Source organism: Carassius carassius, chromosome 30, assembly GCF_963082965.1.
Source record: "Carassius carassius chromosome 30, fCarCar2.1, whole genome shotgun sequence".
In the NCBI taxonomy this organism is placed as follows: Eukaryota; Metazoa; Chordata; class Actinopteri; order Cypriniformes; family Cyprinidae; genus Carassius; species Carassius carassius.
Genome location: NC_081784.1, coordinates 11,962,223 through 12,022,246, shown reverse-complemented (window position 1 = coordinate 12,022,246; position 60,024 = coordinate 11,962,223). Strand labels below are relative to the sequence as shown.

At 37.9% G+C, this 60,024-nt stretch overlaps 5 protein-coding genes and 1 pseudogene across 8 annotated transcripts; 3 read left to right on the top strand and 3 right to left on the bottom strand.

The window, feature by feature from the left end:
* Window positions 1-3,344: 3,344 nt before the first annotated feature.
* LOC132110642 (choline O-acetyltransferase-like) lies at window positions 3,345-9,444 on the bottom strand. Its single transcript, XM_059517420.1, has 15 exons — window positions 9,290-9,444; window positions 8,873-8,982; window positions 8,367-8,558; window positions 8,103-8,221; window positions 6,951-7,004; window positions 6,668-6,848; window positions 6,325-6,502; window positions 5,947-6,116; window positions 5,755-5,855; window positions 5,410-5,538; window positions 4,584-4,706; window positions 4,358-4,496; window positions 4,158-4,220; window positions 3,885-4,022; window positions 3,345-3,728 (listed from the first exon to the last, which is right to left on the bottom strand). The coding sequence occupies exons 2-15, from the start codon at window positions 8,918-8,920 to the stop codon at window positions 3,450-3,452; spliced, it is 1,914 nt and encodes a 637-aa protein (XP_059373403.1). The 5' UTR covers window positions 8,921-8,982; window positions 9,290-9,444; the 3' UTR covers window positions 3,345-3,449.
* Window positions 9,445-10,285: 841 nt separating this feature from the next.
* On the bottom strand, window positions 10,286-12,745 carry LOC132111135 (probable vesicular acetylcholine transporter-A). Its single transcript, XM_059518301.1, has one exon. The coding sequence runs from the start codon at window positions 12,283-12,285 to the stop codon at window positions 10,744-10,746; it is 1,542 nt and encodes a 513-aa protein (XP_059374284.1). The 5' UTR covers window positions 12,286-12,745; the 3' UTR covers window positions 10,286-10,743.
* Window positions 12,746-22,392: 9,647 nt separating this feature from the next.
* On the top strand, window positions 22,393-26,257 carry LOC132111134 (leucine-rich repeat, immunoglobulin-like domain and transmembrane domain-containing protein 1; annotated as a pseudogene).
* A 113-nt stretch (window positions 26,258-26,370) lies between these two features.
* LOC132110637 (leucine-rich repeat, immunoglobulin-like domain and transmembrane domain-containing protein 2) lies at window positions 26,371-29,148 on the top strand. The gene is made up of 3 exons (XM_059517407.1): window positions 26,371-26,630; window positions 27,038-27,813; window positions 28,140-29,148. The coding sequence occupies exons 1-3, from the start codon at window positions 26,524-26,526 to the stop codon at window positions 28,940-28,942; spliced, it is 1,686 nt and encodes a 561-aa protein (XP_059373390.1). The 5' UTR covers window positions 26,371-26,523; the 3' UTR covers window positions 28,943-29,148.
* A 1,816-nt stretch (window positions 29,149-30,964) lies between these two features.
* Window positions 30,965-40,879, bottom strand: LOC132110636 (cadherin-related family member 1). Of its 3 annotated transcripts, XM_059517405.1 has the most exons (17): window positions 40,572-40,869; window positions 39,971-40,066; window positions 39,593-39,738; window positions 39,467-39,517; window positions 39,295-39,384; window positions 39,045-39,131; window positions 38,813-38,932; window positions 38,479-38,622; window positions 38,124-38,202; window positions 37,881-37,981; window positions 37,407-37,610; window positions 36,582-36,734; window positions 36,030-36,194; window positions 35,159-35,226; window positions 33,820-34,048; window positions 33,471-33,725; window positions 30,965-32,323 (listed from the first exon to the last, which is right to left on the bottom strand). In XM_059517405.1, the coding sequence occupies exons 1-17, from the start codon at window positions 40,630-40,632 to the stop codon at window positions 31,775-31,777; spliced, it is 2,598 nt and encodes an 865-aa protein (XP_059373388.1). In that variant the 5' UTR covers window positions 40,633-40,869; the 3' UTR covers window positions 30,965-31,774. The 3 variants fall into 3 exon arrangements, with proteins under 3 accessions (XP_059373388.1, XP_059373387.1, XP_059373389.1); XM_059517404.1 differs by having other exon boundaries at window positions 39,971-40,869; XM_059517406.1 differs by having other exon boundaries at window positions 32,185-33,156; window positions 39,971-40,879.
* A 2,506-nt stretch (window positions 40,880-43,385) lies between these two features.
* Window positions 43,386-54,490, top strand: LOC132111132 (carbohydrate sulfotransferase 3-like). Of its 2 annotated transcripts, none has more exons than XM_059518299.1 (3): window positions 43,386-43,758; window positions 52,657-52,840; window positions 52,958-54,490. In XM_059518299.1, the coding sequence occupies exons 2-3, from the start codon at window positions 52,764-52,766 to the stop codon at window positions 54,135-54,137; spliced, it is 1,257 nt and encodes a 418-aa protein (XP_059374282.1). In that variant the 5' UTR covers window positions 43,386-43,758; window positions 52,657-52,763; the 3' UTR covers window positions 54,138-54,490. The 2 variants fall into 2 exon arrangements, with proteins under 2 accessions (XP_059374282.1, XP_059374283.1); XM_059518300.1 differs by lacking the exon at window positions 43,386-43,758 and adding an exon at window positions 44,608-44,726.
* The last annotated feature ends 5,534 nt before the right edge of the window (window positions 54,491-60,024 follow it).

Genomic DNA, 60,024 nt, shown 5'->3' with positions numbered 1-60,024 from the left:
GCACAAGACAGCAGATAGAAATTTGTTTGGCTCATAAATAGATTTGCCCCAGAAATCCCTTATCTGTCTGAAGTAATTGGTATTCTTATTTTTTTAATTTGTCTACCATAACTGTCACACTTGGCTTCATCCTGAGACATCAAACAGATGGCATGTAGACAAGTAACAATATTCTCCATGGCAGTGGTGATATTCTCTGTAGCTTCCACAAAATATGCTTCCTTTTTAGAATTTAGGGTTCTTGTGGCATTCAGGACTTATGGGAATCACAACATTTATAACGTCAACATGTCTATGACAACTTCGAAATGCTCTACACTCTGGGAAAGAAATAAAAGTAAGTTACAAAACAATTACTTAAACCACCAATATGATAAGCACAAGTATCTGATGCAATATCTTTCTGTTACTGCTTTTATAAGGGAATTTAGTAACACTAAAACTTGTCCATGATCATCTTTAATGATCATTTTATGGCTGCTTATACATAGTTAAATCTTTATTGTCACTCAAGCTGGAATAAACAACTATAACTATCAACTATAATCCAGCTAAGTGGATTTTCCTCGAAAATTTGCTGTAGGCACTTGCTATAGTAAATTTAATGTAAATGTTTAAGAGGGTAAAAAAAATATTAGATTTGGATGTAGTATATTATATAGACAAGGAATTGCTCAGGGAAAAATGATCATAAATTCAATTCACTGTGATAGATTTTGATAAATGATATATGTTTCTCAGCAATAATGCAACAAACGGTTACTGACAAACGATGGATGTTTGCTTGGTTATATAATTTTTCATACACATATGCACATAAGAGCTCTCAACAGACAGTGTGCTGCCTTCCTATAAAGCAAGACACATTAGTGACCATTAATGTTGTCTAGTTAGTATGCGCACTGGATATTAAGACCTTGTCTATGTTTTGAATAGTGTACTATCTGTACCTTACAACTCTTACAAGTACTGCATTATGTAGTAATGATTATTCTCACCAAATTACAACATGTATTGTTTCTACGAAAGGGTAAGGTAACTGGGTAAAAAATTTAAAAAATGACGAACCTAATATCTCATTACCTTGTAAACCGTTCAAGCAAAATTATCTTTGAAATTATCTATAAAATCAATGTCACATGCTTTACCTTTCTCAAAAATGTAACTTTAAAATTAGTCCAGTTTAGCTTTCATCTGAAAACTTGCAATTATTATTGGAATGTTCTTCCAAAAAAATAAATAATAATAATAATAATAATAATCTGGTGCTTCTTAATTGTACTATAAGTTATTTTTAGGTTTGTTTTTGGAGCTTGATGTGCCTTTCTCAAAATTCTAAAAAGTTATAGATTGCTGTGAATAAAAGCACTTGCTGTACAGATGTTAACGTACTTGGCCTAAATCATTGCAGTGGGCATGAATTAATGTTATGTGAAATGTAGAATATTATTTGTACTGTGGTGTGGTAACAAAAAAATCGGAGCCAGAATACACATATTTCATAGTTGGTGGTAAATACTAAGAGCACACATCATTGGTTTTGTTTAGTACTTTAATGGCATCATTAGGATACAGTGATAAATAGACCATTTATATTTTGAAAACGTTTTGAAAAAATAAATATCCCAGAGTTAAATAACATCACAGTTTAAGCACTCCACTACAGTTGAACAAAATACATTCTGTTACATCATTATTTTCACATGTATTTTTTAGATTTGCCCATTCCCATTCTTAACATGATGTCATGATAAACAACAAACATATTCTATTACTAATACTTGGGTAAAGGCTATAATTTCTCTATATTTGTAGTATACATATTCTCTCTCTTTTTATACATACCTTAGTATATGTAACATGAATGAGTAGTTTATCAGTCTATTTCAGCGGTTATTTTATTACAGTAAATATTTGATCTAGTTCTAAAGTGCTCAAATTAATTTCTCAAGGCATCACTGTTTTCTTTTTTTGATCTACACACATTTAAAAAACAGTGTTCAATGCATATTCACTATATAAAACATATTCTAACTCAGTCTTTGTCTGTGTACATTAGACAGACATCAAGCATTGTTCTTTTTGTTTAGATATACTGTAGACCTGGTGTGCAACACATGTCAATGTCATTTTCAGACTTACAGTAATGTAATCATGTTTTCACATACACAACTAGGATTGTATTAAAAAAAAGCTATAGTTTGCAAATGTAATTAAACTTTTCATCTTGGCTTCATAATTCATAATCTGCTATTGCATTATACATTTCAAAATTCCTGTTACTATTATTGCATTGAAAATCAAGACAACCTACAGAATGGAAACACATAACCATGTTCTTTCAGCCTGCACAATGGTTCATATTCTTTAAACATTTATTTACAAACTGGCTTGTTTTTAGGACCTCAGACTGTGCATTTCAGAATATGTGAGAATTATATTTATAAAACACACAAAACAGCACACTTTAAAGCTAAAATACCATACAGTATAAATTACAATGACATTTTGTTTGTATGCTGCGGACCTAACATAGACTTTGCTATATATATATATATATATATATATATATATATGCATAAAAATACATGAAATAAACTTTAAAATGCAAAAGATGAGGCTCACAAAGAGTTAAAGTTAAATAGCAGCTTTTGGTCCAGTTCCACAGGGTTGTCATTCAGAGTAATGTTTTTTGACTCTGACATGACCACAAAAATCTGGTATAGATTGTAAATAGCTATAGGTTATCATATCATAATTTTCTTATACATACTAAGCAGCTGGATATACAGTATTTCAAAGGCAGCATATTTGAGAATGTCAATTTTTTTCCATCAACTTGAACAATTACTTGGATAATTTCCAATTATCAAGACGGCCCTCAAAATAATTTTTCAAACAATTGAAACATTCTTCAAAATTTATTCTTTTGAGTTCCACAGATGAAAGTGAGTCATATGGTTGGAATGACATGACGGTAAGTAAATGATTACATCATTTTTATTTTTGGGTGAACTATCCTTTTAATGCTGCCTTTGACCGTGACAACTATAATTTACTCTTAGGCAGACTGAAAAGCTGGGTCGGATTCTTGGAAACATAGTATAATTTACTGTATATCTGCTGAGCTTCATCTACTCCCGTTTAATTTGTAAATACTCTCATAGACCAAATAATGTAAAATAACTAAATAGATCTACTTTTATCAAGTGACTACAGCTCCATAGAATATCTATATCACTGCTGTTGGTAATAATATTTGGCAATATAGAGGAAATACTCAAGGGCAATGCCTAATTTGACTCCGTTATATATCAAAAGTATTCACTAAATCAGTCTGTTGGCCTTGCTATGTTTTTGAGTCTCTTATTTTCTCCCAAAACGTCCATCTTTGTACAGTCTCTGTGGTTTCTGCATCTTCCATATTATTCAAACGATGTAGCTTCTTGCTATGACTTGCTTCCATTCTTCATTACCTTGGTAGTTCCGTCCATCCTTTTCGTAGAGTCAGCTGGTTTAGCTTTAGTGTTGCATTTTATGCATAGATCTTGCATTTCCTTCAGGCACCCCTCAAGAGTCTTCACAAACAAATCTGAGCTGGTCTCGGCACTGTCACAGAAGCTTGACACACAGAAGATGATGTGGTCCATCTGAGGATTGTAGCAGGCTCCGTAGCCATTAGGGACAACAGGACCATAGCAGCAGAACATCTCTTCAGTGGTAGGAACCTATGCAAAGACAAGCATTTTTTTAACAAAAATATTGGTGATATAGTTCTAGAAAGTTTCTACATATTATATTCAAATAAAGATGAATGCACACAATGAATAACAAATCCATTTATGGTCTATCTTTCATGATTTCAATTAGGCTTTGAAGTGAACCTGGCTTGTAGAGAGAATGAAGTGAATGCTGGTGGCATAGGTGGTATCACAAAACAGCTCTGGCTTTTCTAGTTTCAGCTCCTTGGCAATCTCTCGCAGCCCCAGCAAGTGATTGTCTATTGCCATCCCATTGATTGCCTTTTTCCAAAAAGTGGAAAAACAATATTTTATTGAAGAATGAATGGTATGAAAATCACAGTTTGAAAATAACAGTCAAACATGATTATAACTGACAGATTGTGTAATTGTAGTTCAGTTGTCTATTTCACTTACTAGAATTGTATATTTGGTTTGGGCTTTAATGGCAGTCCAAAGCAAATTCATTTTCTCAACATCCTAAATGAATAAAGACAGAGGTCATTACTAAGGTACTCCTGTTTTGACAATACACACAGCATTGACTATGGAGGAATTGACATTGCATAATTCAGGACAGTTTGTGTAGAGTAAAATGAAAACAGACAACTACATACAGTGGTTTTGGAGCTATTTGCCATAGCTTTCACAAATGCTAAGGCCTCAGGTGTGGAGGAGCGAATGTTGTCAACTCGTCCTTCACGAAAGCGGCGTATTGATGCACTTTCATAGGTGGGTACTAGACATCCATGACATCTGAGTGCAAAAGGAAAAAAAACTGTTTCAGGCATAAAAACTTCACTCTGTAGTACTAATAGATCTTAAATTAAAGAGAAGACTGACCTGTAAAATGTTAACTGGAGGGCAACTTGAACATAAGCATCAGGGCTCATTTCCTGTTTCTTGATGAACTCTTTGCCATAACCAGTGAATTTGCTCACATTCATGTCCAGATTTTCCACAAGCCTGTGGGAATTAACAGTTAATATAGTATCATTCAAAAGTCTGGGGTCAGTACTATTTTCTAAATATTTTTGAAAGTCTCTTATGCTCACTGAGGCTGTGTTTATTTAATAAAAATTACAGTAAAAACTGTAATATTGTGAAATATTATTACAATTTAATAGAACTGTTTTCTATTCTAATAGATTTTAAAATGTTGTTTATTCCTGTAATAGCAAAGTTAAATTTTCAGCAGCTATTACTACAGTCTTCAGTGTCACATGATCCGTCAGAAATCATTATTTTTTCATTTTTGTGGAAATTGTGAAAAATTTTGGGATTCCTTAATTTACAGCATTTAAGATAGAAATCTTCTGTATAACATTTATAAATGGCTTTCTCTAAAACTTTTATTCTTTTCTGTCACTTTTTCCCAATTGTATGCATCTGGAATAAAATTACTAATATCTTTCAAATAAAATCTTACTGACCTTTCTAACTTTTTAACAGTAGTGCATGTAAGAAACCAAAAGATACTAAATAGCGTATTGTATTTTACACTATTTATTTATCAAATTGTATTATTTATATCAATAATTTAATAATTAACTTTGATGTCTTCTAAGCTATGCTTTAATAGGATAAGCTAACATTAGTGTAATAAATGACATGCTATATCAGAATGGAATCTGAACATACTAGCCTGTTGTATCACCTGTTGACATACCTCTGTAGTTGTTCTGCTGAGGCTGTGAGAAACGTTTGGATATCTGGCGAGCATTTCCAGCGCAGTCGACTGGGGGCAGGAAGCTCACTCATGCTGGCTGCCCTCACCAGTTTAGAAGGGTTTCCTTTCCTGTGAGAGAAACAGTCTTACAGTCCATCACATTGCGTCTTCTAGCTTAGTTACTATCCTCAGGCTGTGGGTATATATCTCAAGTCATCTCATTAGAGTTATGTATATATATATATATATATATATCTTTGAATTTGCCAGGCCAACAGTGCATTCTGGGTAATCAAGAGTTGCTTAAAAACATAATCCTGTAAATGAAATATTAATTTGGCTTACATGTATTTCAGTAGATATTCTGTACATTGCACAAGCACTATTCCCTCCAAAGGTGCGTGTTCACATACAACGCCACAGCATCCATCTGCACCTATTACAAACTGAAATCATTACGCTTGTTTCATTTTACAGCTCATATTCTTGGTCATATGATCAATGAAATTTGAATTCATCTTTGTTTTTTCTCTTTACCTGCATGGGCTTGTCATACCAACGATTGCCCCCATTTTTGTCTGTGCCCCCTCCGTGGAGCATCAGTAAAGCTCGGTTTGTATCATTCAGTTCAGTGCCAGACGGCTCGTCCAAACACACCAGACACAGACAGCGCTCAATCATGTCTAGAGAGTCCCTGTTGGTAGAATCTGCACACGATTGAGAAGTATTACATTTTATGTGTGTGAATTCCATTAACCTGTGCAGAGCTTTTTGATATATCAGGGGAATTTATAGCTATGTGAGAGTTGCTTCTCCAAATAAAGTCAAGTTGTTTAGTTTCTTAATATTTTGATGTCAAATTGCAGGTCCAGTAGCAAATACAGCTTGTATAGTTGAAGATAAATGATGTCTGACCTTTGATCAGCACACTGCGAGCCTCGGCCCACTGTGTTCTGCCATCTGATGTGAGCAGACCGATCGGAGGCAGACGCTCTTCTTCAATGTCTGACATCCCTCTGATTCGCTCCAGCTGAGTGTAAAGGTCTTTTTCATTCAACCGACGAAAGTTTATGACCACGTCGAGAACAAAAAACTGCAAACATATACAGCATGGTATGGCAGAAAACGCATCAAGTCTTTGTCTTTACTGCTTGCTTGTGACTTTCTGAGACAATTTTTTACATAAATATAAAGAACAAGCATAACGACATGAAAGCATCAGAAATAGTTGTTAGTTTCACTACGTGGTAATACCTACTTGATTCTTACAAGCCACTATTATATGTTCAGGCTCGGGCATAACTGTGCTCTTCTGAGCCACTAAAGTGTCCATTTTTGGCCCTGGCAGACGGTAGGAGGCAAAGACCTTGTTGTACTGATTCATACACAGGGGTGTTCCAGCCTGCTGCCCACGACCATACTCTACAGGGAGGACATGTCTGCAACAAGCAGCACATATCCATGTTTAAAAAACTAAACAATACATTATTAGTAAAGTTTTAAAGTACTTTGATTTGTTGAAAACAAGGAGTATAACATACCCATCTATAAGAGATTTATACTCTAATATACCAGAAATTAGATTGGCAGCAAATCTGTAGAGGAAAAAAATGCATATCAGTATATATATATATATATATATATATATATATATATATATATATATATATATATATATATATATATATACTTATATAAATTATTTTATAAGCTAATGTTCAAATTATTATTATTATTTATTTTAAAATGTTTTTTCGAAGAAGTCTTTTATGCTTACCATGGCTGTGTTTATACAAAAAAATATATAGTAAAAACTGTAATATTGTGAAATATTATTACAATTTAAGAATTTTCTATTTTATTTTAAATGTAATTTATTCCTGTGATGGCAAAGCTGAATTTTCAGCAGCCATAACTTCAGTGTCACATGATCCTTCAAATCATTCAGATTTGCTGATTTGGCAATCAAGAAGCATTTATTATTATTATCAGTGTTGAAAACAGTTGTGCTGCTTAATATATTTTTGGGGGCATTTTTGATTTTTTTTTTCAGGATTCTACAGTATGTTAGATAGAAAGTTCTATGAACAGAAATATTTTGCCACACTCATTTTCAAAGCACATTCACAGTCAGCAATGCAACAGCAATGCAAGAAGTTTTTAGAATAGCACTTAATTAAATTAGGTCTATTAAGAAAGTTATTGGCTTTATTTTATATGCAATGCAATGCAAGGCTGATACTTGGGATTATTACATCCTTTAATACAACATTTTGAAATATTTTATGAGAAACATAACATATTCTATGTTAAGCCTAAAATGGTAATGTCCATCATATGATGTATTGTTTCCGTTTTAGGACTGAAATCGGCATCAACTAATGATGGGAAGGAGACATGTCTAAACATGTACTAATCTGTAGATTAAACTTTCTAGAATGAGAAATCAAGTTCTCATTCACAATGTGCCCCTCAATTATATTGCCATATGGAGCTACACGGTGGATGAAATCATGCAGTTTACAAACCTGACAGCTTTGCATAATCCTAATGCATATACAGTATTCTTAACAATATGTAGACCTCTGCATTTCCATTTAAACAAATTTATATTATGAAGACATGCAGGGATCATTGTCGTCTCAGTTTATAAGAGTAATAACTGTCTCTGCTTTATCCCCAGAGTCACGTACCTGAGGGTGTCACTTTGACTCCTGAAGTTCTGCTTGGAAAAGACCATCACAGGACTGGAATTGACAGGTAGTGCTAATCTGTTGCTCAAATACATGTCTTCAAGCCAGTAGTCATACACCTTGGACAATGTTCAAAAAGAGACAGAATATGAGCAAATAACTAATTTTAAATTAAAACAATTTTTATCAGAATGTCCCTGCACATTAAACACAAAGTAGCTTACAGAAAGACACTTTTTTCTTAGCAATTAATGCAGTCCTTACCCAATTGGCTGTATGTTCGCTTCTCTCCAGTAACTTTTTCTGAAGAAAATCTCCCATCCCGCCAGGTGTTCCAAATTTCTCTACAATCACCTTTGTCTTTTTGAACTGCTCTTCTGGTATGAGGTGACCCATACACTTCAGGTACATGTCCAGTGTTTGTTTTAAGGGTGGCACTGGGAGATTTGGGAGGCACTAAATCGAGATCATGATCAGAGCTTTACTGCGATTAACTTTCAGCGTCAGGCAGATTCTACTTATGTAGCATTTGTTTCCTTTATCTTATGGTATTTGTTCTTAAGCTAATGAGTGTCTTCTCTAAGCATGATCACCTCTGTTATAATGGCATAAAACAAGATAATATATGTTTTGAATGCAGCACTGTATTATCATAATTGTTAACAATGTTTGTAATCAGTTAGAAGATAATGTTTTAAATCTACTACTTTTTAGTTAAGCCACATCAGTTAAAATTTTTACATGCAAATATAAAATAGTCTTATGCTTACGCTTGGATCTCCCATGTCTCTTGCTTGTTCCCTTTTCAAAACCGGCATCCTCAGAGTTGAAGAGGTTCAGTTAAGAAAGATGGAAATCCACTGATTAGTTTTCTAGCTCCCTTTGGAACAGACATACAGGTATGAGGGAAAGCTTGCATTTCCCTCACACATACAAAAGGTTTTCAACAATTTTATTTTGTAAATATAATTAGCCATAAAATTTCAAAAGACTGTGCTATCTGGATTTTCTTTTCATCAGCCACATCAGACAAAGCTATGACCAACCTGTAATTATCTCTATGTCGAATATTGACATCTAATGTAGATTTTTCCTCTTGAATTTAGTGCAAAGTCTATTATATAATATAATTTTGGTTTAATGTAGTGCTTATTTAAGAAGGAGGCTGTAAGTATAAAAATACTCACCAAATTGTCATACTCTTTGTGGAGTCCTGCGATGTCCCTAAGTATTTATCTAGATTCATAGTCCCGTCTTATTTTTATTAAGAGGGAAGTGTCGTTAATGGTGTGCCTTAACTTGTTTCAGGCGGCATACTTGCGTCCCATTCATTGCAAGTCAGGAGCTTCTTAGGATGCTCCTTAGGAAAGATGCTGAAGAAGCGGTACCTTTCTCAGACTCCACCCACTAAACTCCGTTCGCTTGATGCCACATCTGCCAGCCCACCTCATATTTTAAGTAAAGTCCTTGAACAAAATTTATGAGCACCCTTCCAAATCTCGGAGAAGATAAAATGTCCGTGCACAAACGCGCTCGATAATTTAATTAAAGCTAAATAGGGAGAGTTATATTTTAGACCCTCTTGCACATAAGCAATTGTTTATCTTATTTTAAATAAATAGCTTCGATTTACTTCTGTTTTGCGAAAAGCCTCGTGTATATTTTTTCACCAGAAACTAACCCTATTTTGGTTAATCGCTTTGTATTTATACTTTTTTTTCATACTGTAAATGAGTGGAAAGAAAAGTTGTTTGCCTTTTCAATATATGCTATATATTTTCTACCCACCGCGGAGGACCCTGCACAAGAATTTCATCCCCCGTGTGTTTCATGTATATTTATAAATATGTATGTAGATTGTATTTAAAACGATGCAAGCCTTCTGTTTGTGCGGGTTATTTCTTTGTATGGATAATCTAATTTCTTGTTCGTTTTGTTGGCTCTTTGATGCGTTTCACTACGCTAAAACTAAATAAGCGCAAACATTTTGCATATGATACTGCATTACTGCTTTATGAAACATTAATTTCTATTTTATAAATATCAATAATTACTCATTGTCATTTATTAGAAAAATGTCATTCAGAACGAAATTAATTAAATTTTCAGTGTGATGCATTTAAGTCACATAAGGAGCGCACAACACTGCGCTTTCACAGATTTTCTTTTAATTAGCCTATGTACATTCGATATGCACATATGTACACCATTATATTCCGTAATATACAGTAATGCATTCCAGAAATACATCCTAAACATTTAATACTTGATACAGACACTGAAAAGGCAGGATTCACACAAGTTCCATCATTTTTTATTTGAATGTGTCAGGTGACATTTAATACGTACACACGCATCTTCATATTTAATATGTTTGCACCATATTTATAGCCCTGAATACAACTTAATACAGCGGAATACTACACATTGAAATTATTTTTATTATTTTTTACGTTCCTTCTATTGGAGAAATAAATATTGAGCTCATCATTTCAGTAAATAGATTGAATCCTTGTATGCCGTTCACCAATAGTTTCATTCGGAACAATGATTAACATGTAAATGAGTGAATTAAAAAAAAACATTTATATTCAGCAGAGGGTCTAACAGGATTGTAACAGATGAACTTGGACGACTCAGACTATATGTGGTCTGGCTCAGACGTATGTTCTTCAGAGAATGACTTTGATTGTCCAGCAAATATCCCGTTCTCATCGATGGGCACACAGTTACCGGATGAACTGTAGCCGTGCTTCTTTCTTTGGCGTTCCTCCATTCTGATAGTGTCGTAGAGACCTGTGGCTCCCTCCTCCAGTAACATGTTTCTCTCAGAGTGAGATGGTTTCATTAAACACACGTTGCGCAACAGAAGCAGGGCTGGTGCGTAAAGTACGTTCGCCAGACCCATGCCCAGATTAAGCTGCACAAAACCGAGATCGTGCACTATTTTACCGGCCACGATGGGACCCAGCGCGTAGGCAACACAGTAGGAGATGTCTGCAATAGCGTATACACCGCCGTATACAGACACGTGGCGGACGTCTACGAGAAAAGCAAGTGTGGGTAATAAAGCTGTGTCTACCAGTGCAATACCGAAACAAATGCCACACAGGGGGATTATCAGCTGCTCAAAGCTTTTGCAGGCCGGAACAATACAAGAGCTGGCACCAATGATAACCATGCCAAGCGCCCCATAAAACCACTGCAAGTGTGGGTACTGTGCTGCCAGCTTTACAGTAATGTAAACACCTAATACGTGAGGAAAAAATGCCGGTAGCCAGGTGAGCCCAATCTCCCACTCAGATGAATCCATGGTCTCCTCCATCCAGTTAGCGATGGTGGGCTCCAGGAAAGCAAGTGGGATGTTACATGTGGTCAAAGCTCCTGCCACAACTGCTATGTAAGGATCAATCATTAGTTTGTAAATTGGGGTGCCAACAGGCATATTCTCTCTAGTCCTACTGGAAAAGGGCTTGAGGACAGTCATGCATAGTATACCATCTGCCAAACATATAGAGGCAAGCACGAAGAACGGCACGCGTTTGCCCGCGAACTCGTACAGTACCCCTCCGAACGGGGGCGCCGCCAGGCTTCCGAACGAGATGAACGCGAGGGCAATGCCCAGCGCGCGACTTCTCTCTGCCTCCTCTGTGAACTTGTCTGCGATCATTGCAATCCCAGAAGTGTCTGCGAACGCCGAGCCGAGCCCTTGCAGACTGCGCGCGACGAACAGAGTCGTGTAGTTGTCGGCGAAGGCAAAAATGCATGTCGAGACAAACATTATGCTGAGTCCAATAAAAAGTGGGATGTCATAGCCGACACGGTCTATGAAAGTTCCGGTCAAAGGATTGACAATAAGCTGCACAATGGCTTTTGAGGCAAAAAGCACGCCGATCTGTACATCAAAGTTCTCGTTTTGCGTTCTGTTGGTTGAAGAATTAGCAGTTACATGCACCTGCTCTGACTCGCTCTCTAAGCGCGCTAAATAATCGGGCACAATTGGCACGATGACCATGTAAAGCATATTGTCTAGAAGAAGTGCCACACATACAATGATTAGAATAATCCTTCTTTGCCGCTCGGGGTCCTGGATCGCAGTTCCTAACTGTTTCGTTCTTTCCCCCATCTCTGATAGTTTAACGGTGGCGGTTTGCGCCAAGCCACCCGTTTCCTCCGTAGCCATGTTCCACACTTTGTTGTTCGGTTCAAGGAAAATACCCTGATTCTCTTCTGCACTGTGTTTTTATCCCACAGGAAGTCTGCGCACATTGGGTTGTCCAACACTCCTTGAATAGTGAAGTCTCGGCGCGCGGACCAACTTTTCCTGCTTTATCTTACAGTCCTTCGTTGCGCGTGCTTTTCCTCTCTCGCGACTGCTTTCAGGCAATGTTGTTTCATCGTATTCGGGTGAGGACGCCAATTGTGTTGTAGCAGGAGGCACGGAGCCCGAAAGAGCATGAATAGATGAATTCACCTGTAGCGCAATGTCATCATTTCTCCTCAGCTGTCTTCTAATTGATGCCACATAATGCAGATGCGCTTACATCTTGATTCCATGGGAATCGCTCCTCTTTTTTTTTCCAAGGACGTAACGCGCTGTTTGATACCCCCTCAGGAGGTTCCCCAACCAACTGGGTCTTTTATGCTAATTTAACACGTCATGTCCATAACGCCAGGCAGTGCTTTGCGTTATAACTTACAAATATTGAGCGAGCTTCTGTAACTGCTTAGGACCACAAACCTTAAGTCACCGAGCTCGACAGATATGCTGACTGCGAGGAAGATGCCCTCGACTGTTATTTGTGTTGCTCAGTAAGGACTCACTCACTGAGAAATTATTGATCGCCGTTATTTATTTTCGAAAGAAAGAGCGCCCCATGTATCTTTTCCCTGACAGGTTGTATTATTCTCCGACGGCTATTGCCCACATTTCAAAATATGTTTTTTAGGTTTCAGTTCGATGGAAAGGGAGAAAGAAAATAACTGAAAAGAAAAAATACGCACATAATGTGGTATCTACCCTTATACCTAGTGCGTTATTTCAAGTGGAATAACGGCTATGTAGGCCTAACTATATCATGCAAGGTTAAAATGCGTTTAATTAGTTTGATAAAAAGCTTTTTAAGGGGCTATAGTGTATAAACTAAAAACGAGTATTTCTGAAATGCATAACATCATTATACAAGAAAAGGCATGTTATAAACAAAATAGCAACAATTGTATGTCTTCCATAAATTGTATGTACTGTATACAAATCAGTTAATTAGATTTCAGCACCACAGCTGGTTGGACAGCTCCTCATGCTGTAAACTGTACACTGCAGGGATCCTCAATTCTAGCCCAAGAGATCCACTTTACCACAGAGTTTAGATCTAACCATAATCAAACACACCTGAGCACGCTAATCAATGTCTTCAGGATCATAAGAAAATCACAGGTAGGTGAGTTTGATGAGGGCTGGAGCTAAACTCTGCAGTGCATTGACCCTCCAGGGCAAGATTCGAGGAACCCTGCTATCCAGATTTGTCAGGGCGCTTTCAAGGTAGCAGTGACAGGAATAAGCATTTTGCTGAGTTAGATGTGTTCCTAGGTCAACATATTTTGTTGACCCTGGAACTACATTTTACTCCAAAAATGTATTCTTGACCATATCCCTACACCTAAACCTAACCTTAACCATAAGTAATCCCTAAAATCAGAGGAAATGATCGATGAATGACACTGATGTACAAGCACCAAACAGTGATTTTAAGCATAAACTTCACAAAATCTATAAACTGGTTCTTCAAATCTGATTGGTTAATCACAATGTTGTTCCAGGGACAACAAAAATATTGTCCCAGGAACATGTCTCACTTGGTAAAATCAGGTTCTGCGACAGGAATATGCATTGCCATTTTTAAAGATTTGTTTTTCCTTGCAGTTGACTGACAGCCAGGATGTAAAGTTTATTCTTGTTAAAGTAGTATATGACCAGTAGTTTTACTGTTAACGCCATCTGCTGTGCAAACCCCCCAACGAACTCGGGTTGGCGTTTCCTGCCACATAACAATAATTAGGTGTTAGTGACATCTAGTGGTTTGCTTGATATATTGCCAGGGGTCTAATGTGCTAAATGGTGAATCTGGACATGCTGTCTTCCAGTTAATTTAAAATCCTTTTGAACTATTGAAAAAACAACAGTGTGAGCTGTTGTTGATTCTTGTTAGTATTCTTGTTAGAGAATAATCAGATTCCAAAAATTATGTACTAATAATGGCATTGTTACATTTTAAAATACTCGTAATCAGATTACATTGATACTTTTCTGATTAGGTTAAACAACAGTAAATTAATTGAATACACTATACTTCTATCCTTTACAGCCTCGTTTTCCTTCCTGTCAAAAATGATATATCCTTATTAAGGTTTACAGTGCTGGACAAAATTATTTGATTATAAAATTATATTTTGCTGTAGTGAGTCAGAAGGAACTATCTCTTTACATTTCCCGACAAACAATTTGCAATTAATTGTAATAATTCAGTGAGATTTTTGTTTGCACAAGGAGTCTGACAATAGCCTGTGCTCCACACACAGTCTTTTTGGAATGACATGAAGACACAGAACAAACTGAGAACTGTGGCAACTTCTCAAAGATGCTTCAAGACCTACTGTACCTGCAAAGCTATCTGAAGTTCATGTGCAAGTGCACCTAGCCTAGGAAAAAAGCTGCTTTAAACACAAAGGATGATCACACAAAATGTTGATTTAATTTAGTTAATAGAAGTTAATTGATAAAGAAAATCTATTTATGACATTATTTTTGAAAGCATCCTCAGTACAGCATTTTTACATCAATGCCTAAAACTTTGTTTATTCCAGAAAGACTGGATGGTGATGAGATCAGATCTCTGTATGGAGCACTGTCTGTCGTCTGATTCCTAAAAATCTCACTGGATTATTACAGTTAATGGCAAAATGAATGTTTGGAAATGTAAACTGATATTTCCTGACACTGACACTACAGAAAAAGATAATGACTGACGTAAAAGCATTTTTTATCTTGTGGAAATACTAATGTCCTAATAATTTTGACCACTACTGTATAGTCATACAAACCAATAATTCAATTAAGATGGCCACAAGATGGCCCTAGTAGGGCATACATACTCAGCCAGACCTGAATAATATTAACATAGATGTGTGTGTGTGTGTGTGTGTGTGTGTGTGTGTGTGTGTGTGTGTGTGTGTGTGTGTATCCCATTTAAACAATTTTTGTAAGTGATATTTATGTTGGATACTATTCTGCGGACAAAGTGGTATAAATCCATGAAAAAAAGTATGTTTTCTTACTCAAATGGCGGAAAATCTATAATAAACAAACCCACACAAAAAATAAATGTAACAATAATAACAAACCTTTGCATCACATGATACGGTTTATTTATTTGTGGCTGTTGTTCTCATGTGCTCTGTCTTCCCCTCTCTTTTTAATCCCTCACTCTACAGCCTGTCTTTGCAGTCTATTCATTCACTGGAAATATAGTTTTAATTCCTTGCATTGGCTTGGTGTGAAGCATATGCGTCATATCCCCAATCCACCCTCCTCCTCTTCTTCAGTCGATTTGTTCTCTGAGGATCAAAGTTTTTGTGCTGTTCCAGCCTGAACTCTGTTCTGATCTAATCTGAAATCATGAGAAACAAGTTCACCGTGTAATCTTCTGTGGTAAAAAAGTATTAATTCATGATGTCTGTGTTTAAGTTGAAGCAATCATGGTTAAACTCCAATTTTATAGGCTCTGTAGTAAGATGAAGGCTGTGTTTTATTTCAGTGTTTTGACACTTTTAGATTTTGCTCTGATTGTAATATTCTGTTGACAGGATAATTGTTGCGGTTGTGTCTGAGGAAGGCAGACGAAGGCAGAAGTTGCAAAACCAATAATCGTATTTTACTTAAAAGACATGCACAACTCAACTTAAAGTAGAACGGACAAAGGCTAAGGGGAGAACTGCGAGTATTTGAAGGAGAGCAAACAAAAGAAATAATAAGTTAATTAATCAAACACAGGTGAATAAAATGATAATTGAGGGTAAAACTAGGTAACAGGGAAACAGGTGAACTGAAAACACAGAGAAAACAGAACAAGAACTAAACATAACCCTAACAATAATCAAGATTCTCTGAATTATTTTTTAAGAAATTAATCACTGAACATGAAGAAAAACGTTTTTACATGTTCGTAAGATCATCTCCTTGAACATTTGTTCATTTGATCTAGTGGGCACGTTCTGGGCAAAAATCATTTGTGGTTGATCTTTTAATATGTTTCTGAAACCGAATCTGTTAAATAGAAGTACATTTTCAGTACTGGCCAAATTAATTTGTGTTCATACCCTGATTACTGTATGTTTGTTTTACTGTTTACTTGCACATACTGTATAATATGTGAAGACAGTGTTTGATTTGAAACCGTGTGTTCTTGTCATGCAGTGTAACATATCACAGACCTGCTGCATGTGTCAGATTAAGATGTGCAGGGAAAAAATGATTTAAAATGTTTAATCCATGTGCCTGAGTGAATCATAAACAAAAGGATTATGCTAACATTGTTGAGAAAATAACAATTTCATTAATGGAGGCTGGCTCAGACAGCAGCCAAGCTAGTCACTTGTAAAATTAACCCAAGATAATATATAGTTACACATCATCAGCTCTCTGTTTCTCTTCATATTAACAGATGAAAACCTGGACAGCAGTTTTACATTTAAAAGTCCTGTTACCAAATTGGTGATAAATCAAATTTTCATTAAATTTAGTACGACTTGTTTTCTTTGAGTAGTTCTACTTGGGAATCTGTGGTGCCCAGTATCCACTTGTCATTGTGACATAAACTTCAAAAATATTTAATACAAAATACATTTTCTCAGACCTCAGAGTTAAAGCTCAATTAAACTTTTTTTTTTTTAATTTCTAATTTCTCCTCTGGCTGGGTGCTTTAAGGTTTTATTTTATTACACCATTGTATTAAAATGGCTCAAGTTATTTCTGATATTAATATTCACATTTTGGAAACACTTTTATCCAAAGCAATAGAAGCAATTCAACCAGTAAAAGAGCAATATTATGTAAGTGCTGTGAAAATTTTGTCTACCACAGTAGACATAGCAAGGTTTTTTGATAAATAAAAAGAAAAAAGTAGATAGAATAGAAAAAGAATAGAGAATGATGGTGTTAGTGGATCTTTTTTTTTCATAAATAAAAGAACAAGTAGGTAGAATAGAAATAGAATAGAGAGTTTTAGAGGGTCAAGAAAAATAACTTAAATGAAAACTAGAAATGTTCATATAGTTTTAATTTGAGTTACTAAAACTAAAAATTAAATTAAATTATATCTACATATAGTAAAACTAATTTCAAATCACTATGATATCATCACTATGAAAACTATGATCAAATCACTTAAAATGTCTTAATTGTAAATTAATTGTAAAAGTAAAATGAAAACTGAAATAAAACCAATAAAAGCTAATTCGAAACATTAATAAACACTATAATAGTATATAGATAACATTTAAATGATCCACTAACAATGTTATTTTTATTTATGTACTAAATAATTCTTGATATTCAGGGTCTTGGTTTTGTTTTTGTTTTTTTTGTTTTTTTTTAAGGTCAGGTCAAACTACTACAAAAGTCATGCAGGCAATATGCATTTATACCATTTCATTCCACAAAATAGTTAAAATGACTTTATTGCTTTAAATGACTAAGAACACAGAGCTCTCTAAAGAGCAATGACGCACACATCAGTAATCCAGATTACACTATGTCCATAATCCTTTAAAATACAATTTCTTAAAAAAAGAAAAAAAAAGAAAGAAATGGTTTTGACTGTTTTATGTCTAATTGTTCATACATTTATTTGATGTTTATGAATTAACACATAGTAGCACAAATTCCCAATATTCCACAATGTTTGTTGCTACTTTAAATGGACCTCGCTTTCATCATTTTTTCACTGATTTTGTGTTGACTATCACTCTTTGTGAAAATGCTGGCAGCATGAACTGGCAGTTCTGTTGATATGACAGGCTGCTTCCCATTTACATTTGCGTAATGATTGCATAATCTACTTCAAATGTTGTTTAATCAAACAAAAATACTTGACTTATGTCAGCCAGTCTGACTTTTCATTCTGCTCTTGAATATTTGGACATCCGATCGTAAGCTTGTGACTGATTACTCTGGATTGCAGGGCAGCGACTCAGATACTCTTGATGTCAGTACAATGTGTTGCATATTATAAACTGAAAACATATCAAAGAACCATTTGTATCTCATAGTGACATCATACTGTATGTGTGATTTTATTTATTTCACTTGTCTGGACCTCGAAGCAAATCCACTTGGATTTTTAAAAAGCTGCAGGCCAATGTTGTTAATATACAGCAGACTGATTTCAAAAGTTTGGAAAAAACACCACACTCCATGTTTAATTATTCTTGTTCAATAATTATTCTTGACAATGAAATTCCATTTTTATGTAATAATAAAATAATAAATAAAACCCTGTTGAGCTAAAATGTTTTACGCAATTTCTTGCAAAATTACTTGCCATTATATGCTAATTTGTCTTGAGATATTCAGCCTCTTTACTGCACATTGGCATCTACGTATGTAGTAATGATATTTCTGTTATGCACACTTTCAAAATTGAAACTATAAATATTTGTAATACTTTTAATTACAAACATGAAACACATTTTTATGTTACCTAGCAAAATGTTTTTTTTCTTCTTTTTTTTCTTACAAAGTACAAAATACCAACATAAACATGATTTGGCATCAATTTATTATTTTTCAGATGCCAGAATGATTCATGTTGAAACTGCGGAAGAATCTGCAGAGGGAAAATGAGATCACCAGTCTGAACATTTCCAATCGCAGTGAGTCTCATGCATAATCTTTTCCTATTGACTAATCTTGTGCACTGGGGAATGTGTTTTCATGAAAAGCACCATTGTTTCTGGGATTAGAAAATGTTGCTTGCCTAATTCTGACTCATAAGCTTTATGTAGACCTTTATCTCATAGCAAATGATTTCCCTATGTAGAAAATAAAGTACACTTTATTTCCTGGTTGTGCCAAACTGTACATTTTGGTTAACATGAAATAAATCAATATACTTTAGAGTAAGTAAATTCAGTAAATTTATTTGTTTATTTTTTGTAAGCAGATTTTCACTAATTGTGACATTTAAAATCCAGTTTTGATGTACAGTGAAGCAGCACTTAAATACAATAAAATATCTTGGAAGTTCACCCACAACCTCAAAAATAGGTTATATTGTTCCTGGTTGTGGTTCCTTTCAGAACAACATATATGGAAGCAGCTTAACCCTTATTAAATGACACCCACAAGTTCTCTTCTTAAATGTGCTTTGTAATGATAGGGATAAAATTGGACCCCGTTCTGTAACATTTCCATTAGATTAATTTAGATTAAATATTAAAAACCAAACTACCACAAACATAGACTCCAATACTCATGTCTACAATCACTCCACAAAAATACAGCAAAGATGGTATAAGATATCTTTGGGATCAAAGTGGTGCAAGATGGATACAATTTTTTGAAGGCTCTACTGATGCCTAGAAGTACAGTGAAGTTTGTTATTAAGAAGTGGAAGGTATATGGTTTAACACAGAACCTCCCTGGATCAGGATGTCGCTCCAAACTGGATGAAAGAGCCAGGAAATTAGGCTACCAAGAGGCCTACAGCAACTAGGAAGCAGTTGCAGTAATTGTCATTGTGTGTCATTGTGTGCATGTGAGGCATTATCACAAATTCTCCACAAATGTGGCTTATATGGGAAGGTTTCAAACTAAAAAGCCACTCCACAAGAACATGCAGTCATGACTGAGCTTTGCCAAAATGCACCTTGAATATTCTGAGGTAGATGAGACTAAAACGTAATTGTTTGGCCTCAACACCAAATGATATGACTGGTGGAAATCCAATATAGCTCATCATCCAAATAACAGCATTCCTACAGCAAAGCATGGAGGTGTTTCTCTGCAGCAAGGACTGGAGCACACATCAGGATGGAAGGAAAAATGGATGAGACAAAATAGCAAATTCTTGAAGAAAATCTGCTGCCCTCTGTTAGAAAGTTGTGGAAGAATGTTTAACTTCCAACATGACAATGACCCAAAGCACACAGAGGTTAAAGGAGAAAAAGGTGAATGTCCTTGCATGGAGAGAGCCCAACTTCAAACCCCACTGAAAATCTGTGGAATGACTTGAAGACTGTTTGTAGTCCGCAAACAGCCACCATCAAATTTAACTGAACTTGAGCAGTTGTGAAAAAAAAAAAAAAAGATTGGGCAAATATCGCAAAGTCTAGTAGTGCAAAGTTAGTAAAGACAACATATCCCAACAGACTAAAGGCTGAAATTAAAGTTAAAAGTGGTTCAGAACTACTGAAACAAAGGGGGTGATTCTTTTTTCCAACTTTGTGATTCTGTTTTTTTTTATTATTATTATTTGTTTCTGACATGTTGGTGTCATATCTTTCACTTGAATGTTATAAGTTTCACTGAGTAAATACAGCCGGATAAAACAAAAAATGTGTTCATCTTTATTTCAGGCTGAAAAGCAACAAAATGTGATTTATTTTAAACGGGGGTGATTATTTTCTATTCACACTGTAAGCACACATTGCCAATATGAGAGTGTCATATCTGTTAGAAACTACTAGGGCATTAACTGTTATAACATTCTTAGTTTATTTGGACTTGTTCTCTATAGCAGAAGTCTCAATCTTTTGGCCAGTGAGCAACTGCCAGATTCCTCCTCTGTAGTTCTCATTTCCAAGGGAGTAAACAAAGAAGTTGAAAGTAGGAAATGTCTTGGCCAAAATAGCTGCAATCTGTAAGAATACATTTAGAACAGATTCATTTTATGCACACAGTATTGAATAGTTAAATAGTTTAACACAAATATTATTTATCAGTTCCTGTGTTTACACTACAGTCTCTAATTTTATTTCATAAAAATTCCAGTAAAAGTAATACTATAAGTATGCATATATTTTAAAGTGTTATTTATTAATTTAATGGCAAAGCTGTATATTTATAAGCTATTGCTGCAGTCTTCAGTGTCAGTCATTCTAATATGCTGATTTGTGATCAAGTAACAAAACTTGTTGTGCTGCTATTCATTTCATTCATTCAAAAAAATAAAGAAATAACAAATTCCTGACTGAATGGTTCAATGTTTTTAAGTGAGGTTTACTGGTAATCTGTCATTATAGTAATTTAAGCCAGCATGACTTAACCTTACAATATATTATTTTTGTGTTCTACAGACAGAAAGTTAAGTAAATGATTCATTTTGGGATGAGCTATCTTCTTTGGGTGTCTCCTGTGCTTCAGACATGATTTCCTCACCATTCTCAGTTTAGGAGAGACAAGGGTTGTGTTCTCCACAACAGCATAGTAAGCCAGGATACCATAGGGGCCCCAGCCAAACAGCATGGTCTTCAGAGGAGTGCCACAGCTGAACTGCACATAGAGAGCAAGCAGGAGATTTAGTCTTAGTTGGATTTCTAAGTCTCATGCTGCAGATTTAACTTTGATGTAGTATACACCATTAAACATTCAACTGTTCTGATGAGTGAACAAGTAAACGCATAACACTCAAAAAAGAGTTAAGTAAAACTAACGTAATAAGCTTAATTAGCCATGAAGGCTCAACAAATACATGAAGAAATTACCTACATACTACACACTAGTTATTTTATGTTTACTACTGGGGGAAAAAACCTGAAGCGATTCTGTGCTAGTATAATATTAATAATAATAATAAACTTTATTTTCTATAGTGACTTCAAAGAGTAGCATCTCAAAGCACTTTACAATAATAAAAATTAAATAAAACATACAATTATACAGTACAAGAAATACCTGAGAGAAAAGAGAGAAAGAAAATGAGACATAAAAATAAAATAGCACATTAGAACATGCTATCAAAAGTTCAACAAGTAAAAAGAGAAATTTGACAATTACAATTTTCTTTTCTCCCCTATGTTCAGCGCAATAAATTCCTAGGCGATAGTGACAGGTACAGCCAGAATTGACCAGCTTCCAAAATTTCATCAGCTCTTATGAAATCTAGAAGTGAAGAAACAAATGTCATAGTTCAGCTGTCAGGTAGAAGATTAGAGCTAGATGGGGATTGAAATTCAACGCTATGGCCAATTCAGAAATATTTTCTCCTTTTAATTAACAGCTGCATTTCTGTGTAGCCTATCAGATTCCAAGATGCATCCTCCTCTAAATGAAAATTAAGCGCATACTTTTGCTAATCCTCATCTGTCCTTTTTATCTGCTGGATTCGTAGCAGTCAGATCACTATGGAACATCAGAGCAGAGAGGCGATGACATGCTGGTTATTTTCCCCATAATTACAAGTGGATGGTTCTTCATTAAAACTACGTTCAGCGGTGTTTTGTTGACACTAGTAGCAGTAGCGATATGTCTTTTACTGTCTTTTTGGGTCTTCTACTGGCATCTTGTTTCTTTCCACTTGTTCGGTGTACCTGTCCTTCCCAATGCAGCTGCTTTTATCATAACCTGAGTGATGGATCAAGAGCCAGGTAAGTCTGTATTTTATCTCATTAAATCTCATTTTCCCCTATTTGTAATTTGGTGTACTACTTGTGCATTTTGGTTTTTGCGTATTGCACACTTGGCTGTATTTTGGCTGTATTTTATACATTGCATATCGTCTTTAATATATATTTACACAGAAACATATACGTATGTATCTAGCCTATTTATTAGAGTATTTCTTAAGAGTTTTAAAATATGGCAATTTAAATTCAATTTTTTTCAGTCAATTCCATCTAGAAAACAAGAATTTCTATTTTCATTGCACGATATGTGTACATTTATTTAGAAAAATAATGACTAAAGTTTAAAATCGTGGATTTTTCACAAGCATTTTTAGCATCAGTCAAAGACCGCTGGTTTTAAAGATCCATGTGCGCATGCTTTCAAATCCCTGCTTATGACTCTTTATTTTTGGTTCTAATGCGTTTTGCAGGAGCGTGATTTGCAACGATCCCGAGATTTCCCTGGTACCTGCCTCGTTCCCAGGCGACACCTCTAAGCTTCGGATTGAAAAGACTGCCATCAAGAGGATCCCGAGCGAGACTTTTAGTTATCTTTCTAACTTAGAATTCCTTTGGATGTCTTTTAACGTTTTATCCTCTCTCAACTCGGACAGTTTTCGGGGCTTGTACAGTTTAGAGGAACTAAGGCTCGATGGAAATTCGCTCACTTCGTTTCCGTGGGAATCCCTCATGGACATGCCCAGTCTGAGGCTACTCGATATACACAACAACCAACTGTCTTCAATACCATCTGTGGCTGCATCCTACCTGAAAAATTTAACCTACCTGGATTTATCCAGCAATAATCTGCTGACATTGCCATCTGAGGTGCTCAGTACTTGGTTGACTGTCAAACCCAACCAGGGAGCAGAAAGTTCAAAAATTATTCTTGGTACAGTATGTTTTTCCTTTGTCTTCCTTTCTTAATTTCTTTTTATATAGTTAATTATATAGATTATATTGCAGTCTTTCTACTTTCAGAAAGGTTTAATTCACTGTTGCTTGCCTTTTCTTTGCAATTATTTGTGAAATTTGCTAGCAATTTATTACTGAAAAACATTACAAATTAAATCCTGCAACATTAATTTTTTTTTTTTGCATTTTAAAAAGTCCTGCATAAAAATACACGACATAAAAAACAAACAAACAAAAATAAAAACACTTAATTTCTTAAGAAAACTTTCAGAGGAAATGCTCTTACAATTATATATATATATATATATATATATATATATATATATATATATATATATATATATTAATGTATTTACAGTTACAAAGTTTTTCTTTATTTAAGAGTTTTGTTGTAACTTGCCACTGAACATTTGATTTGCCCTAGGTCTTCATGACAACCCCTGGTTGTGTGATTGTCGATTATACGACCTGGTCCAGTTCCAGAAGTCTCCAAGTCTGTTGGTGGCTTTTATTGATACAAGGCTCAGGTGCGCCGATCCAGAAAGCCTCTCTGGAGTTCTGTTTAGCGATGCTGAGCTCAGGCGCTGTCAGGGCCCTCGTGTCCACACGGCCGTAGCCCGGGTGAGGAGTGCAATGGGCAACAATGTCTTACTGCGATGCGGAACCATTGGAGTTCCCATTCCCGAGCTGGCCTGGAGAAGGGCAGATGGGAAACCACTGAATGGGACAGGTGAGTCAGCGCAATGGCGGGCGGCTAAGCAGCATTAGCCAGAAGTGCTAATGCACAGTGATTACACTGTTGGCATGGACACAACAATGCACTGTGATTACACAATACTAATTAGTTCTTACATTTTCAGTGAATGTACTCAAGCGTTCTGTATTTTCCTCCAAATTTTGCAGCTCAACTGGAAAATTCGAAGGAAGGAATAGTTTGGTCAATTTTAAGTGTGCCTGCCGTGTCCTATCGTGACACGGGAAAATACATCTGCAAAGCAACAAATTATGCAGGGAGTGCAGAAGCCGTCATTTCATTGATCATAAGCGATGCACCCAAAGCTGAGAATCCGACTGTGGATCCAAAAACCAAAGTAAGGTCCAAAAAGCCAAACCCAATAGTCAAGGCAGCCTATCAAGAAAAACACATCGCAACATATGTTTCCCCAACACCCAACAATGCACTACCACTTGATGCCACCTTGAGCTACACAGGCCCATATCCAGGTATGGAAAGTGATAATGCCGCTAACAGTAGGACATATGCCCAAACGGCCAGTCCTGATGGGTTCTTAGAGACCAATCTGAGCAACTTGGCTGCGAACACATCCTCACTGCAGCAAGACCCCGATAGGGTTGTGCGCTCTGTGAAAGTGATTGGTGATACGGACTACACTGTGTGTCTGAACTGGAGGGCACCAACCGCCAAGAACACAACAGCTTTCAGCGTCCTCTATGCCGTGTTTGGCGAGAGGGATATGCGCAGAATTAATGTCAGTCCAGGCAACAACCGGATCATCATCGAGGGACTGGTGCCAAAAACAAATACATAGCCTGTGTGTGCGTCAAGGGGTTGATCCCCAAAAAGGAGCAGTGTGTAATCTTCTCAACAGATGCAGCGGCAAGCGCTAATGGAACCCAAAAGCTCATTAATGTTGTAGTAATCACGGTTGCTTGTGTGATAGCCGTGCCTCTGACTGTGATCGTGTGCTGCGGGGCACTCAAAAGGAAAATCAAGAAGTTTCTGGGCAAAAAGCCCAAAGACATTCAGGACTCGTTTGTGACGTTTGAGACTCTGTCTCCTAGTACCAAGGCCAAAGGCTTGGAGGGGGAATATCTCAAGAGACTGAATGCAGAGGAGTCCAACAGACTGCTGTCAGCCCGGTCCAGCCTCGACTCAGAGTCCACGGCTAAGATTGAGGGACAGCCCAATGAATACTTCTGCTGACAATATCCCTCGGCCACAATTCCACCACGCAGCCACCACAGTATCCAGGCCCAGCCGCAGTACGTGAGTGCACATAATCTGTACCAGCAGTACATGACTGGCCATTCATAAAGAAGCTTCAGGATACTTAGCATAAGTAACAAAGTGCACAAGTGAAGACTTTTATGTTATCTTGGTCACATTGCTCTTTGTTGCTTTTGGACTTCTGGTTCTAAACTAAGCATTTGGCTGGTGGTGGGGTTTTGGCTGAGCAATCCCAGGAACATGTAGATATAGACGTTTACCTATTCGGACAGTGGTAGGAAGAACTCATTCAAAGGGAAATGCTTATATGTATTGTTGTTTATTAATTTCCACAGTTAGTTCATATTACAAATACTATTCTAACAAAAAACTAATGAGTCTAGTTTAACAATATAATGGAAAAATATTAGTTGGGATTTGTTATACACTGAAAAAAAGAAAAGAATTGGTGTAGAAACAATTTTCACTTTTAAAAATTATTATTATTATTTTTTTTTTTACAATGTATGCACCAACATTGTCACAATTGCTTATGTGACATTAATTATGTTAATGTGAAACTTGTGCCACCTTAACGATTCTGAAATGTTGGGTCACAGGTAGCTTAGTAGTACCCATATATGTTTCAAAATACATTTCGCAAAATACATATATATATATATATATATTTTTTTTTTTCTTTTTTTTTTTCTTTTTTTTTTTAAGTGTAACATTTACTTTCTTTCTTTTTTTACAATAGTAGGTCAGACCTACAAATAAGTTCCAATCGGTCTCTTGCGGGGTACGTCTAGGATTACTGTTAATAGGCTTTGCTCTACTGTACCTGCAGTCATGTCGTGCGCAGACACTGAGTGGATGTAATGTTTATAGGAGACTATGGATGCCTCAATTATATTTAGTTTTATTGTTTTCTTTCTTTTATTTAGTCATGTCAGCTCAGAGTGTTTTCCAGGATGCTCCTGTGGTACTGACCGTTATGGGAGGTTAGTTTCGGTTCCTTGATTGTTGTTGTGATGAGAACAGGGCTAGCACAATGTGAGAATCTGTAAATATGAATATATGTATGAGTAATACAAAATAATGTGTAAAAAATGTAGTAAAAAATGGGTTATATATGTGTATGTGCTTTTATGTATTTATGTTTATTTTATTTGAATTCCATTGAATGCCATTACTGTCTCACCAAACACTTCTCCAGAGAAAGTGAACACAGCTGTCAGCTGTGGCTTTGTCAAGTGTCATTAGTCACACATAATTATTTGAGTTGAATTTTAAGAATTCAGAATTCATTTTTGTATTTTATTTTTTATAAATTCAAAGTCAGGGGTTATCCAACCTTTAATAAATTTTTTTATAAATAAATAAAATAAAATAAAAACCTTTTTTCTAGGTCACTCACGTGTATGGCGGCACCATTATCCGGCATTCCTGAGGACATACCAGCAGATTTGACTAAAATCCGAATAGAGAAATCACAGATAAGTGAGCTACCAAAGGCAGTGTTTTCCCATGTTAAGTTACTAAAGCATCTCTGGCTGAACTTCAATGACATCGCTGTCATAAATATCAAAAGTCTGGAAGGTTTGGGCAACTTGACGGAGCTCAGGTTGCAGGGTAACAAACTGCGTTCAGTACCATGGACAGCGTTCGAGGAAACACCCAACCTCAAGATCCTAGACCTGAAGCACAACCGCATTGACGCCCTACCGGAACACGCGCTAAAGTTTCTACCAGGTCTGACCTATTTGGATCTGTCCTCTAATCAGCTCTCAGTCGTTTCTAAAGACGTCTTCCTCACCTGGCCTCTCTTTCACACAGAAAACAAGCATGAACAACCTACAGTGTCCAACGTTGTTCTGGCGCTTCATGAAAACCCATGGCTGTGCGACTGTCGCCTGGGAGGCTTCATTGAGTTCATCAAATCGCTGAGTCCACCGTTCATTCTAATGAACTCATATTTGACATGCTCTGGCCCTGATTTCAAGGCAGGAAAATTTTTTCATGAGGTCCGTCTAAAGACGTGTGTGAAGCCAGTGGTCAGTGCCCCAGACACTAACACCACTGTGCTGTTAGGAGGGAACATCACGTTAACATGCTTTGCCACCGCCAGACTTGAACCTGCTGTTCGATGGATATATGGTCTTAAGATACTAAGAGGATTTCATGGTAAGAGATATTCTATTAAAACATGTTTACATACGTTTATCATCACTTAAATAGAATCTTTATTTAAAAATTAGGTGCTTAAGCCTCAATTAGTGCACACATATATAATGACACTATAAGTATGCAATAACATACTTATAATACATATCATCATAATACTCATTATTAATTAATATATTTTTATAAAATATTAATATATTGTATATATTTATTTATTAAAATAATATATTCATATATTAAAAAAATATTGTAATAAAAATATTATTAATAATAAATTGTTGTTGTTACGTTGTCCTTAATTAAAAGATTGTTCATTGTGTGTTCAGAGATTCAGAGCCGTGTGGATGAAGACACTATCAGGTCTCAGCTGATCATTCCTTCGCTCCATCTGGCTGATCGAGGGCTCTACACCTGCACTGCCAAATATTTCATTGGTAATTCCTCCATCAGCATTTTATTGGATGTGAAGTCTCCGGAAGGCTCTGTGTCTCATTCCTCAGGCTTCCCTGCTGCTATTGCTGAGGAAAATGTTTACATCGATATCCGTATTTCCAAGCAAACAGTCTATGGCATCACAATTGAGTGGCATGCTGTGACAGACAATCCAGCTGAAACCTGGTTCACCATCCATTTTGGACACTATGACACAATTAAGAAGGAGCAGATATACATTGGGCCAGGGATCAACACATACTCTGTCACAGACCTGCTACCAGCCACTAAATATGAAATCTGTGTTACTCTAAAAAAACAGGCTCCTCAGAATGGCCAGTGCATTGTATTTGTGACAGGCAGTGATTTCAATGAGATGGAACAGAGAGAGAAGCTCATTCATATTGTCGTCATTGTACTTGCCATGGTGCTTGCAGTGCCTGCAGGAATGTATGCCTGCACCACCAATGCCAAGTTCAACTGCTTTCAGCGTTGCACAGAGATTTGGAGAAACAGGAGACATTCTGAACGCTCTCACATGTCTGACGAGAGGCAGGGCACATTTGACAGTCTCCGAGCTGCCAGTGATGAGGGCCTCTGTAAGGAGTCCAGCAAAGAGCAGAAGGACAGACGAAGGTCTGCAGAGAAGATACAGAAAACAAAGAATGAACAAAGACCAACAGCTGAGCTTAACTGACAACACACACTCAAAGATAGCTATAGACTCATTAATACCCATGAAAATATTCATTTTAATTACACTGTGTCATTTATCTAGCTAGAGTAGAGATCAGAGTAAAGTTAATATGCTTATTATGGATTCCACAATCTTCAGAAGAGAGTCTCAACTGGTATTGACCTCATGGATCTGCTGCCACTGGACATGTTTTTACAAACAAACTGGTAAAGACCAAAGGAAATCTTTGAATAAAAGCAAAGACCATTAATATACAAGGGACCAAATACATTTTGACAACTAGTGGCAATTACTAGTGTTTAAAGCACAGAAAACATTCAAAATACAACTACTTTGTTTTTTGTTTTTTAATTATTATTATTATTGCACTTGTATGATTGTTAAATTCATTGGTGTGTTTTATGTAACATATTTTCATGCACATCTTTTAAAGTAGACATATACGTCAGCTGGCAAACACTTTGACAAACCAAGGACAATGCCACATACAGACAATGAAAACTGAACAATGACTGATATGAGACTGAAATACACTGACCTTTGAAGGAACTGAAACTGAGTTTAATTTGAACTTGAAGTTGTTGTTTTGGGGAAGGAATGTTGTAAATATTATTTTATAAAATGTATTTACTCCTAAAATATATTTTTAAAAATATATTTTTTAAACAAGTTAGATGCCATTCATCTGTCAGTAAATGTATAAGTTACAATGGAAATGTATTTCTGAACTTGTTTCTGTAGTTGATTTTGATACATGTGTAACCCGTTATAACACTCTAGTATGGAGTTCTAAATAAACAGATCAGATTGAATGGGCACAGTAGCACGAGACTATACTTAACATCTAAGTTCGTAAAGAGGATTTGAGACAGCAATTTCACTACAACTTGTGAAAGGAAAAAAAATTATATTGTATTGTATCAATATTGTCAATTGAACAACAGTTGAAAATATACCGTAAGTATAACAGAGTAAATACAATCAGGCCTGTTTTTTATGAAAAAAAAAAAGTTTTTCCAAACACAATTCAGAAAGTCTTTCCCTTATGTTCTCAGTTGTCCCTTTGTTTTCTCCTTAAAAGTCTGATCCTTCCGGAAAAAAATTGAAGAGGTTGAAAAAAAATAGAAAGAAAGAGGAGGAAAAAAACCACGGAGAAAAACCCTCTAGTGGAGAATAGTAGGTACTACATTTCTTTTTCAAATTAAAAGTCCATTAACCTCCTTCATTTTTTAAAGGGGGTTACATCCAGATCTCTGTGACCTTAGCAAGAGGACTCCAAAATCAAGTAGTCAAAATGTACGCATCTTGTTTTGAATGTTTGGTTTTTCTTTTATCCTTGTTCATCAGTGCACTTTGCAAGTTTGTAATCCTCTCTAAAAAAAACAGTAATCCTACTTGCTTCCTACAGGGAATAATTCCATGTCATTTGTGCTTTTACTATCTGAAAACAGACTTTCCTCATCACAGCAATTTTGTCTCATATGCAGGGGTGCTTTAAAGAAGAAAGAATCGTAAACATTTCCAAAGTTAAATAGCACACACATTTAAAATATACAGTGCATGTGTCTTTAAATGTATAAACCCATGTTTATAGATTTAGGAATGCCAGAGAAACACAACTTATAATTTGTCTTCTAAATCTTAATATCACCACCAAATCTGAATTTGACGTTAAGCTCAAAAGAACAAGCACATGCTAAAATAGCCAAATCACAGCTGCACATGGTAAGTTACTGAAATTTGAGTTGTACAATTACATGAAATAATAAAATAAAAAATATATATATTTGATTTTTTTTTTTTTTAAATGACGAGAAAAAAATATTTAGGTCACCAACTGCACCATCAGCCCATATTACTAAATATGGCACTAAAGTAAAATATATCACATTTTCTCAATCCTTAAGCCCATAAGAGAAAAAGAAAATGCAACAAACACAATTCAAAGCAGTTTCAAATTACAGGACCACCTTATAAATGTGCTATGCTACTAACTAGGCTAAAATGAAACATGACACATTTGAATTAAATATCAATTTATTTACAAAAGGTTGAATATAAACAGAGATCAATCCAACAATTATTTGACATTTAATACTAAACTTCATAAATGATGACAAGGTACATTAAATTGATGAAACATTGCACAATTTGTTAACGTTACTGGTTTTCCTCAATGAAGGCTAGGAAGATAACTATTTACTCAAATAATTATGTAATATCACATCTGCTTGTGATTTTCATGGGTCCATCAGTCAAAATCATTTACTAAATAAACCAGCTAATTATTGTTCAGAATTTGGCATTGTAAGTGTTTATTCAAGGTCTAAAAGATATCATATGATAATCAGAATGCATTTATTTACTGGCCTCAGCAACACTATTGTAAAACAAAAAATCCCTTTAAAAACTAACAAAGAAAAAAACATAGGCATAATAAATTTTCCACGCCAGTTATCCACAGTTAAAAAAAATTGCATGTTTGTATGTATGCATGAACTGTTTGAGAAACATACAGTAAACATTAACCAATTATTTTCCATCCAGAAGAGGGCAGTACACAGAGTCCTAGCATGCCGATTATCAGGGTGTTAGTCTTGGCTAGGGACACTTTGCCTCATTTCCACTAGGTTCAACCTGCAATCCCAGCTAAACTGCACGCATTAGAAAACATATTGTACAGTAAGAAGCTTCCAGAGCTGGCTTGCTGAGATCTTGTCCTTGCTCAAATCTTGCCTTAAATCTCCTTGGTCAGAAGAAACATGACAGAGAATTAGCAGAGGGACACGTCTTCTCTCCACTGAACACTGGTATTTATATACACGCATTTCATCAGTATCGGTTTGCCATGTTTTTCTGCTCCAGTCTAAGTTTGAGTTCAGAAACCAGTGCTGTGTTGACAGGATTGTCTTTTCCCCTTTGAGATTTTTTCTTTGCCTTGGAGGCCACTGAGGCAGAAACTGTAGGTACTGTCCACCCCCGTTCACCATGTCTATGGTGAGTTGGCAACGGCGGGGGCATGACGGGGACATTAGGAGGCGACGGAGGGGCTCGATGAGAACACACTTTGACGTTATTGTTAAAGTTGATATTGTCTGCTGTAGGGCTCTCCAGATCCTCATTTCTAAACTTACCTCCATAACTGTCCTCTCTGAACGGTTGCTGGAAGTCTTCTTGTCTTCGGGGTTTACGCTTTCTTTTTATAATGCGACGGGAGGGTAGGATCTTGTTGGACTTTACATTTCTCATGTACAAAATAGTAGATATGAAAACTGTTACTAAAACCATGATTATAATGACACCACTGATCAAGCCTAGCAATTGCAAGGGATTTTCCCTACTTTTCAATAAAAAGGACGTCAAAGGTCCCTTGAGTTGAGTCTGTAAAAGAGCACAAAGAGAAATCAAGTCCATAGGACTCAAGGATGACGTACTATAGGCTTCTTGCTGTTTGGTGAGAGACACATGGTAATAAGGAGACAGATAAACAACTCAAGTCCTAGAGAGACAACTGCATGCAACAAAGCATATATATATATATATATATATAGAGAGAGAGAGAGAGAGAGAGAGAATCAGTATACTGTATGGCTTAGAAAGTACTGCATGGCATCTCGAAAGCTGAGAACAGATCAATAACTGGTGGTAATGTTGGGACTAATTTGAACATTTATAAGTTCTGTGAAGACTAAATAAATTAGATTGTTACAACAGAGTCTGGTTACATAGTAAGACAAGATCAGAAGGGTTAAATGAGGCACCCAGAATTAAGACCATGCTGCCTCATTTTTATCATCTCAAAAACATCTACTGCATGACGAAGACTGAATGGAGAAACGGGCTATTGTTTGGAGCCACGTAAATACAGAATAAATGCTATTATTCTGAAAAATAAGTTTTAACTATGCTTGTGTACTCTTTTACAGACTTTTTTACCTGCCTTCAAACAACAATCATTGAAGGATGAAATAAAAAGAAGACAACTCTAAGTATTGGTGTTTGTGCAAGGTGTCTCATGGTCAGGGCCTTCTAATAATCTTTCTGATCTTGCCCCTTGGCTGGACCCGGGACTTTTTCACAGTTTTCCAGAAAATTACGGTGGATATGAAAATGGTCAGACAGATGGCGAGGACTACAGTGCTCAAACATATGCTGAAAACAGTCCAGGGCCGAGTTCTCAGACTCAAGATGTATGAAATCATTCTGGATTTGATCTGTAAAGCACAGAATAACACAAAACTTATGCTAGGTTTGATATGAGGTTTGCTCACAATTAAAAAAATTTTTTTCCATGTGCATGTTTCAGATGTATTTTTCTAGCCTGCAATGAAAATATATACAGTATTTATATTCTGATAGCTTTGCTGGCTTACAGTACATTATGTGACTGCCATTCAAAACAACTTGAAACTTTTTCAATTATGCATTTTGACAATCATATTTTCATATATACACATACATATATACTTTCATATTTCAAATTAATAGGATTTTCAGAAAAAATCACTGATAATTAAGACCCACTTACCGCTTCTGTGATGTCAATCTTAACCACTGTAGTGGTGCTGAAGGAAGGTGAACCTCTGTCTTTGGCCTGAACAACCACAGACCAGGTACATTCTTTGTGATTGGTAATATTCTGCACTATGTCCATGGATTTGATGTACGGCTTCAGTTTTATTTCTCCCGTGTCTGCATCAATGTTAAATATGTCATCTGGGTCAGACTTCATGATGGAGTATTCAATTACATTATTGGGCTCTTCTGCATCTTCATCAATCGCCTAGAAAGCATCAAACACAATCAATTGAGAAGTTGACAACTTCTAACAGAAGAACAAACAGAAAAAAAGGCACAATACAATCAATATAGCTAACCTCTATTTTCACTGGTGCACCAATCACCATTGTTTTCTCCAGAGAGTTTTCATGAAATGCTGGTGAATGGTCATTGAGGTCCATAATGGTGACAAAGACTTCTGCAAGGCTGTATTGTCCGTCAGTGTCTTCAGCTTTCACATAGAAGTTATACTTGGATTTGACTTCGGCGTCCAAACTGGCCCAGGGCTGAGTGTAGATGATTCCAGAATCAGGCTGAATGAGAAAACTGCATAAAAAATATGAGACAGGAAATGAGTTCTATAGTGCAAACTGGGATTACACAGGGCTTGCTGTTCAGAGAGATGTTAACATGATATAAAACTTTCAGAACACAATATAAATGTGTCAATCTCTGGTAATCTCTCCATTTGAAAACTGTTTTGTATACTTATTGTCAACAGGATGAAATATCATATTCTTATATATAGTAAATTATACTTGTTTTTATATAAAAAAACAAAATTAGCTTTTGTTTACCAAATCTGCATTTATTTGATCAAAAAGTAGAGCAAAAACAGTAATATTGTTAAAGAAATATTATTATTAAATATTATCTAAAAATTTATTATATTAATATATTTTTAAATGTAATTTGTTCTCGTGATGTCAAAGCTGAATTTTCAGCATGTATTTCTCCAGTGTTCAGCGTAATATGATCCTTCAGAAATCATTCTAATATGCTGATTTGGTGCTTAATAAACATTTCATATTAGTAAACATTTAAAAAGAACAGTATTTATTTGAAAATGTGAATTATCTGCACCTTTAAGTGAGGCTGTTACATGACCAGGAGAGCAGACTATTTCCTGCCCAAATCCCATTAGTGGATTAAACAAGATGGAGGGCCAAGGAACTCTTTGTTTTCAGTGCTCAAGAAATTCTGTTTTGTTGTTCTGCTACTGATTCAATATGCTGCTCATCAGAGATTATGAATCTGTCTCTGGGTTTAGGAAGCTAGAGATGGATTTGTTAAATTAGGAGCCGAGAACAGCAGGAGGATTGAACCCTGTTACAAGATGGCGAGAATATTTCAACTACTTGTGCGGTGACTTAGAAATCTAATAAAATATAAATAAAATTGGATCCTCTTGGGTACAGCTAGTCCATACAGCTAGTCTTACAACAGCACGGGACGTTATTGCAAGTTGAATTCAGTCTAGTTTTAGTATCTGCAGGCTGTGTGTGAGTTTACAACCCTCCTGTTCCGCCATTCTCTAAATAGTTCTTTATTTTTGTGTTGATGTTGCATAAGCAACTTTTTTTTTTAATGTGGCTTATACCATTCAACTGGCATTGCATCAGTAAGATCTCTTCAGCACTCTAGCAGGGTACTCACAGGTCTGCTCCTGAGCCATAGATGGAGTATTTGACCACACCCCAAAGACCAGAATCAGGATCTGTGGCCTGCAAAGAGCATAAGTAGCAAACATCAATGACTGGCATCTGTTTCAATACATAACTGTAATGCCAACATCTACGTAACAGAACAGATGACGTTTTGAGCCAAATGGCAGAACATTAGGAGCAATCTGGGATTTGTTAATCAGCCTACATCATTATTTGCCTTGTACTCATTTTGTTTGGTTGTAGCATGTTCTTAAACTATGTCCAAAGTCAAAATCCGGCAGGTCATTTAATAGAATGTAGTCTGGAAAGAGGCTAACTCCCATGTGGCAAGTGCCTGCTTAATACAGGGTGAGGGCTTATCTCAATAGGGTTCAATCTCTCTATCTACTGATGAAAGGTAGAGTGCAACACATTTAGACCCTGATATGACAGAGATGAGTTTAGCCTCATACCTGCACAGTGCTTAGATGTGGGGAATAACTTATTTCAGAAATACATTTTCAGGATTTTCCCCCCAAAGTATCGTGTCCTCACCAAGGCTGCTTTTATTTTATCAAAAATATTTTAGAAAAAGTAAATCTGTATCTATATATATACAGTATATATACAGTATATCTATCTATCTATCTATAAATCTGGGTTTTTAGCGTTACACAACTGAATGAAAATGATAGCCATCTGGCTGCTTACTATGTCATAGACTGTTTAGCAAGCATTCACATACTGAGCATGATTTTGGATTCTGATTCAACCCCTTCAAATGTCCCCCCCTTCTTTTTTTCTGTAACAGAGAACAATCTGGAGAGGATGACAAACATGCTCATCTTTTTGTGCTTATGTCTAGAGTGTTCTGTACTCACTGTCACAGACACAACACTGGATCCTCCGGGCGAATTTTCTGGAATCCGGGCGATGTAAAAATCAGAGGAGAATTTGGGAGCATTATCATTGGTGTCTAGCAGATGAATGATTATGTCTGCCGTGGCACTGAATCTCTCAGGGGTGTCAACCTCTACAGCGAGGAGCTGGAAACAATGAGCATAACATTTCTGCAACTGTTTACATATTATGATTATTGAAATCTATGTATAGATTTATCAATAATACTTCTGTATGTATAATTGTGTAGGGTCATTCTCAGGCCATTTGTGCCTCATTTGTGTCCCTGATACAATTAAGGAATGCATACAATCCCTGATACAATTAAGGAAATTATTTGAAACCGAAATTTTTATTTTTAAAAGCCAATTCTCGTGTTCAAATAAGAAAAAGAAAAAATATAAGAAGAAGAAAAGGATAAAAAAGAAGAAATTCTTTATTTTATTGCACTTTAATGTCAATTAAAGCATAAAATCAAACATGCATGTCTGTATAATATAGCATATGCAAATTTTTTTGCAAATTATTTTTACCTTAAATGTCAGGAATTGTGATTTCTCAAAATCCATTGCAGCAGAATCCTCTACCAGGACAGTGACTTGGGCTTCATTCAGGACGGTTTGAGGAACCACTCGTAGCATGCGGCCTGGGCCCACCAGTCTGAGGTGAAATTTTGCATTTGATCCCTGAAAACGTACAGTATAAACACGTTTGGTAACACAAAAGTTTTGAGCTATTGAATTAAGCATAGTCAAAGCTATTTTTAATGGATGGCAAACAATTACTGATAGGGTGATCAGGATTTTTTTAAAATTGAGATTTATACATAATCTGAAACCTGAATAAATAAGCTTTACGTCAATGTATAGTTTGTTAGAATAGGAAAATATTTGGTAGAGATACAACTATTTGAATATCTGGAATCTGAGAAAAAACAAAACAAAAGAAAACACCTTGAGAAAATCACCTTTAAATCTGTCTAAATGAAGTCCTTAGCAATGCATATTACTAATCACAAATTACGTTTTGATACATTTATAGTAGGAAATTTACAAAATATGTTAATGGAACATGATCTTAATACCTGATACTTAATATCCTAATGATTTTTGGTATAAAAGAAAAATTGATAATTTTGACCCATACAAACTATTTTTGGCTATATATATATATATATATATATATATATATATATATATATATATATATATATATATATATACAGTATATATATATAGATAGATAGATATACCCGTGCTACTTAGGACTGGTTTTGTTGTCCAGGGTCACATATAAATATGCATATACTAATTTTAGCTATAACAAACAAATCCTGCTGAAAAATAAAAAATGCATACCTGGTCGGAGTCATTGACTGTTATTTTCAAGCCTCTCAGGAACTCTCCCTCTGGAGGATGCTCATACATAGTTAACTCAAACATGTTCTGTGGTCCATTCTCTCCAAAGAATGTGGGTGGATGGTTGTTCAGATCCACTACACGAATGGTCACTGTGGTGACTGCAAAGTCCAAGCGTTTTCCTTCTGGACTAACCTCTAAAGCCTGAGAAAAAGAAGATATTGTTGATTATTAATACAACTAATTACATTAATACTAGCTGACGGTTGCAAACAGCCACATTACATTAATTAGCTTGACATACACTTGTAATGAGGATGCACATTTTAGAAATGTAGCTAAATAGCATGGACAGAGATTTTAGTAATTGGCTTATTCCTAAAACTGTCTCTGTTTCAAGTCAGAGATCTGGGGGCCAGCAATGTCTAGTAATCAAACATCTGGTTCAAGAAAAACAGAAGCTGGAGATTTTACCTTGACTTTAATATTATAGACCTCTCTCCTCAGGTCTGCTGGGTACACATTCAGAATGATACATCCACTGGTTTGATTGATGTCAAAAACACCATCTGCTCCTGAATAAATATAAGAAATAGATTAAGAATTTGTTGACGTTTTGACCAATGGTGTGGAATTGAAAAATCATAATAAAATTCCTTACAGCCATCAAAAGTTGTGAAAAGCAAACGCATTTTCATATTAACCAAAAATACATACCAGAATCTATTGAATACATGATTGGATTTGGATTATCCATGTCTCCATCTTTGGCAAAAACAGTAAATATCTCAGATCCCTATAGATAAAATTAAATATTAGTGAATTAGCAGTAAAGTTTGCACCATTTGATTTTTGGTAAAAACCGAATATGACAGCTTTGTATTTGCACAAAAAGTTAAAGTTGACAGATAGTTATGTGAATAGATTCAACTGTAATTTTTCTTTGATATTTGAGGGGATAAGCTATCTTGTCTTGAGAGCATGTGTGCAGTAGCTCAGTATAGTCTTTTCCAGCTGATTCAAGCTGCACAATACTCAGATAGAATCATGATGTAGTGTTATGATAACTCACAGGTGAGGAGACCTCATAGACATAACCAAAGTAAGGAGTCCCAACAAACACAGGAGGAGTGTCTTGAGTGTCAATCACATTTATAGTCAAAGTGGCAGATGATGACATCACTTGTTGCTTTCCCTTGTAAATACCTCCTCCATCCTAAAAAAAAAAAGTTAGTGTTATTTCATATTTCATTATGATACAATAAATACTATAAGCCAAAGCATTAACATTTTGATTGGTACAGCAGATACAGATACAGCATACAAATACAGATACAGGCTGGAAATGGAAGATATACTGTAAGCTTGAAATGGTATAAAAAGTCAAACAAATCACTCTCTCTCACCTTTGCCACCACAGTGATGAAATGTGTGCGGGATTTCTCATAATCGAGGGTTTCACCTGGTTTTATCCGCAACACACCACTATGATGGTCAATGGCAAACTTTGTGCTCGGTTCACTGCTCTGGATTTAAGAACAAACATAGAGATTCCGATGTAAAAAAAAATACAAAATAAAAATACTCTGCTTTCAAATATAACCAGATTTGATATCTCAGTTGGATGCCAGATGTCACCTGGAGGAAGTAAGTGACTGATCCCCCTGAGCCGGTGTCTCTGTCCACTGCCTGCACTTTGTAGATGCTATTCCCAGATGTAGTGTTCTGTGCACACACACATATACAGTTTTCAAACAAGCCTGTTTATACAGATCACTTTCAAATCAAAACCATTTTTGATGGCCTGGCATTTTCCAAAACATATTTTATAGGAACCTGAATGATCTTGTAAAGAATAATTAAGAAAACAAGAGACATAATTCCTCACCTCAGGGACATCTACAATGGAAGGGATGTTCTGAAACTGTGGACTCTCATCATTGGCATCCATGACAAAAACTGAAACCTTTTCAGCTACCTGACATAACACAAGAGCATCAGAAAAATCACTGATGATCATCACATACACTGGGTCAGACCGATAAAGTAACACTACTTACTTTATTAAGGCTATCTGAGATACTGACAGAGACTTCAATCTCATCTTGTGCCTGTGAAAATAAAAAGATAAAGTGTCACTGTAGTATTCTCAACACATTTAAAATGTGACACTTTTTGAAATTTACCTCTCTGTCAAGTTCTTCTATTAGAGTTACTGCTCCAGATTTGGGATGAACACGAAAATATTCTTTGGATCCGGGTTCAAAGGTCATTCCATACTTTACTGGCTGGCTTTCTGGATCGGTTCCATTAAGAACATATATCTGTGTTCCTGTAATTTACATTTGTAAGTAGTTATTTCTGTTCTTTTATAATTCACACCAGTCAAAATGACCTCTACTTCAGTGGTTCTCAATTAGGGGCCTCAGAATGACTTAAAATAATCTAAAATAAGATATAAAAAAATAATAATGAAAATTTTCAGCAATATACCACAATCAACAACAAAGGTCAAAGGGCAAAATCACAACCTTGCACCAAGCTCAAGACAAAAAAATCCTTACCTTTTGGTGTGTCCTCTGAGAGATTTAACAGTGCCATATTACCATTGTTACTGTTAGGCCCATTATCATAGAAATAGGGTGCGTAATCAGTCTGTGCTGTAACCAACAATATTGATATATCAGAAAAACATTCCGCAAAAAATAATGTAACATGACCAAACTTATAAGGACAAGACATCATGTGCTGTACAACCACTGTACCTATTACAAGATTTGTCCTTTTTCTTTGATTACACATGGCATAATGTAATAATACTAATGACTGTCTCTATCTACTTGTAAAGGATTACAGGTGTCTTACGTCATACATGCTTCAATATCCCCTGGTTTATCAAAGGTATTTCACTATATAGATACATTTATGAAATGAATTTATATCTAAATTTAGATTTAGTTTTCTTTCAGCAAAGTCTCTGTATGCTCACCTCCTACTGTCAATCAGAAATGCAAATGTGGTGATATAAATGAGACAGAAACACCAAGGAAGTATATAAAAATGGTCAAGATTATATACATTAGTCGTTAGTATAACATAATCAAGTAAAGGAATGTTTAATCGCCTGAGCCACATTCGTATTCAAACATGCTGATGAATACATACCAAAGCAGAAATGTGCTAGCAGAAGAACTGATGAAAACTGAATGTCCATATCATTCTTCATCTTAACAAAGCAAAGCAGTTACAGCAGGCCAGACAGCGCACTAGTGAAGAGATCTACAGCAGAGTCCTTCTGAGGGTGTTTATTTCAGACTGAGGAGAGCTAAGACAGGTGCTACGAGCCTAATCCAGTGACACACCATAACCCCTGAGCACAGTTTTACAAACCAATCTTCGCAGCATGGGAAATAATGGCCACTAGAGAGGTTCATGAGTAGCACCCCTGACCTGATCTGACAGGTTAGAGAATCTTCTTTTAGTACCACTGAAATCTCACATTCGGATAATGGATCTCTGTCACAAAAGAACAATCACCCAGTGAATACTGATGAAATATTATGAAAATAATCACGCAATTCTAAGAGTACTTAAATGATCTTTATGTGAATGAATGAATGAATTAATAACCCGTTTTTAAGCATTCAATAGAATTTTTACAGGCCTTTTAGCAGATTTATTGTCTTAATCTCTTTGACAATCCAGTTTATATTTCAGCACATACGTTCAGGTCGCATTTAAAACATAAAGTTATGTAAACTCATCAGCATTAGCACATGCCTCCATCTCACTCTTTCACAACCTTTATCATTAGAGCTTTATAACATTAAATTATCGTCATAGCTCAAAAAACTCTTTTACAGTCAGCTAATGTGGATTATTTAGTAGAAAATGTTAGAATGAAGGAAAACATTTATATGTATAAATATAGTGTTCAGAGCTATAAATTAATCCAAATCAATCAAATAGATAAAAATAGATTGTATTCGTTTTAATCTGAGAGATCAGAAAAGGTACCACCTGCCAATTTACCTTTATCTACATTTGTAAGTGTGGCTTTGCTTTCAGGTTTAATTTGCTTGGAGCAGCCAGATGGCAGGCAAGCAGATTAACCTACAATAATCCTTCATCATCGTATAGTGCTCAGAGCCAGTCTACAGGGACACACAAGCTAGAAGTGTCTCTGCATGTACACCACAGAAAACACTGGACTCTGCCTTGAAAATGCTTATGGTTACTAGATTTGTTGCAAATATCTTGCTTTTTCTACATAATGAAATTATAAAGTATGATCATTTTGATAAATAATAGCCTATGTGTAAATAATGTTTTGTTTTACAATCAAAGAGAGAGGAGGGAAAAAGGTCAAAAATTATTTTTTTTAAATGAAAAAATAAAATATTTTATATTGTGATCATGTACAGGTACGTCAGACATACATCAGCAATGTGGATAATGTGAAAAAAAAAAAATATATATATATATATATATAGAAACCTTAAATGACTTGAGATTTGCCATTTATGCAAAATATTATCATCTTCTTAAATCTGTTTCTGACATGACTATAAATGGTCTTAGATATCGCTTTTATTGTCATTATACTGGCATGGTCTAAAATGGGACATGGAAAAAGTTTACAAACCTCAACCTCAAATGACACTGTGGATCTGCAATAGTGATTTTCAATGGTAACAGCGCTATTTTATACAAAAATAAACAGCAGATTATAATTACTACAGTAAATATCATGTAAACAACCCAATATTTATGAAATTTCTAAATTCATATGCAATGCATATGTGGCTAAATTGGAAATGTAACTAAAATGTAATAATCTAATTTACTTAATCCCAGTTTCAGTACTAATGTGTAACTATTAAATATATAAAGATCTGAAATCCTCATTCCACATGTTTGAATGTTACTTCCTGGATTAAAATTAAGTTTTGGAATGGATGCGATCTCTGGGTCATCATTAGGGTCATTTTAATCTTGCAAACTTCAGTACATCTGAAAATATATTATGTATTCTAGCTCATAGAGTATAGAGTTTAAGCTTTTACATGGGCTTCCAACCCAATCATTTTTTCTCATGTTTATCCTATTGCCAAAATATTGTTGGAGATGTAAACAAACTTGGTTATATTTTTAAGCTATAAATAAAATTGCAGACAAATAGCTATAACCTCCGTTTAAATAAGATAAGAACATTAGCCCTACCTCAAACACAGCTTTGGCAGTTTGATAAGACCCAGCTGCAACAAATGCAGTATAATAATTTGGCTATGCAATAAAACATGCGCTGGGAATGTGACCATTCCATGTGAATGTTTTACGTCATTGTAGTTCGTTATTGTCAGTAACACTGTACATCACCGCCCCCATGTGGTTACAAAATGCTGAACGTTTCAAAGCTCTTCCCAGTGGCACCGCTGGAACGAGAATACTTAACCAGTCTATTTATTTTAATGATTCCATTCGGTGCACAGCATTACATCACATATACACAAACTGTAAACGAAAAAAAAAACATGAAACAACAAAAAATCTATCTGGACATCATAAGATACTATAGCCTACAATAAAACTGATTGCCAACAATAACAGAAATACACTTCTTTAGACTGTTTAAAAAATATCCCATTTTAATGTATGGCTTAAACTTCAACAATAACTGTGGTAACTTATTGAAAAGCCTTAAGGAATTTTCTAAAGGGACATTGGGTGCGTGGTAACTTCCACAGACAAGTTTTGCCCCATTATTCATTCAGTGAGTGTGCGAGTTCAGTCTCCGTGAACTAAAGCAGTGTATTTTATCCCAGATTTCAGACCCCTCGACTCTCCACTGCAAAAGGGGGATGAATGAATCCACGTAGGAGTGTCCCATGGCCCTCCTCAAACAGAAAAGCCCTTGTGAACACTCACACTGGGGGTCTTACTTGACCACGTGACGTGCATCCAGGGATAGCCCAAACTTGGAGACTACCGCGCTATGGACACGTTTTCTAGCATGCTACACCGCAGAAAAGCGTAAATGGAAATACATGAATAAAAGTCTTTCTTCAGTCCCGTGAGAATCTGGAAATAACGTAATGACCCTTCAACTTATGAGTTCCAGCAAAAATTTCTATGTTGGAACTTTAACAATGAGTGATCTCCTTTTGTTCGCGGAAATTACAGGGTATGAAGTCCGTACTGTCAAATATTAACGTTTAGTGTAATTAGGTGTTTCACTTACTTTAATAAGTGAAGTAGGTACTTTGGAGTCTTCACAGGCTACGCACAGGAACAATGTGTACCAGACGCGATCATTCGGGATGCTCCAGATGAACCCGTTCCGTCTCTTATGGTAAGATTTCATTCAATCTAGCTGCTATCAAGTCGATGTTATTTCTATTTTACCACAGTCGCAGAGTATTAACTTTCACCTCTGCCAAAGTTATGTAAATACTTTCACTGCAACATTACAATAGTAATCTCTGAGTTTGTTTCTTTTCTGTTTTTTTTTATTTACCTCACACAGAACTATCTATCTATCTATCTATCTATCTATCTATCTATCTATCTATCTATCTATCTATCTATCTATCTATCTATCTATCTATCTATCTATCTATCTATCTATCTATAGTTAATAAAATATCACAATTTCATATAAATCTGTGATGTGTACCAAATGTAATCTAATTTAAACAATAATCTAAAATATTTATAGTCATATTATTAGATTTATGATTATTTTAATTATTATTTTTTTTATTTGTCTATATTTATTGAAAACAAAAACTAAAAACACATCTTTACTTCCATCCATTTTTATGATTTTTCATCCCAATTTCCTTAATCATTAATGAAATTTAAAGTGGTTAATTAAAGTGATTAGAATTTCTTGCTGCATAGTGTGACTTAACCACCAATGTTTTTCTTTATGATGAAATTATTATTATTTCTTATTTCATTTCAATGCAACTGTCATGTTACTATATATTTCAGAGTAATTAGCAGTTAGATTGGTGTCATCACACTCAATCTCCTGTTAGTTCACTTTGATTAGTTCAAAACAGCAAGTGAAAGTCATGGTGTGGCCTTACTGTGTGTATGTGTGTAAGAGAGAAGCCATTTGGTGCCACGTCTCTTCAAGGTTTACATTTTGTGATATGTCCATGACAAATACACCCCCTGTTCCTGTTCCCCTCCTACACTGCTGCTACAGCTGCAACTCGTGGGCCCAGGCAACACAAGAGAGCCTGTCACTGATGATTGTGGATTTATCTCATATAGAAGCACTACAGTTAAACACTGCCTATGTCCCAGAAGGTACCATCACGCACTGCTGAACCGCAAAGCACCCCGTAATGAAACAAGACAAAAACACAAGGATGAAACATGCTCCCTCGCCCCGGACTGCACACACCTATCTGATACCCATGCTAACTCACTTCCTGTATCATGTTTTCTGACAGAAAATGCCACTAGATTATAGCTGTGTAATACTCCTGGTTAAAAAGCAGTGCTATATTAAGGTTTAAATTTATTGACCATATGTCACATACCAGACCGAAAGCATCAGATAAACTGTAGTTTATTTTAACAAGCTACTAATGTATATCTTCCATCTCTGGGGAACAAATCAAATCAAAGTATTTTTTTTACACAATAAAAAATAAACCCAAACACTGCTACAGTAGGATTATTTAAGGATTTGTTTCTAACACACTTATAAAACTGTAAGATAAGCCATTAATGTAATTTGTATGGGAATGATGAACAGAGTGATGTCCGTTTCTGCTTGAGCAGATCATCAGATTTGTCAAATGCTTCAGTGGTTTTTGAATATGTAAAGATCTCAGCTCAACCGCCGTGCCTGACAGTTTGACGGCTATGGCATAATAAGCCCACATAATTAGTTTATATTTACTTAGATTGCATACTATTATTCCTTGACGGCTCGAAAATTGTGTCATATCCTAAATGCTACTCTTTGTACAGACAAATAGCATGTCATTTACCTGTGGCAGTTTTCCCCACTGGTACACATCTTATTTTATGACTATGATATTGCTGGCTCTACTTGTGTTTTTAGCACAGTTTAGGAAAGTGTCACATTCATAAAAGCCACTGTCTGGCAGAAGTCTGGTTTGTTTGCACAGATGTGGTCCAGATTAACCCGTTATTCAGTGTTGTTTGCCTTGCTGTGAAGGTAACACAATGTGTTATTGCTAGTAAATGACAGCCCTGAATAGAGCTATGTCAAGATATGGCAGCTCACCTACCTCAGCCATTCGTTTAGAGGTTATCTGGGGTCAAACACGCCCTAAAGCTACTGGTTTTATTGCAACACAACAGCCCAATATATTTATAGTGTTGTAATATTGTTATGCCTTTTCCATTTCCCTTAGGAAACAGAAGTTCCCTTTCATAGGTCACTTCGATGCTGCGGTGACGTCACCACGTATGGGAACACCTTCGGTGTGACGAATGTCTGAAGCCCTATACCATCCCGCCAATCTTATTGGCCAAATAGCGCGTGGCACCGCCCAGCATGCGTAAGCATATATATACACCTGGTGCCGCGCGCCATTTACCTCAGATTTCATTCCTTCAGTACGAAGCGAATCTTCTGTGCCCTATTATCTCGCGTTCTCAGCGATCATCTACGAGCAGTATACTCCTCTCCGCGGACGCGATGAGTCAACGAAAGGTAGGAGCCGTATGATGGGTTATCACGAGGAGGCACTTATGAGAGGTTCGTTGCAGCCTCTCTACAGGTTCTCTCCTTGATAGCCTATGGCTACAGTAAAATATGCATACACTTCCCCTGTGCACTAACGCCATTAGGAAGTATCCGCGCTCTGGAGTGTATTTCTTAAGTCGCCTCGTGTCTAACCCCCACCGTTTCGCTTCTGCGGTCGCCGAGGCCCCGCACGAGGTGTTGGTTAGGGGCGATATGTGCGGCTTGAATATGAATACAGTGATGCACTGGAGTTCCATGTGCTCGCTCTCCCCCACTCGAGCGCGTTAATCAACAGTTTTGCTCTTCAAATGGTGGATTACGGCTCACACAGCCGCCGCGTTTTCGCTAGCGGCTTGGCCCGATGTTATCTTGTTGGATTGAATCCTGCCGTGGATACGCTTCAGGATTATATACAACGAAACGCAGCAAGTTGACGCACACGCTTTTCTTCATGTTAATATGCCAGGGACTATGCCCTTCACTGAGAGCGCTGTTAGACTGCTAATGCACATCTACCCTCTCACTGCAGTCCCCATACTCTAACTTTGACTGTCTCGCAGCAAGGGCACCTCGAGCGTCATTGAACTGAGCTATCATTCGCGCGCCCCCTCAGACACTCTGCACAATCCAGTCTTCAGAGTTTGAGGGACGGCGCGGAGGCTGGCAAAGATGGCCAGCGTATGACGGTTCACACAGCCGCCGCGTTCTCGCTAGCGCGTGGCCCGATGTTTATCTTGTTGGATTAAATCCTGCCGTGGATACGCTTCAGGATTATACACAACGAAACGCAGCGAATGTGACGCATGCGTTTTTCCTTCATGTTTGCTTAGGACTGTGCCCGCCTCCAGAGAGCGCTGTTGGACTGCTAATGCACATCTAAGCCTCTCACTGCAGTTTCCACACTCTAACATTTGACTGTCTCACAGCAAAGGCTCCTCGAGCGTCATTTAACTGAGCTATCATTCGCGCGCCCCCTCAGACACTCTGCACAATCCAGTCTTCAGAGTTTGAGGGACGGCGCGGAGGCTGGCAAAGATGGCCAGTGTATGACGGTTCACACAGCCGCCGCGTTCTCGCTAGCGGCGTGGCCCGATGTTCATCTTGTTGGATTAAATCCTGCCGTGGATACGCTTCAGGATTATACACAACGAAACGCAGCGAGTTTGATGCATGCGTTTCCTTCATGTTCTCTAACATTGACTGTCTCGCAGCAAAGGCACCTCGAGCGTCATTGAACGGAGCTATCATTCGCGCGCCCCCTCAGACACTCTGCACAATCCAGCCTTCAGAGTTTGAGGGACGGCGCGGAGGCTGGCAAAGATGGCCAGTGTATGACGGCTCGCACAGCTGCCGCGTTCTCGCTAGCAGCGTGGCCCAATGTTTATCTTGTTGGATTAAATCCTGCCGTGGATACGCTTCAGGATTATACACAACGAAACGCAGCGAGTTTGATGCATGCGTTTTCCTTCATGTTCTCTAACATTGACTGTCTCGCAGCAAAGGCACCTCGAGCGTCATTGAACTGAGCTCTCATTCGCGCGCCCCCTCAGACACTCTGCACAATCCAGCCTTCAGAGTTTGAGGGACGGCGCGGAGGCTGGCAAAGATGGCCAGTGTATGACGGCTCACACAGCTGCCGCGTTCTCGCTAGCAGCGTGGCCCAATGTTTATCTTGATGGATTAAATCCTGCCGTGGATACGCTTCAGGATTATACACAACGGAACGCAGCGAGTTTGACGCATGCGTTTTCCTTAATGCTTGCCAGGGACTGTGCCCTCCAACAGAGAGTGCTGTTGGATTGCTATGCACATCTAACCCTCTCACTGCAGTCCCCACATTCTACATTGTTTGCCTCGCAGCAAACGGTGCTTCGAGCAGCATTGGATTGAGCTGTAATGCCAAACGTTCCCTCAGACACTCTGCGCAATCCAGCTTTCAGAATTCGAGGGGCGATTCAAGGGTCCTGCACAGACGACCCATTTATGACGGCTCGCACAGCCGCCGTTTTTCGCTAGCGGCAAAGCCCGATGTTCAATCTGTTGGCCTAATTCCTGCCGTGGACACGTTTCAGGATTATACACAACGAGACGCAACGGCTCTTATACATACACTTCCCCTGTGCACGAACGCCACGAGCTTTTCGTGCCCGGATATTTTAACATGTATGACAGCGTTGCAGGAAGCGGAAATTTTGAGACCGCTAGTATGGTCTCGGCCGTGTGTGAACGCTTGCCCGACATTTCTCTATGGGTGTTACGCACGATTTGTCATGGATACACCATTCAGTTTCAATAAGGCCCGCCTCCTTTCCGCAGAATTCTTTCCACGGTGGCGAAGCCGATGGAAATAGCGGTGCTGCGACAGGAGATGTCAACTCTGCTGAGCAAAGGGGCTATAGAGGAAGTACACCCCTCTCAGATGGAGGCGGGGTTTTTTACAGCCGTCATTTTGTGGTAAAAAAAAAAAAAAAAAAAAAAACACTGACGGATTACGACCCATTCTGGGTTTACACCATCTGAATCTTGCACTCAGGAAGTTCCTCAGATTCGCTTTAGAGAGCAAAGCGTATTAGTATTTCTCAAAATGCATGGATGGATCTCTGGCCCCGTTGCGGCACCAGGGCGTTCGTGTTTGAACTATTTTAGGCGATTAGCTGGTGTTTAGCGCAATCGCAGACTCAAGCACACTCTCATGGGGATCTTGTGCTGAATCATTTAACAGCCTGGGCTTACGTATGGAATGTTTCACCCCATTGTCTCCGCATCGGACGATTCCGGTGACACGGCGATGTGTGATGTCGCTTAAAAATATGTATGTCAACCGAATTCTCCTGACTGAATTCTCCTGACCGGAGTCCGGCTGGGGATTTGCGCTTCCCGAGAGACTGTCACGACGGATGCGTCTTTGACCGACTGGGGAGCTGTTTGTCAAGGGAGTTGGCACATAAACAGGTTGAAATTACTGGCTGTTTTTCTGGCTCTCCAGTATTTCTCGAATCTGCTGATCGGCCGTCATGTGCTGCTCAGATCAGACAACACAGCGGTTGTGTCATACCTGAATCATCAGAGAGGATTATTCTCTCGCCCCCTGTGCAGGCTGGCGAAACATGTTCTTTGTTTTCAGAACTAAATTCTATCGATCCGAGCTGTTCATGTCCCCGGACGTTGGACTTTGGAGCGAATTTGCTATCCAGGCAGACTCTGGAGCAAGCGGAGTGGGGATTGCACCCCCAATCGGTGAGTCTCCTATGGCAGATTTTCGGGGAAGCGAAGTGGAATTGTTTGCGTCAAACACGACTGCGCATTACCCGCTTTGGTTCTCCCTATGCCCTCCAGCACCCCTGGGCTTAGATGCATTAGCCCACAACTGGCCCAGGACCAGTTTGTATGCGTTTTCCCCCAATCTGTCTGATTTCGGCGATATTACGCAGAATACGGGTGGACAGGGTGGAACAGCTGCTGCTGGTGGCTCCGCGGTGGCACACACACAGCCGTGGTTTGTGGATCTGATCAATCTGTTAGCGGGCTCTCCATGGGAGATTCCCCTCAGACAGGATTTATTATCACAAGCACAGGGACTGATTTGGCACCCGAGGCCAGATCTATGGAATCTGCGGGCGTGGCCTCTGAGCAGAGTGAGTTCATATGTCCCGGTCTTTCTGCTGAAACTACAGAGACTATACTGAATTCTAGAGCAGCTTCTACGAGACGCTTATATGCTTTCAAGTGGAGACTGTTTACGGCCTGGTGTGAAACTCATAATATGGATCCAGTTTACTGCCCAGTGGCGTCAGTACTGGAGTTCCTTCAGGAACGTTTTTTGGATGGAGTGACACCAGCTACCCTAAGGTTTACGTGGCAGCCATTCAGCTTACCACGAATATATAAATGGTGCCTCAGTGGGCCGTCATCCACTGTTTCTCCTTCATACAGGGTGCGCAACGGCTGAGGCCTTTCCGCCCCGTGCGGGTCCCTTCATGGGTTTTTCCATTGTGTTGCATGGTTTATCAGGGCATCTGTTTGAGCCCTTGGAATTGTTCCGGATAAATCCTGACTTTTACAGCACAGACTCTGTGGAAGTGTTGTTGCGACCAAGGCCTAATTATGTCCCTAGGTCGCATCTATCCCTTTCGCTTTCAGCAGGTGGTCCTGGAGGCTTTTTCTCCTGCTGCGGCGGAGTCTGGGGATCTAAGTCTTTGCCCTGTAGAGCGTTAAAGACTTATGTGGATCGTACTGCCCCATGGCGTGAGTCTGACCAGCTGTTTGTCTGTTTTGGACATAAGAATAAGGCCATGCAGTTACGAAACAGTGCATGTCCCATTGGCTGGTGCAGGCTATTTCCTTGGCCTATGAGGCGCGCGGGCTCGCTTCGCCTTAGGAGTAAAAGGTCATTCCACGAGAGCAGTGGCTTCTTCTCAAGCCTTTCTCAGTGGATCTTCTATGGATGATATCTGTGCTGCGGCAGGCTGGTCCTCACCGAGCACTTTTATCAGGTCTTACAGTCTGGATGTGAGGATGGCTTCTGGCTCCCGGGTTCTCTCCGCTTGACCAGATGCTTCCTTGGATCCAAGCTATCAGGTACGTCAGGCGTGATGGTATAGCGTTCCCATACGTGGTGACGTCACCGCAGCATCGAAGTGACCTATGAAAGGGAACATCTCGGTTACGTATGTAACCTTGGTTCCCTGAATAGGGAACGAGATGCTGCGGTTCTGGCCGTGCCGTACCTTGATAGCTTTCTTCTTCGTCATGAAATCTGAGGTAAATGGCGCGCGGCACCAGGTGTATATATATGCTTACGCATGCTGGGCGGTGCCACGCGCTATTTGGCCAATAAGATTGGCGGGATGGTATAGGGCTTCAGACATTCGTCACACCGAAGGTGTTCCCATACGTGGTGACGTCACCGCAGCATCTCGTTCCCTATTCAGGGAACCAAGGTTACATACGTAACCGAGATGTTTTTATACTCAGTAAAGAGCATTTTATACATGCATTAATACTTTCTTTAAAACATTCATTAGCCTATTTAAACCTCTGTATTCAAATATCTAACTATTTACAGTTTTAAATCTAGTTATATAACCTTGATAAGGAAAAAATAGACGGATATAATCCAAGACAAATCAGACAAAATCAGTATAACCTCAAAACAGGGGTTTATTTAAACAGGTAAACAGAAACTTCCTTGACAACACATGGTTACAGTGAATAAATGGCTTGTGCAATTCAGAGGTTCTGAACCCTTGGTAAAAGGACAGACCATGTATCAGTGTATCTTAACGTCTGCTTTCCTAAGGTGGATGAAAATGTTGTATATTAAAGAAATGCTACAACAACTAATGATTTGAAACAATGTGTAGAGGAAACTGACCCAGTTGTTCATTACAAACTGTAGCTATACCTAACTCTCAGAAAATTAAAAGAGGTCCTTGTCAAACAAACAAAACTCTGCCCACACTATGTGGCTTCCAAGATTTAATGAAAACATTACAGACTTGCTGCAAAAGGAAATGTCATTTCCTTCTAAATGTGGGTAATAGAGGCAGAACCTTTTTGTAGCTACCAAGTTATAAGCTATGAATTTATTTTTTATTTATTTTTTTGTGGTGAAGCTTGAAAATCACTCCAGTCTCATTCTGATGAAATTTTTATCACTTAAAATATTTAACCTTTTTAAATATGATATTAAAAATATATAAATATAATAATTATTACATGATTAAAATAAACTACAGTTCAAAGGGGTCAGTAAGCTTGTTTATTTACAAGAAATAAATACTTTTATTTAGCAAGAATGCTGTATTCTAATAAATAAATATAATAAATTATATTAAAAATAAATGCTGTTCCTTTGCTGTTCTTTGGTACTTGATATTTATTGAAAAGTACTGAAAAAATGTATTACAGTTTCCACAAATATTTTAAGCAGCACAACTGTTTAGAACCAAATCATCATTAGAATTATTTCTGAAGGATCATGTGACACTGAAGACTATAGTAATGACTGCTGAGATTTTAAATATATCAAAATAGAAAACATTTATTTAATTATGTAATATTTTACAATTTTTCTGTTTTTGATAAAATAAATGCAGCCTTAGTGAGCATTTAAGACTTATTTTAAAACAATGAAAAAATAACATGACTCCTTTTGAACAGCAATGTTAATATTAACATATTTAATCATATAAACAAGACTAAAGAAGTACTACTTTTCAATGATTCATCATGATCCACAGTAAGCATTTACTTTGCATGGACCTCATCATCTCTCATCATTCCACATTAGTGGAATTACTGGACAGGTGATGAGAGTGCAGGCCGCTTGTTTGGGAACAAAGCTGAAATTGTCTGTGTCTGCTTATAATCCCCTGTGCAAAATGGTATATATCTGTCACCACTTGGAATCAATACATAGGGCTGTTGTGTTAGTGAGTTTTATTACTTTGTGGAAATGGTGCCAAAACTATTGTCATGAGTTTTATTTTAATTTAATTTTTTTTATTGCAGATGAATTGTAGTCCCAGGTTCTGACATGAGATGAACCCAAAACAGCTGGCAGCAGCGACTAAATAGAAGTCTGTGGAGGCATTTCCTAAATCAAAGTTAATTTGAGAATGAGGAAGTATGCAGTCATCATTATCAGCATTGTGGCACTTGTCATCATTGAGAAAGAAAACAACATTATTTCAAGGTGAGAATTTTTGAATTAACTTAAAATATGCCCCCCCAGAATAATAAAATATTTATTGAAATTGATTTTTAAAAAAAAAATTTTTTAATAAATTTTACTGCATTTTAAATTATACAGGGTCTCGAATAAGCTGACACTTAGACAGAGACCACAGACGGAGCCTCCAGTGCCCTACAATGCTTCCAGTGCTCTGGTAGTAATGGACGACAATGGTTCCTATCCAGAGGACATGTTTGCTGAGAGCGGCATTCAGGCAGGCCGAAAGCACATCCTCTTGATGGCTACCACTCGTACAGGATCTTCCTTCGTGGGCGAGTTCTTCAACCAACAAGGTGGCAACATGTTTTACCTCTTTGAGCCTCTCTGGCATGTGGAGAGGATGCTGTCGATTGGCTCGAGTGGCACAAATGCCAGCATTTCTGTTTTGGTGTACAGGGATGTCCTGCAGCATCTCTTTTTGTGTAATTTCTCCATGTTGGAGCACTTCATCAGCCCTCCTCCACAGGACCACATCACCCCTGCCCTGTTCCGCAGAGAGTCTAGCAAGGCCCTGTGTGAGGAGCAAGTCTGCTCTCCAGTTGTCAAAGATGTTTTTGAGAGGTACCATTGCAAGACGAGACGTTGTGGGCCGCTCAATCTGACCTTGGCAACTGAGGTGTGCCTACGAAAACAGCACATGGTGATCAAAACAGTGAGGGTCCGACAATTAGACACACTTCGTTCTCTAGTAGAGGACCCTCGGTTGGATACCAAACTCATTCAGCTGGTTAGAGACCCTCGAGCCATCCTGGCATCAAGGATGGTGGCCTTTGCCAGTAAGTACCAGAACTGGAAAAGTTGGGCTGTGAATGGAGATGTTCCTATAGAGGACGAAGAGGTCAAGCGTCTCGAAAGAAACTGTAACAATATCCGCATCTCTGCTGAGTTGGGCTTGAGTCAGCCGAAATGGCTGAAAAACCGCTATATGCTTGTGCGTTATGAGGATATCGCCAGGTGCCCCATGCGGAAAGCAGCAGAAATGTACAATTTCACAGGGATTCCGATGACGTTACAAGCACGGGACTGGATTCTCAAAAACACGCATGCATCAACCGAGGCAAGTGGCGTGTATTCCACCCAAAAAAACTCTTCAGAACAGGTGGAGAAATGGCGGCTTAGTATACCGTTCAAACTGGCCCAAGTTGTACAGAAAGTTTGTGGACCGACCATGAAACTTTTTGGGTATAGGTTTGTAGACAGTGAACAGACACTGTTGAACAGATCTTTTAATTTGCTTGAAGAAAAACTATTTATTTAGAGATAGATTGTATTTTTGATGCATACATTGTTACAGGATAACCAAGCATGAGATTTGACAAGGTTTTATTTAAATATGTGGACTAACAATTTGCATAGGAAAGACACACGGGCACATTGGGATGTTGCTTATACTGAGGTACTTGTGGCATGCATCACCTGATTTATTTGAACATAAAGCCTAACTACAGATTATTAGATTAGATTAGATTCAACTTTATTGTCACTGCACATGTAAGGTACAAGGCAACGAAATGCAGTTAGCATCTAACCAGAAGTACAATAAGAACAGTATGTACAAGGTCTAAAATATGTACAATAACTATACATATAAGTATTATGGATATCATTTACAGATTTTAAATACTATAAGCATGATATAAAGATAGGTGTACTATGAACATACTATACAGATGGATTATGTAAAAGTGTTTGTACACTATAGACAGAACTATGAACATATGAACATAATTTACACCAGTGCAACTTTACAGTTTTTTGCTTGTTGTAAATAAATAAATAAATCAGATGTAGGGATGAGGAGGGGTGAGAAGCCTGTGTGTGTGGTGTGGGGGTGTTGAGGGGTGTCAGAGGGCAGAGTTCAGCAAGGAGACAGCTGTAGGGAAAAAGCTGTTCCTGAATCTTGTGGTCCTTGTCCGGAGGCTCCTGAAGTGCCTCCCGGAGGGCAGGAGGTTAAACAGTCCATGGACAAGGTGAGAGGAGTCCTTGAGAATTCTGTGAGCTCGACGTAGACAGCGTTTCCTCTGGATGTCCTCAATAGCAGGAAGTGGTGTCCCTATGATGCGTTGGGCAGTTTTCACCACCCTCTGCAGTGCCTTGCGGTCAGCCACTGAGCAGTTCCCAAACCAGTCTGTGATGCAACTGGTCAGGATGCTCTCGATCACACACCGGTAGAAGTTCACCAGGATGGCTGAAGACAGCTGGTTGTTCTTCAGTGTCCTGAGGAAGAAGAGGCGCTGGTGAGCCTTCTTGACCAGGCTGGCGGTGTTTGTAGTCTAAGACAGGTCCTCCGAGATGGTGGTTTCCAGGAACTTGAAGCTGGAGACACGTTCAACAACCATCCTGTTAATGTGAATGGGGTCATGCATGCTTCCTTTCTCCTTCCTGAAGTCCACAATGAGCTCCTTTGTCTTGCTGGTGTTAAGGAGCAGGTTATTGTCAGCACACCATGTGGCCAGGTGCTGTACATCTTCCCTGTAGGCAGTCTCATCATTGCAACTGATGACGCCAATCACCGTGGTGTCATCTGCTAACTTGATGATGGAGTTGGATCCATGCACAGGCTTGCAGTCGTGGGTGTAGAGGGAGTAGTGGAATGGGCTCAGCACACAGCCCTGTGGTACGCCGGTGTTGAGTGTGATGGTGGTGGAGCAGGTGTTGCCTGACCTAACATGCTGAGGTCTGTTGGTCAGAAAGTCCATAATCCAGTTGCAGAGGGAGGTGTTAATGTCCAGGTCTCCGAATTTTGTGGTCAGCTTGGAGGGAATGACAGCGTTAAATGCAGAAATCAAGTCAACAAACAACATCCTAACATACGTGTCGTTATTGTCCAAGTGTCTGAGTGCAAAGTGCAAAGTGCAGCACTGTGCATACTGCATCCTCTTTGCTCCTATTCCTACGGTAGGCAAATTGGTGTGGGTCCAGTGTGGGTGGGAGGCAGTCTTTGAGATGTGCTAAGACCAGTCGTTCAAAGCACTTCATAATGATGGGTTTGAGTGCTACGGGGCGATAGTCATTCAGACACACTGTATGTTTGTTTTATATTGTGCTGAATTGGAATGTGTATTCATGTTATTTGATGTATGGTGTTTTTAAAAATTTTGAAATGTTTTAGCACAATCAGCAGGGTGTCTTTCTGGCTCTGTTTTAGGAGCTGGCCTGTGTCACTGTTTTGAATTACTGTTTTTGTCTGGTGTAAAGTATTGCACGTTTACACATGATATATTGGGGGTTGTTGAACCCTTATGGTATCAACGTGGTACCAGCTAAGCCTACACTTTGATGGTCCTCACTGATGGCTTCACACGGTTGATGAGGGGTGAATACTAGGGGTGAGAAACAAAGAAATGTGATCAGACTGTCCGAGGTGGGGGAGGGGGTCGCGGTGTAAGCTCCATCAATGTTTGTGTAAACATGATTCAAAGTTTTGTCTCCTCTAGTGTGGCAGGAAACATGTTGATGGAATTTGGGGAGCACTGTATTTAATTTGCAGTGATTAAAATCACCCGCAACAATAAAAGCAGCCTCCGGGTGAGCAGTCTGTTGTTTACTAATGGCCGCATGAAGTTTGTTTAAAGCAAGCTTTGCATTAGCATCCTGTATAATATAGACCGTGGTTATAATGGTGGAACTGAACTCATGCGGCAGATAAAAAGGTGTACACTTAACCATGAGAAACTCTAAGTGATGATTTTAAAGATAAAAGATTCTGCACAAAGGAGGTTGAATAATTGTGACCAATAACGGAAAGTTGGCACACAAGTCGGTTCTGGGACATTTTGAATTATTCACAGATTCTGAAAGTGTAGTCTCAAAGCTTTCCAACGACGTTTAACACATGGAAATCTGATAATATTTGGAGAAGTTGTGGCCATTTGAAGGTAGGCACTCAAAAAAGCTCAAAAGGGAGAAAATGGACTCTAAAGATTGTGCAGTTCTCACCTGTTCACACCTGCTGGGAGTGACAATAGGGCTCATTTAAATCTCATTTGGATAAGCCATACCCCCTGTAAAGCTCCCCCCTGTATAACTGCATTGTTGCATAGCAACGACAGACGCAACGGGAAAAATCGGACCACATACTATTAATGATAAAGGATAATGTGCATTGTAAATGTCAGTAATTTATCTTTTTTGACTTTTATAAAAATGATTTAGAGGCTGAAATATTTGAGTTTTATCTTTTTATAAAACCTTTTTTGTCAAAACTCTGTTTGAACTTGTGCATTATAGATAATGTTGCAAGACACTTAGCTTAACATTAAAAATCATTTTTAATGTTATTATTTTAATGTTTATGTAAACAAAAAGTACATATTGATGCATATTTTATTAGCTTTTATTAACTTTGATGTTTATGGAAACTCACCCCATAAGAAAAAGAAAAGTATTCTTGCAGATCTCGTTGCCTCCAATTAAATAAGTCATTCAGGCACACTTTCTCTTCATCGGATGTAACCATCTCCGAAGTTTGCACTGCGTCTGTTTGCCTCTAAATGTCCAATAATTCTCATGTTCTGCCACTCTTTGTCCGCAGCTAAAGAATCCAGCTGTATGTTGTACATAATGTCTGGAGAAAGCTTCTGGCTACAGGATTGTCTCCCATGCAGAGAGTTCTCTTTTCTCCTCGTGTAGCATTTACAGTCAAAGTTACGGATTTTCTCCATTTGTCTTTCTTTATCCCCATCAAATGTTACTATCGATATAGCCTCTGATATCTTACGGTCCAACTCAATGGCGCCAGTCCGTTACATTCTTCCTCGTCTTCATCTTCGCTCAGTTGTAGATTAGGGATATTATTCAGTCTTATTATGCCGCTTTGATCGTCACTCAGATCATCTTCAGAATCAGTGAGCACTTGTTCATAAGCATCCGGCTTGTCGAAGAAGTACTTCAAAACATTTTCGGTGTAACAGCCACGGTTCAGCTCGTCTGCTATAATCTTTGCGTTGTCCATCTTCATTGAATTTTGATAGCAGCTAGAGCAGGCCAGAGCCCTGCATAATAAGTAACCATGCTTCCCTTGGAGGGCGGGGGCAATAACAAAAGAAACAAAAGCCGGCTTATCCAGTATGGAAATACACACAGACAATGACACGCCCCTACTGCGTGCTAGAATCTCCAAAAAACAAGCTGATTTCAACCTCAAAATGTACGCTTTTAAATATACCAATACCACTATCTCAAACACGGAGAGGCTTCTCCGTGAATCTCAACAGATCCTGCAAAAAAAGCGAAAATAACAAATTTAGAGAAAAAAAAAAACGCTACTTTCTCATTTTGGTCAAAAATTGTGCTGCCGACTTGTGTCATTGGTTTCCGTGACGGGTCACAATTTTGAACATGAATGTTTTTAGCCAATTTGAATTTTATCAAGATTCATCAATGTTCCATTCTTAGAATCACTCGAAAGTGTATTAATAAACTTTCTCTAATAGTTTACTGATTCCTGGCTAGATTATTGGTAGACACTTGAAAAGCATAGCATTCTTAAAATAGTTTCAGCTAAATCCCTAATGCCAAAGCTATTTCAAACATCACACGTTTTATTTTTAGAATGATTGTTTGTGAATTATTGTTAGGAAACACATGAAGTCTTACATGACATAAATATTAAATCTACATGGACATTCTCAAAATATAAAAGACTGGGAACAGTGATATTCCCTTTCGAACTGTCTTACCCATTGCGTTGACATGCTTATGGGGAAGCTCCTGTTTGCTCTGATACAGCCTGCTGCTCGCTGCAGTAGAGTAGACCCCGGCAGCAGAAGAAGCCAGAAGCTTCTCTTACGGCCATCCGTCACATCTAAAAGCAAATTTCTTAACAAATTTCCAGCGAGTTTGCTGCAAATGTCATGCCGTGACTCATGCAGGGCATGCAGATGCGCACAGTGAATGCATTGCCTGTCTGGGCAGTGGCCATGCAAAAGTTGTGCTCACTGAGAGGGCAGGCTCTCACTGCTCCGTTCCTGCAGGCAGTTCACAAAGAACTCAATATGGTGTGGCATGCCCCCTACTCTGGGCGTATTAATCCCTCTATTCCACCACTCTTACCACTGTTGACAGCACTGAAGAAAGATGTTATAGCAAAGTCCCTGCTCTGGAAGAGGTTGCTGCACATCTGTTCCCTCCATCGGCCTTGGGGTTGAAAGCCCATGCAGTGCATCCATCTAAGCCCTGCATGACTACCTCAGCCCTAGCAAACAGGGCTTACTCAGCAACTGACCTGGCTTTGCTAGCTCCTAAGGCCACACCACAGGCGACTGGCAAAGAATCACTTGCCATCCGGCTTCAGGCTTGGAAAGCTATCCAGGACGTGTCAAATTGGGTTCTAAAAACCATAGAATGAGGTAACTCGCTTCAGAGGTATAATTCAGACTTTGGTGCGGGACAGCAATGCTCCTGTTCTTCGGTCCAAAGTACAAACATTATTTTCAAATTGAGCTGCGAAAATGTTTCCTCTAGCAAACAGCGAATCAAGTTTTTACAGACATTATTTCTTAATTCCCAAGAAAGATGGCGGGCTCAGACCCATTCTCGATCTCTCTTTCCCCTCAGATGGGAATCCGACGACTGGCTGGTTTTTGCCGGGTCAGAACAGGAACTCAGCAATCACAGGTCGCTGTTCAGCCACCTGGAGCAACTTAGGTTGAGAATCAATTTAGCCAAGTGCTCCTTGTCTCCCAGCCAACAAGTGGTCTTTCTGGGGACTGTTATCTATTCTGACATCACTTCCCCTCAGGGCTTTCCAGAGGATGTCGGCCGTTTCCTCTGTGATTCCTCTGGGCCTGCTCAACTTGCAGCCCCTTCAGTACTGGCTCAAAGCCCATGTCCCGTCCCACGCTTGGCTCCTGGGATGTTTTCATCTCAGGGTAACCCACTGCTGCATCAGAGCCGTGGCCCCTTAGAAAACCCCTCGCCTGTTTCAATCAGGCGTCCCATTGGGATTGAGCTTCAGAAGGAAGGTGGTCATGACAGATGCCTCCAACTTGGGTTGAGGAGCTCCGCACAAGAGCATACTGGCGTCCGGATCCTGGTCAAGCCAGGATCAGAGCTTACACATCAACTGCCTTGAGGTGATGGTGGTTTTTCTGGCCCTAAAAACCTTCTTGCTGGCCTTAACCCTTTAACGCGTGTGATCACTC

Bases quoted from the DNA above. Each gene is read 5' to 3' on its own strand.
- LOC132110636 (XM_059517404.1), bottom strand. From the start codon at position 40,208: ATGTGTAATCAAAGAAAAAGGACAAATCTTGTAATAGGTACAGTGGTT. The intron at 35,227-36,029 runs GTGAGTACAGAA...TGCTCTTTGCAG, and splicing joins CCAGTGTTGTGTCTGTGACA to GCCACAGATCCTGATTCTGG. The intron at 33,726-33,819 runs GTTAGCTATATT...GATGCTTTCTAG, and splicing joins GTGCACCAGTGAAAATAGAG to GCGATTGATGAAGATGCAGA.
- LOC132111135 (XM_059518301.1), bottom strand. From the start codon at position 12,285: ATGGCTACGGAGGAAACGGGTGGCTTGGCGCAAACCGCCACCGTTAAA.
- LOC132110637 (XM_059517407.1), top strand. From the start codon at position 26,524: ATGGATGCCTCAATTATATTTAGTTTTATTGTTTTCTTTCTTTTATTT. The intron at 26,631-27,037 runs GTTAGTTTCGGT...CCTTTTTTCTAG, and splicing joins GGTACTGACCGTTATGGGAG to GTCACTCACGTGTATGGCGG. The intron at 27,814-28,139 runs GTAAGAGATATT...TTGTGTGTTCAG, and splicing joins GATACTAAGAGGATTTCATG to AGATTCAGAGCCGTGTGGAT.
- LOC132111132 (XM_059518299.1), top strand. From the start codon at position 52,764: ATGAGGAAGTATGCAGTCATCATTATCAGCATTGTGGCACTTGTCATC. The intron at 52,841-52,957 runs GTGAGAATTTTT...TAAATTATACAG, and splicing joins GAAAACAACATTATTTCAAG to GGTCTCGAATAAGCTGACAC.
- LOC132110642 (XM_059517420.1), bottom strand. From the start codon at position 8,920: ATGCCGGTTTTGAAAAGGGAACAAGCAAGAGACATGGGAGATCCAAGC. The intron at 8,559-8,872 runs GTAAGCATAAGA...ATCTCGATTTAG, and splicing joins GAGACATGGGAGATCCAAGC to TGCCTCCCAAATCTCCCAGT. The intron at 6,503-6,667 runs GTAGGTATTACC...ATATGTTTGCAG, and splicing joins TAGTGGCTTGTAAGAATCAA to TTTTTTGTTCTCGACGTGGT.